This window comes from Piliocolobus tephrosceles, chromosome 12 (genome assembly GCF_002776525.5).
Source record: "Piliocolobus tephrosceles isolate RC106 chromosome 12, ASM277652v3, whole genome shotgun sequence".
Classification (NCBI taxonomy): Eukaryota; Metazoa; Chordata; class Mammalia; order Primates; family Cercopithecidae; genus Piliocolobus; species Piliocolobus tephrosceles.
The window spans coordinates 35506577-35561487 of NC_045445.1; the positions used below are offsets into that span (position 1 = coordinate 35506577).

The following is a 54911-nucleotide window of genomic DNA, read 5'->3' on the forward strand; positions in this document are numbered from 1 at the left end:
CTCAAAAAAAAAAAAAAAATTAACCGGGCGTGGTGGTGGCATGCCTGTAATTTCAGCTACTCAGGAGGTGGAGACAGGAGAACTGATTGAACCGGGGAGGCAGAGGTTGCAGTGAGCCGAGATCATGCCACTGCACTCCAGACTCTGTCTCAAAAACAAAACAAAAAAACAAAAAACAAAAAAACGTGGTGAGGCCGGGCGCGGTGGCTCATGCCTGTAATCCCAGCACTTTGAGAGGCCCAGGTGGGCTGATTACTTGAGGTCAGGAGTTCAAGACTAGCCTGGTGAACATGGTGAAACCCCATCTCTACTGAAAAATACAAAAACTAGCCGGGTCTTGTGGCCAGCTACTCAGGAGGCTGAGGCGGGAGAATTGCTTGAACCCAGGAGGCGGAGGTTGCAGTGAGCTGAGATCACGCCATTGCACTCCAGCCTGGGCGACAGAGCAAGACTCTGTCTCAAAAAAAAAAAAAAAAAAAAAAAAAAGAACCGTGGTGAATTAAGTTTCTGAGACATTTCTGTCGGTTGGGACTTGGGGCTGTGCTGCATAGACATCACAGCCAGCAACTCAGTCTGTGAAATTGTAGGATGTCTTGAGGTGTAAAACGTGTTTCCTGTTGAGTGACCCCAGTGTGGCCTCTCTGCCAGTTTAAGTGTGAGAGTGCCTAAGGCCTCTACACTAAGCAAGAAACTAGTCAGTTAACAAACTCATGTTTTGAAACTGCCCAGCCCAGTTCACAACCAGGTGAATTGTTCTATTACAGCATATCTATGAAAATGATCGATCAAATTACTGATTTGATTTTCTCCTTTTTTTGGAGGGTGGGCAACTGGGTAAGTGCTTATTGGGCAAGGATGTTTGGGCAAGGATGTCCGACCAGATCAGACAAGAGATACAAAGTCCATCCGGTCGACCTGTCCCCTGGGGTACTTACAGGGGAAAGTTCATCTCTCCAAGGCCAGTGGGGAGGCACAATGGGATTTAACAGCCCCTCTCCTGGCTAGGGGAAAGGCTGGGACAAAGTCCCTCCTTTGTTGCATTGCGGGAAAAGCCAAACCTGCCACAATGTCAGGGTGAGGTGTCTGTTCCCGGGGCCTCCTGGTGACCGGGAAGCTCATGCTACTGCTCCCGAACTTCAGTCGCTTTCGCCGCTGCAGCCCCACAGTCCGGCCCGCGCACGACGAAACGAGCAGGCGGTGGAGGGAGGAAAGCAGCCCGAGCCGGCTCGGCACTTTCGCCGCTCACTCCTGGCAGCCGTCCGGGGATCCCCAGGCGGTCCCCCACGACCTTGCGCGTGACCCCCCTGTCACGTGGCCGCCGTCCCTTTCGGGCCACGCCATTGCTTCTGGCGCCCCCTGGTGACCAGAAGAGAATAGAGCTGGCGCCGCGAGCGCGAGCCTGCTGGTCGGCTGGACCCTTCGCGAGCCGGCGGCGCTGTCTCCGCGGCAGAAATGGCCCCGTCGGTGGCACCGGGGCGTGCTCCGCGACACCTAGGGAGCTGACCCAAGCCCGAACTGTAGTGGGTGGAAGCCGCTTCCACCCTTTCCTCCCTTCCCCCGAAATGGAAAAGGACCCCTGCGAAGACAGAATGGCCAGATAATTATCTTGAACCTGGATTCCAGCTCCCTTGTGCAAAAACAGAAGAATAAGGCAGGGGTTTGGAGTTTACGTTTGTTTGTTTGATTAAGAGGGTTTTGCTGATGTTCCTGAAAACATGTATTTGTAGCCCCGAGATTGTGAACTAATTATTTCTTCTGAGTCTCATTTTCCTCTTCTATAAAATAGGGACAATAATGGTGAAGTGTTTGTGAGGATTCACAGGTGTTTGTGAGGATCAAATGAAATAATCCACCTGAAGGTTTTAGCAGACAGGTTAAAGCTACTTGTTTACCTTTAAACTAGCTAGTTTAGCAACTGACTCAGGTCTCAAACACCTTCGAGAAATGAAAGGATTTTGACACTATAAAATAAACACGTGCCTAAGGTACATTGTCCATTAAAAAATGTATGTATATGGGAATTAAAACCGTCTATCCACAAACTCGGTCTGGACACTGAGAATCAAAAACCCCACGTTAGCATCTACATAAAAAGGACTTTGCTAGTCCACTGTCTTCATTCGCATTACTTTTCCAGAACGTTCTCTGCAGGCAAATAGTTTCTGCATTACAGGATCTTCTGCAAAGACCCATCAACTTGTCAATGGACAGCACCAACAGTTGGCACTCTAAAATTTTTTGAATGCCTCTCATTAAAATCCTCCTCCTGCTGTTTCCACCAATCCTAGAATGTTGGTATCTCATGGTTCTTACCCAAACCCAGTCAAATCCCGGCATTGAAAGACTCACCGCCTTAAGCCCATTTTTCATTTCTCAATAAATTCTGATCTTTCTTTTCCTGTTTGAAGCACCGCTAAAGCTTCACGAAGTGGTGTTCTCCCATAGTGAGGGAAGCAACAAATGCAGCTTCGTCATATCATCAGGTGCATTGGTGATATATGGGGAGCCAGCATTTGATTTTTATTTTTTTAGAGATGGGGTCTTGCTCTATTGCTCAGGTTGGTCTCCAACTACTGGCCTCAAGCGATCCTCCCACTAATTCAATGAATGGTGTTGGAATAATTAGCTCAGCATTTGCACGGCTGTCACCCAGGCTGAATTGCAGTGGCATGATCTTGGCTAACTGCAACCTCCGCCTCCCAGGTTCAAGCAATTCTCCTGCCTCAGCTTCCCGAGTTACAGGAAGCTGTGGGATTACAGACACAAGCCACCACACCCGGCTACGTTTTGTATTTTTAGTAGAGACGAGGGCTCACCATGTTGTCCAGGCTGGTCTCGAACTCGTGACCTCAAGTGATCCACCCGCCTCGGCCTCCCAAAGTGCTGGGATTACAGGCACGAGCCACCGAGCCGGGCCTCACGCTTGTTTCATTCCCAGTGAACTACTTCACATACTGGCAAGCCTATTGGAGCAAGAGGTCACTGCATTGTAATGGTGAGGTTAGCCTATGATATGGTTGGGGCCTGGATGATTTTATGGTGATATCTTTCTCTTTGCCCTAGCCACCAGGCCCACCACCCTCCAGTTAAGCTTGAGTTTTTCTCCATTCATTCAAATCTTCTAACAGGTGCACTCAAAAGAGTGGTATCATTTTCTTCTCCTAAGTCGTTCAGTTTTATGTTATTGTCCCTCATTGTTTTATTTTCAGCTGTGTTTCCATCAATTCTCTTGCTTTTTCTAGGAAAAGAATTATATTTATTACAATTTATGATGGGTATTTGTCAGCCAGTAACAACACAGTGTTTATTATAGTTTTTTATTAGTATGTTTTTATATTTGCTCGGGCTTTACCCCCTTACTTCTCTTTTTTGACAAATAATCTTTAATTTTGCTCTCAATATTATCACATTTGTCATTAGAAAAAGAACAAAAACAATTTTATAAATACTTCATATGTAAAACTCCCTTTTTAGAGAGTACAATCCCAATAAAGTAAATTATACATGTATCTACATTCACAGGGTTAGAAAAAAGATTTAAAAGAAGTATGATAGGCTAGGCATGGTGGCTCACACCTGTAATCTCAGCACTTTGGGAGGCTGAGGTGGGAGGATCTCTTGAGTCCAGGAGTTTAAGATTAGCTTGGGCAACATGGCAAAACCCCATCTCTACTAAAACTGCACAAATTAACCAGGTGTGGTGGCACATGCCTGTAGCCCCAGCTACTTGGGAGGCTGAGTTGGGAGGATGGCTTGAGCCCAGGAGGCAGAGGTTGCAGTGAGCTGAGACGGTGCCATTACACTCCAGCCTGGGTGACAGAGCCAGACCCTGTCTTCAAAAAATAACAAAGAAATAAAAAGAAATAAAAGAAATATGCCAAAATATTCAGTGTTTACCTATGATTTTTTTTACTATATACTTTTATGATTATTTAAATATGAACTGTATTTTGCATAATTTTGTGACATTCTAAATATTCAACTTTTCTAACAAACCTAAAATCATTTAATAAACAAAATAGTTTTACAAACATTCTGGCAAACAGAGAAGGAAAACGTTTACATGTCTTTTCTTTTCTCTCTCCTTTTTTTTTTTTTTTTTTTTAGAGGCAGTCTCATTCTGTTGCCCAGGCTCAGACATCACAATTCACTGCAACCACGAACTCCTGGCCTCATGTAATTCTCCTGCATGGGCCTCCCAAAGTGTTGAGATTACAAGCATGAGCCACTGCACTTGGCCAAGATTCTTTTTTTTTTTTTTTTTGAGACATTTGTGCCATTCTGTTGCCCAGACCAGACCAAAGTGCAGTGGCATGATCATGGCTCACTGTAGCCTTGACCTCCTGGGCTCAATCTATTCTCCTGCTTCAGCCCCTACAAGTAGCTGAGACCACAGGCATGCATCGCCATGCTGGGCTAATTTTTTTTTTTTTTTTTTTTTTTTTTTTTGAGACAGAGTCTCACTTTGTCGCCCAGGTTGGAGTGCAGTGGCACGATCTCGGCTCACTGCAGGCTCACTGCAAGCTCCGCCTCCCGGGCTCACACCATTCTCCTGCCTCAGCCTCCTTAGTAGCTAGGACTATAGGCGCCCGCCACCATGCCCGGCTATTTTTTTTTTTTTTTGTATTTTTAGTAGAGACGGGGTTTCACCGTGTTAGCCAGGATAGTCTCAATCTCCTGACCTCGTGATCCGCCTGCCTTGGCCTCTCAAAGTGCTGGGATTACAGGCGTGAGCCACCATGTCCGGCCCATGCCGGGCTAATTTTTAAGGTTTTTTTGTAGAGATGGTGTCTCACTATATTTCACAGGCTGGCCTTGAACTCCTGGGCTCAAGCAATCCTCCTGCCTCAGCCTCCCAAAGTGCTGGGATTATAGGCATGAGCCACCATAACCAGCCCCAAGATTCTATCTTAAGTTATATTTTCCTGAGCCAAAATTAGATCTTGGTCCATCCAGGATATTTAAAATCAACCTCTGGCCAGGCGCAGTGACTCACGCCTGTAATTCCAGCACTTTGGGAGGCCGAGGCAGGCGTATCATGAGGTCAGGAAATAGAGACCATCCTGGCTCACACGGTGAAACCCCGACCCTATTAAAAATACAAAAAATTAGCCAGGAGTGGTGGCGGGCGCCTGTAGTCCCAACTACTGGGGAGGCTGAGGCAGGAGAATGGTGTGAACCCGGAAGGCAGAGCTTGCAGTGAGCCAAGATCGCGCCACTGCACTCCAGCCTGGGCGACACAGCAAGACTCTGTCTCAAAAAACAAAGAAACAAACAAACAAACAAAAAAACCTCTACCATGTTCCCACTAGTAAAATTTAAGTTTCTTTACTTACAGTTTTTCAAACAGCTTTGCCCCGTGCTTGGTGAATAGGAAATTGGTCAAATATTCATATCTGCTTATTTCTCCTGCCCCAAAAACTAATCTTCCATTATGATACAGTTTTTCTAAGCAATGTCAGTATTTTCCTTAAAATATGTGATGGAAAGTTCACAGGCTTTGGAGCTGCCCAACTTACCATTCACTTACTGACTGTATGACCTTAGTCCTGTTACTATCTGTTGCTGAGACTCATTGATCTTCTCTTAAATGGGATTAAGAATTCTTACTATATTATTGACTTGTTCAATACATAGTGATTGAAAATCATATTTATTGTTATCTTTTTTTTTTTTAATTGAGACGGGATTTTAGGCTGTCACCCAGGCTGGAGTACAGTGGCCCGATCTCAGCTTACCGCAACTTCTGCCTCCTGGGTTCACGCCATTCTCCTGCCTCAGCCTCCCGAGTGGCTGGGACCACAGGCGCCCACCACCTCGCCCGGCTAATTTTTTTGTATTTTTAGTAGAGACGGGGTTTCACCGTGTTAGCCAGGATGGTCTCGATCTCCTGACCTCGTGATCCGCCCGTCTCGGCCTCCCAAAGTGCTGGGATTATAGGCTTGAGCCACCGCGCCCGGCCGACAGTTATTTTCTTTTAAATTTTTCATGTAATTTTTACAACACTATGTGATTGAGACTATTATTTCCATTTGACCCATGTTCGATTGAAGAAGGTGGTAGTCCCACTATATGGATCTGATGACATCTGGAATACCCCGTATAGTACTGCTTTTTGGAAGAGAATGGTAAACTGCAGGGAAATTGCAATAGGTGGTGAAAATGTTCATGAAAAGGAATTGAAGTTAGGCACATTCAAGGAGACTTCACCAAATTCTACTCCCTCAGTTAAGCATAGTCTCTTGGAGATGTCTTATGTTAAAATTTATAGAGGAAGTTGGGACTACTAGCTATGATTTTCCTTAGCTTCCCTTCTTAACCTCTTCATACTTTCCCAAAGCCCCAGTCAAATGATAAAATGGGCCGGTTGCAGTGGCTCACACTTGTAATCCCAGCACTTTGGGAGGCCAAGGTGGACAGATCGCTTGAGTCCAGGAGTTTGAGACCAGCCAAGGCAACATGGTAAAACCGTGTCTCTACCCCAAAAATACAAAAATTAGTTGGGTGTGGTGGCACATGCCTGTGGTCCCAGCTACTCTGGAGGCAAAGGTGGGAGAATCACCTGAGCCCGGGAAGTCAAGGCTGCAGTGAGCCATGATTGCGCCACTGCACTCCATCCTGGGCTCCAGAGTGAGACACTGTCTCCAGAAAAAAAAAAAAAAAAATGCCCCCCTGGTCAGTTACCATCCCCAAACCTGGGTAGCTTCATATTTTTAAGGAATTTAGCCATTTCCTTGTCTTTCTCTCTTTAGTGGTTTTCCTTACTCAAAGCATGTGAACATATTCTAAAACTAAAGCACTAACAAAGAAATCCTTTTATAAAGACAAATAAGACATAGCCCCAGCACTCAAGGAGCCTGGATTCTAGGATAGAGAAAAGACATGCAAAACATGAATGTTGTGGATATTATACACATGAGTAAATAACAAAACAAACATGTTTTTGTGATAGGTTTTTTTGTTTTGTTTTGAGATGGAGTTTCGCTCTTGTTGCCCAGACTGAAATGCAATGGCGCAATCTCACCTCACTGCAACCTCCACCTCCCGGGTTCAAGCGATTCTCCTGCCTCAGCCTCCCGAGTAGCTGGGGTTACAGGCACCCACCACCACACCCAGCTAATTTTTTGTGCTTTTAGTAGAGACGGGGGTTTCACCATTTTGGCCAGGCTGGTCTTGAACTCCTGACCTCAGGTGATCCACCCACCTCGGCCTCCCAAAGTGCTGGGATTACAGGCGTGAGCCACTGCGCCCAGCCTTTGTGACAGTTTTATATGTATTATGGTGAAAGTCTACATAGGAGCAGAAAAGGAAGGACTGGGCAACTTTCCAGAAAATGGGGATTAATAAAGGAAGTGTCATGCTTGAATTGACCCCGCGGTTCTCTTTAGCTATATTAACCTGTCTCTGATCTCCCTATATTTCATGAGTTGGGTAAAGAAAAACATAAATTTAATGTCGCCACTTCCTTCTTTTTCATACCTCAAACTCGTGCCTATAGGCATTCATATTTGTTAAATGATAATGGCTTATGATAGTTAACATTTATAGAGCTTTTGCCTGTTTCCAGGCATTGTAATATGTGTTTCACATATAGTAACTTTCTTATTTCTTACAACTACTCTCTAAGATAGGTACTGTTATTGTCCCCATTTTAGAGACAGGCAACTGAAGCACAGAGAGGGTAAACACCTTGACTGGGATCACAACTAGTAAATGCTGGGACTGGGCTTCAGATCTGGGCAGTTTAGCTTCAGAACCTATGAGTTATTATCAGGCTTATATCCCCTATGCTAGCACAATGTTGTTGGGGCATCTTGCAAATGCCCATGGGATTACAAAACAAATTCACATGGGATGATTGGGGGTTTGAAACTCTGGAGTACAGTGGTGCAATTTCATCTCACTGCAAGCTCCGCCTCCCGGGTTCACGCCATTCTCCTTCCTCAGCCTCCTGAGTAGCTGGGACTACAGGCGCCTGCCACACGCCTGGCTAATTTTTTGTATTTTTAGTAGAGACGGAGTTTTACCGTGTTAGCCAGGATGGTCTCGATCTCCTGACCTCGTGATCCGCCCGCATTGGCCTCCCAAAGTGCTGGGATTGCAGGCGTGAGTCACCAGGCCCGGCCTGGGGATTTGAAACTCTTAAACCCAAAGTTTGATGATATGACATAGATGAAGCTACAAAGAAACCCATTCCCCACTTTCTGCCATGCTAGGAGTGAATGGTCCAACTAATAAGTAATACCCTGGGGGAAGTGAGAACAAAGTAATGGATATAGAATATCTTCCAGGTTTCTGATTTCATCGGCTAGGTGGGTGGTGGCTCAGCAATGTGCACTATTCTCTCATTGACTATCTCCTCTCTAGCAGCACTTGTTCCAGGTAGGAGGCAATAACAAAGGCTGACATTCACTGAGTGCCTACTGTGTGCCAGGCACTTTGTTCATTCCACCCACAAATATTTATTGAGAATAAGCTCTGTTCCAGGAAGTGTTCCAGGAGCTGGTGATGCTGCAGTTAACTAGAATGTCTGCTGTCATTGAGTCTGGTGGGGAGAGACACCAATGTACAATATAAGTCAGTAAATTATGTAGTATACTAGAAGAAAGGCACGTGATGGAAAAATAGAGCAGGCGAGAGAGAATTGGAGTGCTGATGATCAGATGTGCTGTTTTAAACGGGATGTTCAGGGTCAGCTTCAATGAAAAGATGGCATTTGAGCAAATACGGGAACGTGGGGAATGATTAAGGCACAGGGCTATTTGGAGGAACAATGAGAACAACCAGTGCAAACCGATGAGGTGGGAGTGTGCCTGAAGTGTGTGTCAAGATGCCCCAACAACATTGTACTAGGCTTAGGAGGATAAAAGTCTAGTGGAGAAGACAGCTAGTTATACAAGCAATTACAATAAAATGATAAATGCTACCTAAGATTCGGGGAATGAACTTTAGCAGGGTCAGGGCAAGCTGGCCCAAGGGAGTGCCAGATGAGAGGATACTTGAAGTTTGACAAGGGTTTTGCCAGGTGAAAAGAGTTCCAGACTGATGGAGCAGCACACTGGCGGTCAGAGAGAACACAGATGGCCTGGTGTTTTAAGCCCATTCTTAGAGCGACCACATTTAATTTTTTCCAATTAGACTCAATGATCTGAAGGCACATTGAGAGCTTTAAATGCAGAGCATTGTCTTGCAAGTATGAAGCCTAATTTATTCACCCAAGTTTTACTTATGGTCTTTTAACTTGTTTCCTGTTTTCCACTATTACACAAAATAAACTAGGGTAAACATCTTTGTTCAAAAAAAGCTTTTACGCTTGTTCAGCTATGTTCTCAGCATCAATTTCAGCAGATCATACTGTTGGATCCAGAGATTTTTGTATTTCAACCTTCGATGCATTTCCTGGTCAGCCTTCCAGCAAGAATGCCTCAATCCTCAGTCCTATCAGCAGTGTGAGAGAGAGACTGCTTGTCCACATCCTCATCAACAGTTTGTTACTTTTAGTATCTTATCCCAGAAATTGTATATAAAAATAAATATGAAGAGAAGATGGTTACAGGCTCTAAGAAGGAGCTTTCCTAAACTGATCACTTTTTTTCTGTCTTGTTTAATAAAAGAAAGGAGACCTAGGCTATGCTACAGTGCAGGCTTTTGGTTGTGAATATGGCAATTAGAAATTGGTTTCCAGGATGCAACTGATAGAATGATCAGATATATTGTACCCATTAGGAAGGACTTTATAGTGTAACTGTAAAGACTTCTGGCTCTGGGGAGAGGCAGATCTGAAGTTCAATTCCAGCCCCAACCCTTACTATCCGTGTAATCTTAGGCAAGTGACAATAACTGCGTGTGCCTCAATGTCCTTGTCTGTAAAATGGAGATGGTGAACATGTTACATATCTGGAAGGAGAATTTGTGTGAGGCCAACCTAAGTTGTCAGCTCTGGTCTGCGATGAGCTGCTGCAGCTAAGGATCCATACATATTTCCTGCTAGGATGATAACTCAAGACCCAGAGACAGTCTCGCTGCCTCCTGTTATCCTGCCCCTAAGAACCCTGGCAGTGGCAGGATTTCAGGGTTACCTGCATTGTAAAGGACTTCTCAGACCTGAGGCATGCCTCCTCCCTACCATGCATGGGGGAACCTCTGTGTCACTCTGAGATCAGCACCACTCACCCCTCGCTCCCATCTGTTGCTAAGGGGAATGGTTTTGGTGGAGGAAGACGTTGCTAGTCTTAAGCTATCTGAAAAGATAGGGGTGCCTCTGACTTGTGGGGGAAAGAGAAATTCCCTGGGAACATACAAACCACGTGTAGGGGATAGGGGTGAGCTACTGTCATTCCTGTTCAAGGAATCTACTTCAACATTCACTAAGTGCTCCCTTATCGTCCTATCACCATCATTATTAAACTCTTAGGCATTTCTGAATCCACTCTTGTACCTGTCAGGGGCCAAGTTCAGTGTAGCTCCTGAAACCAGACTGTCACATCCTTAAATTAACACTGAATAAGCACTGTATGCATGGCATGGACAGCATTTAACTTTTCCTGCCCTTCGTTCAGTAGCAGAGTAATGCATTTCAGCAGAGGCCCAGTAGCTGCCATTTCTTGAATGGAAGTCTACAATGGACCAACCCTGTGTTAGTCACTCATATAAAGGGCACACCTGGAAAGGCAGACCTTATTATCCCGAATTTACAAACCTCAATTTCGTTACATGTCACATGCAGATAATAACACCTACATGATAGGGTGCTGTGAACATGAGAGACATGTAAGATGCATAGACTTTGGGCCGGGCGCGTTGGCTCACGCCTGTAATCCCAGCGCTTTGGGAGGCTGAGGCAGGTGGGTCACGAGATCAGGAGATCGAGATCATCCTGGCTAACATGGTGAAAACCCGTCTCTACTAAAAATACAAAAAAAAAAAAAATTAGCTGGGCATGGTGGCGGGCGCCTGTAGTCCCACCTGCTCGGGAGGCTGAGGCAGGAGGATGATGTAAACCTGGGAGTCGGAGCTTGCAGTGAGCCGAGATTGTCCCACTGCACTCCAGCCTGGAAAACAGAGCGAGACTCCATCTCAAAGAAAGAAAGAGAGAGAGAGAGAAAGAAAGAAAGAAAGAAAGAAAGAAAGAAAGAAAGAAAGAAAGAAAGAAAGAAAGAAAGAAAGAAAGAAAGAAGAAAGAAAAGAGAATTATAGGTTTTGGGGCCAGTCCCCAGGAATGTGACCTCTGGCTCTACCAAGAACTAGCTGCCTGACCCTAGGTGAGCTGCTTAATGTTCCAGCTTATTTCCTCATCTAAAATATGTAAAAATGGCAATACCAATATGGGGTTAAGATGAGGATTCAAGGAACCAACACCTTCAAAGGGCCTGATACAGGATGTTTGGCACACAATAAGCTCTTAAAAATAGCAATTTTCCAGCTTGGAAAACATGGCAAAATCCTGTCTCTACTGAAAATTTAAAAATTAGCCGGGCATGGTAGCATGCACCTGTGGTCCCAGCTATTCAGGAGATGGGAGAATTGCTTGAGCCGGGAAGGTCAAGGCTGCAGTGAGCTGTGATTACACCATTGCACTCCAGCGTGGGCAACAGAGCGAGACTCTGTCTCAAAAAAAAAAAAAAATGTTAATTATGTTTATTGTACCACTATTATGGAAGGATCAGGAAGAAGAAGAAGATTCAGCAAAGGAGACCGAGAAGTGGGCATCAAAAGGTCAGGAAACAGGAACTGTGAGAGAGGGATGTCATGGAAACGGAGGGACAAGATGCCAGAAAGCAGGGAGATTGTGTAAAAGGGCACTCAGAGACTGGTTTCTTCTAACAAGATGAAATAACAATTTCTCATCTCATAGCGACCAATGAGAACGAAGGCAGAAAGGAAGAAAATAAGCCCGTATCTTTAAATGAAGGCTGTCTGACACAAAATTCTCTAACAGCCTTTTAGGTAACTCTATTCATCTGATCTGAATGCCCAGGTATCCAGTTAGGAAGAATGCATATTTCTTGAATAAACTAAAAGCCAGTGTCACACAAAGTTAAAAAAAAAAAAAAAAAAAAAGCCGGGGGGAGGGTGAAAGGGGATGAGTCACAAAACAGGTTTTCAAAGCAGTGAAAGCAGTAGTCTGTACTAACCGTCCAAGCTCACTCCAGTGAAAGGGAAGGTAGTGGTATGGATAGGATTTATTCATTTTTCTTTTCATTTTTCTACTCCCCCTGGTAATAGAAAGAAATAGCAGCATAATCTGTGTCTTTGGACAAATCACTCAACAAGTGTGAGCAGGAAATGGAACAATATTTGAATCTGGACTAGATGAGAAGGGTAAATATCACCCAGGAGTAGATTTAGGGAGGAATTAAGGGTTAAACTCTATGCAAGCTGGAGAGTGTTGGGGGCTTCTTTGGCTTTGGGGGCCTAGGTGGAGCTGCCTCCTATCTGGGGGTGCACAAAGAGTCCCTCTTGGCTCTGGAGAGACTGAGATTGCTGCCAGGGGCCCAGAGATGCCACAGAAGGATGCAAGGAGTGGCCTTCTTGAGTCTTTGCTCCTGACTCAGTTTTTGTTAAGCTAAAGGGTCAGAAGCTGAGGCCTGGCGCGGTGGCTCACACCTGTAATCCCAGCACTTTGGGAGGCTGAGGTGGGCGGATCACCTGAAGTTAGGAGTTCAAGACCAGCCTGGCCAACATGGCAAAACCCTGTCTCTACTAAAACTACAAAAATTAGCCAGGCACAATGGCGTTCGTCTATAATACCAGCTACTTGGGAGGCTGAGGCAAAAGAATCGCTTGAACCCAGGAGGCGGAGGTTGTGATGAGCCGAGATCGTGCCACTGCACTCCAGCCTGGGCGACAGAGTGAGACTCTGTCTCAAATAAAAAGGGTCAGAGGCAGAAGGGCCCTCCCAGTCTCCTTTTGGCCATGAGGGTAAAGGAGGCTGAGGCTTAAGGTAAACATTGAATGCTGTGGGGAGAAGGGAAGGGAGACTGGGCAGAGCACAAGAGACTGAGCCTCCACACCCTCCCCCAGCAGCTGTATGTGGCTCCAGGAGGGCAGTGGGGTGGTGGTTGTAAGGTCAAATGGTGGGGTCATGAGTGGAGCAGGGGCCATAAGCCAGGGAGTAGCTGAGAGCCTGTTTCTGGAAAGAGAAGCACTTCATGCCAGGTTCTTGGCATGGCATCCCAGGGAAGACTTCTTATAGTGCCTGGCTACCACTCCTTCCTCGGGGCCTCAGCCTGAACCCTCTTTGTCCCCACTGAGTGGGCCATCAACTGCCAACATAATCAGAACCCCAATACCCCTCCATGGGACCTTCAACCTGAGCCATTTCTGGTACAACACCGCCCAGAGACCGGTTTGAAACCCTAGGGTCTATGATATCTCCCAGGCTCCCTGTCCCAGTCAATGTAGTTGTGAATTGACTGGTCACAGCACTCTCTCCTCTCCCCTGCCTATCCAGCCCTGTGCTTCTCCCGACACACCAGCACTCACTGCTGCATACTCTATCCTCCCAGCTCCGTGGAGCCCCTATTTCCGGCAGGGCAGACTCCCTGAGGGTCCCAAATCTGCATATTCATTTCACACTCGACCCCCGCCTTAAGTGCAACAATCTCCACCCCACTCCCCAGCCTTGTCCTGCTTGCAAAAATGGGGACCTAGACACCTACAAGAAACATAGGGACCTTTGGGGCCTGAGGTCACACACAAGTCCTCTTTTACCACCCTCCAGGATGAGACAAGGAGGTGGTCCCTCTTTTCTCTCCCTCTCCCATGAATGCCCTTGGCTCTGCTCACATAGAGTGCAGAGCTTCCTGGCTTTCCAATTCCCATGTTCCTTCACATGCCCCAGCAAATATATTGCTTTTCGTGCCTCCCAAGCTAATTTGGAGTCCGTGGGGTGCTGGCGTCCTCTAGCACATAGCTTCAGAGTTTACAGGGGGAGGTTCCACACCCTCAGGAGCTGAGCCTGCTAATGCTGAGCTCCCGTGAGTGGCTGCTCTCTTTTCCTTAATTGGGGAGGGGGCAGAAGGTGGTGTCAGCCCACGGGAGAGATTCCTTGTTGTGACCAGGACGTTGTCCAGAGGCAGCAACAGCAACAATGATCTAAGGAATCTGCCCAGATGAAGGAGAACTGCCCATCCCCAAAGTGAACAGAAATGGAGCCCCTGGAATCCCCATATTGGGCTATTACCCCAGCACCAGACTCCCCCGTCCCGTCAGACACCTGAGTATATCAGAGAAGAAAGCACTGGTGTTTTGTCAACAAGTGGGTGTCACAATTTGACTCTCTGAGCCAAGGGACAGGTTAGTTGTGGTAAGGGAACTCTGTCCTTTTACCTTTGGGAAATATTCTCAGCCCATTTCTTATTTTTTTTTTCATCTGCAAAATGAGGTTGATTAAAAACTCCACCTCAGAGTACAACCCCCTTTACAGTTTACTATATTTTTTTTTACTTCTTCCTAAAATAACAACAGACACAATAAGGTAGATTCTGATATATATATTTATTGACATAGAAAGAAGCTCACAACATATATTGTTTGGTGAAAAAATACAGAGTATAGAACAGCACTTATATTTCATCACTTTTATCTATACATATATCTATCTGGGTACATAGGTATAGGGAAATATCTAGAAGGGCACTCATCAAAGGGTTGACAATGATTACATAAGGGTGGAGAGATTTGGGTAATTTGTACTTCACTTTTTGTACTTTTTTATTGTTCAAAGATTTAACAATAAATTGTACCACTTTCACAAAAAATAAAGCTGTCAAGGAAATGGGCACACACAGAAAACAGACCCGTAGGCTGCAGGGAGAAGGAGCAAGGACAGAGGTCAGGCTATCTCCCTCCAATGTGCTGGTATCCAAGACCCTTTCTCCTCCACCCCAAAAGATAGCCATTTTGTGGATTAATTCATGCAGTTAGAAGCCCCGCCCCCACCCCACCCCAGTTTTCCCACTACTGGATGCTGAATATAGGTAAGGGTTCACTGAAACCTGGGGGCTGGTCCCTTAGAGTGGCTCAGAGAAGTCAATGTATTGGCCAAGGAACCCTCTTGACCTCTCCATCTCGGTATGGGTCAGCTCCTGCAGGGTGATGATCAAATTCTCAAAAACCTGGGCCTTGTCAGTCTCGTTGTCACAGGTTTCTTTTGAGTGGCCCTCCACACCACAATAGGAACATCGGATTGTGTGTTTTCGCTTCCTGGCTCTACGCATCTCCCCGGGACCATTATTCTTATAGCTAGAACCACCACTGGTGGAAGGAAACTGAGCCCTGGAACTGTGGGGGGAATCAATGAGCAGCACTTCATCCTGAGGTCTGGCCCTGTCTCTGAGGGGAGGGGCACCCCAGTATGGAAGTGGAGGGTCCTGAGACTCCACCAGGATCACATCCTCATCGGAGTCGTCGAGGGTATCATCTATCTCTATTACATTGCAGTCAGCACTGTCGATCACTATCGGTGGGGAGCCCTGAAATGCCACAGGGCTGACTGCCCTCTCCACCATTGACTCAGACCTTTTTGTCCGCTTCCGTCTAATACAAGCATCATCCCAATCCTCTTCCTCCCTTACCATTCTGATTAACTCCAGAAAATTGGGAAGCCGCTCCTGCTCATTTGCATACATCCTGAGAAAATCCTTAAGTCTGAGTCGGAGGTCCCTACTCAGCTCACCGCCTAAAAGAAGCTGCTGCAAACGAGTCCGGTTTGCATCTTTCTCAGCTATGATGCCTGCCTGAATAGCGTTCTGGAGCTGCACCTCTAAACGGATCACGTAAAGGGAGGTTTTCTCCCCTTGAGCTTGTAAGGTGTTAAAAAATTTACCATGGACAGTCACACTGCTTTCAGACTCCCCAAACACCAATTTCATGGCTCGCAAGAAATCTGCCACACTTAGGTTAGGGTTGGTCGCCTGAAGCACACGCATGACCTCGCGGGCAGGGCCCCTAAGGGTTTTCATCAAGCGCTTGAGCTTTTCCTCCTCAGACATACTCCAATCTGGCAGGACTCCATTGACTTGGGTCAGCCAGTTTTCAAAGGTTTCTTCCCCCTGGGCTGGCACCACCCTCCCCGAGAACAACTTCATGTTTCTGTCTGCCATGCTGGCCATTATAGGACCGAGACTTCTCCCCAGGGACCTCAGCATGGAAAGGGCCCAAGGTGGCAAGGGTGCGTTCTGCCGCCGGCTGTTACCGACACGTGCAATGATGCTAGCCATGATTGACGACGATAGGGTATCTGAATATAAGATGCCTAGACTTTTTAGAAAAGCTTAATCTGCAGGCAGGAGAGGAGAGGGGGTGGCTCTGCCTTCCTATCTCAGCAGGGGCTGTAAAAAAGAAAGGGGGGCTGGTTAATAAGGGAGCGGGCTGCAGCTGCATTCTCTCCCTACCTGAATATCCTGCAGTACATTTTACATTTGCCCACTACCCTAAAAATAATCCTGTAGGAGACTGGCACTTACAACCTCCCAGAGCTACCCGATGCCTGCGTGCTAGCAAGGTGCTTTCTGCAGCACGCAGCAAGGTGCTTTCCACATCCACCCCTCCCACCAGTCTTCCAATAGGGAGGGCAACTGTTGCTTCAAATTCTAGGTGTAGCAGTGTCTGGAGCTGATATTGGGCTCTCCAAATAGAGTACAATGATCGCAGATTTGTGGAAATAAAATCTCATTAACCTCATGGTCTCTGGTCTCAACCACACCCCCTTCTCAAAGTGCCCCCCACCCCCGTCTCCCTCGTTATTTCTCAGATTCTTACACGAACTCTGAAACAAGAGCGCGCCTTTATTTCATTTCCAGCCTCTGCAACTAGTGCCGTCCGTGGGAAAGCTCCTCTCCGGGTACGGTCAACCTCTGTCCACAGGGGGTCGCAGATCCGGGTCCTCGAGGTTTCAAGATTGCGCCACAGCGGAGAAGGCCAGAGAAGGGAAGGGTTAGAAGCAGCTTCACCCGTCATCCTGCTACCCACAACCTCCGCTGTTGCCAGGCGAAAAATTCTCTCTGCCCGCTCCTGACTATAAGCCAGAGACCAGCCCCCCACCCCCAGCATTACATCTCCCCCAGGAAGCCGTCGGCCTACCAGCTCTGCAATCAGCTGCACAGAATTCAAGTTCAGATGCGGCTTTGATGGCCTGCCACCGAGAAAGGGAATAGGAGTTGGACACACCCACCCACATATTCCTCCCAGAAAGAGATGAGTAGATGCAAAGGAGGTTTGAAGCAAACAGCTTGAGATTCCTACCCCCCCGCCCCGCCGCTACCCCTTGCCTCTCCCCCCCACCCCCAAATCCAGGCAAATCCTACCCAGTCCGCAGTATCCAGGTGAACCCCACCTCCTCCCTCAGCGCAGCCGGGCCACGAGAGTACTCCTACCCCTGTCTCGCAGTCACCGATTCTCCAAGCGGGGAGCCGCCCAGTACTGGTGGGTCTTCCCCCACCCCTCTCCCCGCCGGGCAATCGCACCCCGCTTCTTTACCTGTGCTCCGCTGGTGGGCAGCTGATGCTCCCGCGTCGCCAGCTGTAGATTCTGCCTTCTGGTCTCCTCCGCTCTGCAGGGGGCAAAGAATTGAAGCCTCCTGGGCTGCTAAGCGACCAGGGGCTGCCCGAAGGAGCTGCTTCGCAGGGCCGCCCAACCGGGGGTAGCCGAGACGAGACAGCGCGGTTCCTGAGGCAGCCGCGGCGGCTTTTATCCTCTGCCAGCTGAGACAAAAGAGCGTGACGAGCGGGCCAGTGCGGCCAATCAGCGAAGTGCGGGGGCGGACGCCCCGCACAGCCTTGGGCAGAGGCGAGTTTTCGCCCGAGGGGGCGGGGGCGCAGCAGGCCCGCGGAGCATCAAGTGCAGCTTGATTAGACCGATGGAGCCAATCTGCCTGTTACCAGGGGATTTGCGACTCTTTCTTCCTCCCCCAACCCTTCCCTTCTCCCTGGGCTCAACGCTGCATCTTAGGCCAGGTGCATTAAACACGAACTGGGTCCAAAATCAAGTGAATAATAAAAGCTCTTCACCTTGGTATAGGGGAAAGAGGGGGAAGAGGGGAAGGGGCGGGAAGAGCATTAGCACGTGCATTGCGGAAACAGGCTTTTACAGACATCTCTTTTATTGTGAAGGAATTATCAGTATGTCCATTTAACAGAGCGGAGAGCTGGAGAACAAGGCTCTCAACAAATACCCATTCAAGTATGGTTGCAAGACATCAGAGTCATTTGGGGGAGCTTGTTAGAAATGCGTCTTCTGGCCCGGCGTGGTGGCTCACACCTGTAATCCCAGCACTTTGGGAGGCCGAGGCGGACGGATCACGAGGTCAAGAGATAGAGACCATCCTGGCCAATGTGGTGAAGCCCTGTCTCTACTAAAAATACCAAAAAAAAAAAAAAAAAAAAAAAAAAATCAGCTGGGCATGTGGTGCGTGCCTGTAATCCCAGCTACTCGGGAGGCTGAGGCTAGAGAATCGCTCCAACCTGTGAGGCGGACGTTGCAGTGAACCAAGATCGCACCTCTGCACTCCAGCCTGGCGACGGAGTGAGACTCCGTCTCAAAAAGAAAAGAAAAGAAAAAAGAAAGAAAAAAAGAAATGTAGGCTCTGGGCCCCAACTCTGGTGGATTCAGATTTACTAGGACTAGGGGTTGGGGTGTGGTTTTATATTTAGTATTTTTTTATTATTATTATACTTTAAGTTCTAAGGTACATGTGCACAACGTGCAGGTTTGTTACATATGTATACATGTGCCATGTTGGTGTGCTGCACCCATTAACTTGTCATTTACATTAGATATATCTCCTAATGCTATCCCTCCCCCACCCCACAATAGGACCCAGTGTGTGATGATCCCCTTCCTGTGTCCAAGTGATCTCATTGTTCAATTCCCACCTATGAGTGAGAACATGCGGTATTTGGTTTTCTGTTCTTGCTATAGTTTGCTGAGAATGATGGTTTCCAGCTGCATCCATGTCCCTACAAAGGACATGAACTCATCCTTTTTTATGGCTGCATAGTATTCCATGGTGTATATGTGCCACATTTTCTTAATCCAGTCTGTCACTGATGGACATTTGGGTTGATTTAGTATTTTTAACCAGCCCTGCGGTTGGTTCTGAGGTGTAGCAAGGTTTGTGAACAAGTAAATGAGCCTGTCTCCAATATCTGTCCACAGGTATCTGTGGTGAAATGCAACTCCAGAGCAGATGTGCCTACCTGGAATCCATGATCTTCCTGAAATTGTATGCAAAGATTTTGGACTCTGTGTGAAGCTAAATAATGGTCACCCAAATGTATGAAGTCCTAATCCCTGAAACCTGTAAATGTTACCTTATAAAGTAAAACGGTCTTTGCAGGTGTGATTAAGTTAAGGCTTTTTGACTTAATTTTCCGGGCAGACTGAAATCTAAATCACAAGTGCCCTTATAAGAGACGGAGAGTCGGTGCACTGAGAAGGCAATGACCAGAGATTAGTAATGTGGCCATAAGCAAAGGAATACTAGCAGCCACCAGAAACTGGAAGAGGCAAGGAATAAAGCACAGTCCTACTGACACCTTGAATTCAGCCCAGATAAACAGATGTTAAGCTTCTGGCTTCTAGAACTGTGAGAAATTAAACTTCTCTTGTTTTAAGCCAAGTTTGTGATAATTTGTTACAGTGCTGTCTTAGTCTGTTTGGGGTGCTATAGCAAAATACCATAGACTGGGTGGTTCATAAACAACAGAAATGTATTGCTTATAGTTCTGAAGGTTGGGAAGTCCAACTTCAAGGTGGCAGCAAGGTTGGTTTCTCCTGAGGCTTCTCTCCTTGGCTTGCACATGGCTGCTCTCTTGCTGAATCTTTTCATGGCCATCCTCTCTATGCATATGTGCCCCTGGGGTCTCTCAGTGTGTCCAAATTTCCTCTTCTGATAAGGACACAAGTCAGATTGGGGCCCACCCTAAGGGCCTCATTTTTACCTTAATTACCTCTTTAAAGGCCCTGTCTTTAAATACAGTCACACTCTAAGGTACTGAGGGTTAGGACTACAGTGAATTTGGGGAGAACATAATTCAGCCTGCAGCACTCCATTTTCCCTTACTTCTGGTTCTGGGAAAGCAAGCCTGCCTTCTCTCATGTAAAGTGTGGTTAAGAGACTCCTGTGGGAACTTTGCGGGGTCAAGACCATGTGCACTTGGACTGCCCAAGTGCAAAGGAGTTGCTTGTTCTTGACTCCTGGTGTTTGGAAGTGAGTGAACAGTCTGATGCCTTTCAGCTGCTGTTAGGTTCAGCTTCAGCCTGCCAAGGTACTTTACCTGCTTCTTTCTGCCTTCCTATTTCCAACTCCAATACCTAGAATTCTTTGGAGTAAACAATCTACATTTAAAGACAAAGCACCTTCATCTCAGGGGCATGACCTTTCTCTTGTGGATGGAACACTGGAATGGTGGTGGTGGTGGGTGGAGGATTTTGGAGGTGCAGAGAAGGCAGGTTGCTTACTTCACATAGTCGGGGGTGATGCTGGTAATAGCTTAGGGGTTTTCTTCAGACTCTTGCTTCTGCTCCCCAATACTATGACATCTGACCCTGGCCTCTAAGCAGAATCTTGTTCTGCATTTAAATTGGCTTTATCGCCAAATCAGGTGTTCTTCAGTTGGACCTGGTGGCATCAGAAAGGACGAAGACTGTATCTCAGAGCTGTGCAAAAAATTTTGATTGTGTAAAGGTGCCTGGGTTGGGTTGTCAGAACCAAGCGGAAGTCTCTTCATATAGGGCTTGGAGGACCATTTGCTAAACTGGCTCCAGTTGGATACAGAGCATACCTTATCTCTGGCCTCGTATTATAGGAGAGGGGTTGAGGGTAAGGGGGCTTCCAGTTACAAGAATTCTAGCTCTGGTGGTTCTAAGGAGACCACATTTCATTTTCCAATTGCCAAAAACAAAACAAAACAAAACACCAAAAAAACCCCTTCAAATCCTGAAGGTTCAGAGCCAATGCCTTCAGTTGAAAGAATAATAACTCCCTTTTGTTGCCTTCAACCTCTGTGCCAGGAATTTTCCATCCTTATCTCATATAAGTGCCTCATCATTCAGATAGGCATTGTTATTCCACCAAGGTTTCTGAGAGCATATGGTCACTTCAAACTCGGGCTTTGGCTCAGGGATATCATAGACTGGATGGGGGTGCTTATGGGAGATGCTGCACATGTTAACCTGGCATTCTAAAGGCAGCATCACTCACAAAAGTTTTCAAAAAGAGGATAAAATAGTTATTTTTAGACAAACAAAACAGAGATTTTGTAACCAGCAAACCAAGCTAATGGAAATTCTGAAGTATGTTCTTCAAGAGGAACATGACCTTAAAAGAAATAAATACAGGAAGGAATGAAGAGCAAAGAAGGTGGTAGTACGTGGGCAATGTAAGAGAACATTGGCAGGAGAAAAAATCAGAAAAACATCTATTCTCCTTTTTAAAAAATCAACAATGTATCATACAATCAGAAAAAATGTCAGGAAGGGCTTAAATGGATTTCAACTTTTCTAAGGGGCTGGTATCATATTGGAAGTTATTTAGGTATTTATTAAATTTACATTCTGATAAGGTAATTATATATCTGGTAATTAATAGTATGTGACTATTAAAAATAATAGCAACAGGATGTAAATTTCCAAGCTATTGATAGTAGGGAGGGGAAAAAGTTGAATAATCAACACAAAATTTTCAATTTTTTTAAAATCAAGAAAGAAATATAAATGGGATGAATAAAAGCACAAGATAAAATTATAGCTTTAAACCCAAATATATGAATAATTTTATTAAATGTTTATGATCCACAACATCAAAAAAACCAAGTAATCCCATTTAAAAGTGAGCAAAGGATCTGAACAGACATTTCTCAAGCAAAGACATACAAATGGCCAAGAAATATATGAAAAAATGCTCAACTAATCATCAGGGAAAGGCAAATCTAAACCACAGTGACCCCAGTTAGTATGGCTATTATCAAAAGACAAAAATTAAAAATTGTGGCAAGGATGCAGAGAAAAGAAAACTCTTATACACTGTTGCTGAGAATGTAAATTAGTACAGCCACTATGGAGAGCAGCTGGGAGGTTCCTCAGGAAACGAAAAATAGAGCTATCATACCATCCAGAAATCATATGATATATAGCCAAAGGAAATGAAATCAGTGTATTGAATGAATACCTGCACCCCCAGGTTTATTACAGCACTATTCACAATAGCCAAGATATGAAATCAACCGAAATGTCCATCAATGGATGAATGGATAAAGAAAGTGGAGTATATATACACAATGGAATAGTATTTAGCCATAAAAAAAGAATAAAATCCTATCATTTGCAGCAACATGTATGGAACTGGAAGTCATTATGTTAACTGAAATAAGCCAGGCACAGAAAGATAAAAATTGCATGTTCTCATTCATCTGTGGGGGCTAAAAAAGTGTATCTCACAGAGGTAGAGAGTAGAATGATTGTTACCAGAGGCTAGGAAGGGTGTGTGTGGTGGGGAGGGTTGAAGAGAGATCAGTTAATGGCTTAGATTAAAATAATATGTTATAGTGTTCAATAGCACAATAGGGTGACCATAGTTAAAAACAATATGTTGTATATTTCAAAATAGCTAGAAGAGAAGATTTGAAATGTTCCCAACACAAAGAAATGACAAATGTTCAAGGTGATAGGTATCCTAATTATCCTGGATCATTAAATATTATATTCATGTATCAAAAGATCACATGTATCCCATAAATAGTATAAATAGTATGTATCAGTAAAAGGATTTTTTAAGTTACAAAACATAAAAGATTTTAAGAGCTAAATGCTCAAATTTAAAAATATTATCAAATGGGATTAATAAACACAACTACATGCTGTTGAAAAGAGACAAATCCAAAATATAAGGGTACAGGTAGGTTGATAGTAAAAACATGGAGACAGATAAATCATACAAAGAATATATAACAGATAGAAAACTTGTATAGCTATATTCGTAGCAGACACAATATACTTAAAAGCAAAAAGCATTATGAGAGATATAAAACGTTATTTTATTATTATAAAAGTTTCAACTCACCAGGAAGTTTAGCAAATTTGAATGATTACGCACTGATAACAAAGCCTTGAAGTATATAAATGAAAAATTAATTTGCTAAAGGAGAAATAAGCAAATATAACATTAGAATGGAAAGTGTTACCACACCTCTCTCAGTAGTTGATCAAGGAGACAAAAAATGTCTCTAAGGATATAGAATTTTGAACAATGTTATTAATAACGAACTAATAGTCAATGTATAGAATACTGCAGCCAACAACTACAGAATACACATACAACACACTTTTAAAATTTGACCATATGTTAGGCCAGAAAGCAGTCCTCAACAAATTTCTGAGAATTAAAATCTGATTGCAATGCAAGTAAGTTACAAACCAATAATAAAAAGATAACTGGAAAATGTCAGTATGTTTGGAAACCAAGATACATACTCTAAAATAACTGATGAGTCAAAGAACAATGATAGTGAAATTAAAAATATTTTTTGCTGAACAATAATGGAAATACTTATATCAAAAATTATGGGAGCTGGGTACAGTGCTGCATGCCTGTAGTCCCAGCTACTCAAGAGGCTGAGACAGGAAGATTGCATGAACCTGGGCAACATAGCCAGACCCTGTGTCTAAAACAAAACAGAACAAAAAAACCCACCCTTGTATCTGTAAACAATGATGAAAACCCATGAGTTAATGAGTTAATGAATTAATTGTCCATCTCAAGATGTAAGAAAGCAGGCAAAATAAGCCCAATAAAATTTTTAAATGATATGATAAATAGAAATTAGTGAAATAGAAAGCAATATTATAACACATCAAGAATGTCCTCTCTTGCCACTTCCATTCAACATTGTACTAGGGGTTCTAGCCTGGGAAATTAGACAAGATAAAAATGAAATAAATGACATCCAGATTGGAAAGGAAGAAATAAAACCATCTGTATTCATAGATGACATCATTTTGTACATGGAAAATTCTAAGGACACCATTGAAAAACTATGAGAACTAATAGATGAGTTCAACAAGATTGTAAAATACAAGATTGTTATACAAAATTTAATTCTATTTCTATACACTAGCAATGAACAATCTAAAAATGAAATTAAGGAAACAATTCCATTCACAATAACATCAAAAATACTTATGAATAAATGTAACAAATAAAGTGTAAAGCTTACACTAAAAATCGCAAAACATTGTGGAGGGAAATTAAAGATATAAATAAATGAAAGACATTTGATTATCCTGGTTTGGAGGGCCAAATATTGATAAAATGGCAATCTACAGATTGATCTGTAGATTCAATGTTGCATCTAGCGTAATTTCAGCTGGCTTCTTTGTAGAAACTGAGAAGCTGATCCTAAAATTCATACAGAAATGCAGGGAGCCGGGTGTGGTGATTCACACCTCTAATCCCAGCACTTTGGGAGGCCGAAGTGGGCGAATCACTTGAGCCCAGGAGTTTGAGACCAGCCCGGGTAACATGGTGAAACCCTGTCTCCATTAAAAATACAAAAACTAGCCAGGCATGGTGGTGCAAGCCTGAGCCTGTAGTCCCAGCTACACAGGAGGCTGAGATGGGAGGGTGGCTTGAACCTGAGAAGTGGAGGTTGTAGTGAGCAAAGATCACACCACCGCACTCCAGCCTGGGTGACAGAGTGAGACCTTGTCTCAAAAAGAAAGAAGAAGGAAAGGAAGGGAAGGGAAGGGAAGGGAGAAAGGAAGAAAGGAAGAAAGGAAGAAAAGAAAGAACAGAAAGGAAGAAAAGAAAGAACAGAAAGGAAGAAAGAAAAAAAATGCAGGAGACCCAGAATAGTCAAAACAATCTTGAAAAAGAACAGAGTTGGAGAACTGACACTTCCCAATTTCAAAATCTACTACAAAGCTGCAGCAATCAAAATTGTGTGGTCCTGGAATAAGGATAGATATATAGATCAGTGGAATAGAATTGAGAGTCCAGAAATAAACTCATACATTTATGGTCAGCTAATTTTTGACAAGGATGACAAGACCATTCAATGGGGAAACAAAAGTCCGTTCAACAAATGGTGCAGGGACAAATGGATATCACATGGAAAGAATGAATTTGGATTACCACCTCACACCATGTACAAAAATTAACTCAAAATGAATCATAGACCTAAGTATAAAAGTTAAAATTATAAAAATTCTTAGAAGTCATAGAAGTAAATCTTTGTGTCTTTGAGTTAGGCAAAGCATTCTTAGATATGACATCAAAGCATAAGCAACAACAACAACAACAACAACAACAAAAAACAGATAAACTAGACTTCATCAAAATTTAAATTTTTTTTTTTTTTTTTTTGAGATGGAATCTCGCTCCGTCACCCAGGCTGGAGTGCAGTGGCACGAGCTCAGCTCACAAAATTTAAAATTTTTGTGCATCAAAAGACACTGTCAGGGCCGGGCATGGTGGCTCACACTTGTAATCCCAGCAATTTGGGAGGCCGAGGCTGGGGATTGCTTGAGCTCACGAGTTCAAGACCAGCCTGGCCAACATGGTGAAAGCTGTCTCTACAAAAAATACAAAAATTAGCCAGCAGCATGTGGCATGTGCTTGTAATCCCAGCTACTCAGGAGGCTGAGGTGGGAGGATGGCTTGAGTCTGAGAGGCAGAGGTTGCAGTGAGCCGAGATCGCGCCACTGCACTCCAGCTTGGGTGACAAAGCCAGACCTTGTTTCAAAAAAAAAAAAGACACAGGAAGGGGAAAAGACAATCCACAGAATGAAAGAAAACATATGGAAATTATATATCTGATGAAGGATCTTTATCTAGAATATATAAAGTAGTTTTATAACTCAACAATAAAAAGACAATTTTAAAACGGACAAAGCATCTGAGTAAACATTTCTCCAGAGAATACGTATGATATACAAACAGCCAATGAAAAGATGCTCAACATTATTTGGTCATCAGGGAAATGCAAATGAAAACCACAATTGGATACCATTTTATACTTACTAGGATGGCTATAATGAAAAAGACAGATAATAATAAGTGTTCAAAGTATGGAGAAATTGGAATCCTGAAATATTGCTCACAGGAATGTGAAATGGTGCAGTCACTTTGGAAAATAGTTTGGAAATTTCCTCAAAAGGTTAAATATAGAATTACCATATGACCTAGCAATTCTATTCCCAGGTGAATACCCAAAAGAAATCAAAAACCTATATCCATACAAAAACTGGTATAGTAATATGCATAGTGTCATTATTAATAACCAAAAAGGGGAAGCCACTCAAATGTCCATCAATTAATGAATAGATAAAAGGAAAGAAGTGCTGTTACATGCTACAACATGGGTGAATCTTGGAAACATTATGGTAAATGAAAGATGTTCACACAAAAGGCCACATATTGTATGATTCTATTTATATGAAATGTTCAGAAGAGACAAATCCACAGATATAGAAAGTAGATTAGAGGTTGCCAGGGGTTGGGGGGAGGAAGGAAAAGGGAGTGACTGCTAATAGGTACAGGGTTTCTTTCTGTGGTGATGATAATGTTCTAAAATTGATTGTGATGATGGTCATATAACTGAATATATTTAAAAACCATTGAATTGTACACTGTCAAAGGATGAATTTCAAAGATGTGCACTATATCACAATAAAGATTTTTTTAAAAAAATATTTACGGTGTGGATCCATTTATATAAAGTTCAAACAAAGGTGAGACTAAACTATATTGCTTAAACATGCATGCAGAGATGATCAAAAACTAAAAGAAAGTATAGTACTATTCCTATAAAAGTCAGGCTAGTGGTTCCACCTGGGGATGAGAGAAGAGCTTTGATTAAAAAGAGAACCACAGAGGGCTTCTGTGGCATCCTAGTGTTTTATTTCTGATCGTTCTTGGTGGTTACATGGGTATTTCTTTTCTAACGATTTGTTAAAATCTACATACATGTTTTATGCACATTTCTGTATATCTGTTCTGTTTTCAATAAACTGTTTAAATTAAACTCATCACCTGAGTGTATGTGGACTACACTGAATTGTTAAAATATTGGACTGAGCCAGGCTATCGATTCCAGATATTTCAAGAAAACGGTTCCTAAATTAAGTGTCCCTAAGATTAAAAGAGGGAATAGGAGTGGAGAGAGTGTTGGGTAGAGGAGAAGGAAGATTTGACTTTCGTAAAAGATGTACTTCTTTGGTTCCTGTGCACAGCACTAAAGATAGGGAATTAGTGGTAAAGCATGCAAGCTCTACAGTCAAACCAAATAGGTTCTGCGTCTACCACTTAATTTTTAGTTTCATAATCCTTCTGGGCCTCAGTTTCCATATCTGTAAGTGGAGATTATAATAGCATCTAGCTAATATGTTACTGTGTATATTAAAGAAGATTATCCTTATAATACCTTGTGAATTTTTTTTTTTAGATAAGGGACCTCACTGTTGCCCAGGCTGAAGTGTAGTGGCCATTCACTGTACTCATCATAGTGCACTGTGGCCTCCAACTCCTGGCCTCAAGCGATCCTCTCACCTTAGCTTCCCGAGTAGCTGGGACTAGAGGTGCCTACCACCACACCCAGCTGAGTATGTTTTTTGACATGTAAGTGCTCTATAACTGGCATCTGTTATTATTTCTTCCTAAAGCGCGTTATGAGATGCATTAATTCTGAGTCCCTGTTGTATGTCTGTTATTGTCCTATTTTCCATTTATTGTAGATATAGTACATGAAAATATTACAATTGCATTTTTTTTTTTGAGACAGGGTCTCACTCTGTTGCCCAGACTGGAGTGCAGTGGCGTGATCTCAGCTCACTGCAACCTCCGTCTCCCAGGCTCAAGCAATTCTCCTGCCTCAGTATCCCGACTAGCTGGGATTACGTGCACCACTATCACCTGGCTAATTTTTGTATTTTTAGTAGAGATGGGGTTTCACCATGTTGGCCAGGCTGGTCTTAAACTCCTGACCTCAAATGATCCACCCCCCTTGGCCTCCCAAAGTGCTGGGATTACAGGCATGGTATGTGTAATAGAAACACACTCGGAGAGGTTAAGTAAGAAACCTAGAGTCACACAGCTTTAAGAGATGGAATAATGTTTCGAAAACAGATCCATCTAATTCCAAAGCCTTTGCACTTTCCACGTTTTCTTGGAGTTGAATATAACCATTGTTAAGTGGGGAATTCAAAGAGGTTTTAACCAAACACTGTTTTATTAAGCTATTTATATGACTTAATAGGAGAAAACATGTCCAAAAGCCTGAGTGCTTTGTGTACTGGGAAAGTTTATATAGTGCCAGTGTACCATTTCAGAGCAGACCTAAATCTCTCGCGTTCCCTAAATAACACCTGGTAAAGAGACGTTCCTAGAAGTTGCTTAAGTTGCAATGATCTGGCAGGTTTTAAAGTCTGGCCAAACCTAAGGAATATAGTGGTAGGATTTCCAGGTCACAGGAAGTGTATTACCAACAGGAGAGCACATGCCACCAAATCTGAGGGAGTGCAGAGTCAAACTCCTAATGGGGAACCTGGCATCCAAAACTGTTATTTTATCAATTCCTCTAATTCTGCACCAGGTATCTGAACACAGGAGAGCGTCCTCCCAGAGCACCCCCATAGAGGGGCCCAGCAAACATTCCAACCAATTCTGCATAGCTGCAACACCTCAAAAAATGTAGTCCAGCCTGCTGGTCTGGATTGACTGAGATGACTGAGACCCAAGTAGCCCTTTGGGAAATCATGGTAAAATCATGGTCCTGGATGTTTCAGAAATCCTTGGTGACTGATCAACTGGACTGCTATGGCAGAGACAAGATCTAGAGAAAGTGGGGGAGGAGGGTGGGGTCCAGAGGCAGAAGTCAGGCTGGAAAGCCCTGGGGGCCCATTGGCAAGAGGGAGACTGGCAAGAAGTAGATCAGGATGGTGGCCATTCTGAATGTGTGTGTGGTGAAGGGAGCACTAAACTACAGCCTGGGGGCCTGGGCTCTATCACTCTTGAGCTAATTAATTAACCTCTGGATATATCCGTTCCCCCACCCATAAAATGGAAATAATAATAGTACCTATCTCATTGGATTGTTGTGAGGAACAGATGAAATCATGGACACGAAAGCACTGTGAAAACTCTCATGGTATATAGAAATATGAAGCTAAGTGTTTACTTGTTTTGTTTACTTGTATAGTCCCAGCACCTGGGACAGTGTCTGTCATATAGTAAGCACTCAATAAACATTCATTGAATGAATAATATTGCACTAGAGTTCAAGTACTGACTGTTTAGCATACTAGATGATCATGACAAGCAAAACTATGAGATGGGCGAAAGTGAGTTCTTGGCCGGATGCAGTGGCTCATGCCTGTAATCCCAACACTTTGGGAGGCCAAGGTGCCAGGGTTATTTGAGTCCAGGAGATCAAGGCCAGCCTGAGAAACATAGGGAGATGCAATTTCTACAAATAATAAAAAATTAGCCAGGCATGGTGATGTGGACCTGTGGTCCCAGCTACTCGAGAGGCTGAAGTGGGAGGATCATTTGAGCCCAGGAAGTGGAGGCTGCAGTGAGCCGAGATCATATCACTGCACTCCAGCCTGGACAACAGAGAAAGATCCCATCTCAAAAAAAAGAAAAAAAAGCAAGTTCTTGCATTCTTCCATTTGGAGCCCTGTCCCCTGTCCCTTGACAGTGCCCTGGAGATATTAAATATCCAGCATCCTCAGCCACCTCATTCTTATTCACCCAGCCCACCTTGGTATCAGTGATGAAAAGAATGATAGCTGCCATTTGTTGGAGGCATGTTATGTTCTAAGTGTTAGGCTTCACATGCAAATTTTCAGCTTGATCTTCAAATCCACCCCCACATTTAATGGCTATTTTTCTTGGGAAAAAAATACATGCTGATGACTCTAAAGAATCAGTTTTCTCATCTAGGTTGCAAGGCAAATCCTGTTATAGAAACTGGCATGATTCCTGTTGGAGTTTCTGTTCCCAGGACTCATCTGGGCTCCACTGAGGCCCAGGCTTGAAATTGTGTGGCAAGGGACCCAACTGCCATAGCCATGCCATCAGGCATAGCTGTGATTGATGGGGGACAAGCGTCTTAATCTGCATGAAGGCACTTAATCTGCTATCCTCTTTCACAACTACATGGCTAGGAAACAGCAGCTGTCATTCAAGCCAGGCAATCTCTCTTCAATACTTTGTGACATTTAAGGAAGCAGATGGAACAACTTGACAAATGGAACAGCTTGTCCAAAGCTGCTCACCTGGGCTCACAAATCCTTCCCCTCAGCCAAGAGATTTTTCATAAAGGAATGCTAATCTCTTTGGCACACTGCCCTTTGCACCCCTACAACCTTAAATGCTGGGGCCACTTAGCAGGTTCAGAACATTGTGGCAGGCTCTCTTATACCACCCCACCCTCCCTGATTCTTACTTCATAGCCCTATCAGAGTTAGAAATAATACAATTACTTGTAGAAGAATTTGATTACCTTTGGACTCCACCAAGTGCCCGTGAATTCCATGAGAGCCAGGTAGAATTGACTTTCTTCTCCACCACTTCCATAGTGCCCAGCTCTGGGCATAGTACAAAGCAAGTGCTCAATCAATATTTATCAAAGTATAAATGAATGAGTGAAGAGCAAATGAGTGAGATAGAAAAGTAGAATAGAATAAATGTGGTAATTGCTCTCAAACCTTTGAAGAGTTGTTCTATGAAAGAGAGAGGATTTTTATTATCTTTTTTTTTCTTTTTTCTTTTTTTTTTTTTTTGAGAAAGAGTCTCACTCTGCCGCTCAGGCTGGAGTGCAGTGGCACCATCTTGGATCACTGCAACCTCTGCCTCCAGGGTTCAAGCGATTCTCCTGCCTCAGCCTCCTGAGTAGCTGGGACTACAGGTGTGCACCACCACACCTGGCTAATTTTTGTATTTTTAGTAGAGATGGGGTTTAGCTATGTTGGCCAGGCTGGTCTCAAACTCCTGGCCTCAAGTGATCCACCCGCCCCAGCCTCCCAAAGTACTGGGATTACAGGCGTGAGCCACCAAGCCCAGCCCAAGATTTTTATTAACTTTTTATTTAGAAATAATTTAAAAATTACAGAAGAGTTGTAAAAGCAGAACAAATAATTCCCATATACCATCTATGCAGATCCCACCAATTTTAAATATTTTGGCATTTGTTTTTATTAGTCTCTCTCATTACTTACATATTAATGTTCTTTTTTTTTAGGAACTATTTGCAGGCAGGTCACAAGCATCATGCCACTTTACTCCCTAATGCTTCAATGCATATTTCCCAGGGACACGGACATTCTTATAAGAAGACCATTACCAAAATTAGGACACTTAATAGTGATGCAATATTGTAATCTATGTCCTTACTCAATTTTGCTGATTTTGAGTGAGGATTTTTTGTTGTTATTGTTCTGTTTGTTTCTCCAGGGCAGAAGGAAGATTAATGGGAAGATACATGATGAAAATGATTTTTTACTCTGGAAGTTGAAGATAGATCCAGAAAATTAGAACTATCAATAAATAAAATGGCCTTTCTCCAAAAATAGGGCACTCCCTGTTGCTGCAAGGATTTAGGCAGAGACTAGATGATTACCTGTTAGGAATGAGGGAGGGGAGATCTCTTCTGAATATGAACTACAGAATAAGCTTTTGTGTGTACTTCTGCAAGCCAGGTGAATTATATGCTATGTACTGGGCTTGATTCTCTTTTTGTCACTTACCATTGCGCATGTCAGGGCTGGTCCTTGGGTAGCTGAAGTAACCAAACATGGCATGGGGTTGAAGCAACCTCAACGTTCCATCAGCCTGCAAATATTTTCCCCTGACATCTTCCACAAACAGGTCAGCCCTGGAATAACAATATTAACATGTATTATGCACTTACAATGGGCTGGGCAATGGTGTAAGTGCTTTGTAAGTGTCAACTCATTAAGTCTCCAAAAGCCATAAGATATAGTTATTATTATACTACAATCCCTATTTTACCGATAAGGCGTCTGAAGCTCAGGTGGGTTCTTGGTATCTTGATTTGGTTCAGGTCTGATGTGTTAAAAGATTTAAGAAATTATGATCAAGTTGTTCAAATAAGTGTATATGGAGATTTTTACAAAGCAATTAGGCTGGGCACAGCAGCTCATACCTGTAATCCTAGCAATTTGGGAGGCTGAGGCAGGCAGATCACTTGACCCCAGGAATTCAAGACCATTCTGGACAACACGTCGAAATTCTGTATCTACTAAAAATACACACAAAAAAATTTAGTGGGTGTGGTGGTGAACACCTGTAGTCCCAGCTCCTCAGGAGGCTGAGGTGTGAGGATTGCTTCAGCCCAGGAATTGAAGGTTGCAGTGAGCTGTGATTGTGTCACTGCACCCCAGCCTGAGCAGCAGAGCAATATCCTGTCTCAAAAAATAAAAAATCGGTTCAATTATTTAAATGAAAAATAAAAATGAAAGAAATAAACCAAATGATAGTATTTCAAGACTTCAAGAACATTAGTATTTCTTGTCTGTTTATGCCTATTCCTATTTTCATTAGGGCAGTCTAATTTGGAGGAGTTTTAGGGGGGTTTCTTTATTTCTACATTTCCTGATTTTTTAGTTGTTGTTGTAATTGATATTTTTAGAAATGTTTTCACTGTAGTTGACATGCTAACTCAGAATGAAAGATTTTCCCAGAGACTGTCCTATGTAAAGCAATCGAATCTCCCTACTGTATTGTCATTGTAGAAGACAGAGGAACAAGGAGGATGGCCCCTTCTTTCCCAGCCTTATGGGTTTCACAGTTTTCAGAACTGTTAATTTCTGGCTAATTCCTACCAATCCTTAAAATTTCAGCTTAAATGTCACATCCTCAGAAAAGTTTTTGCTACCCTGCAAGACTAGGTCAGAATCCCCTGTTACCTGTTCTCACAGCCTCATCAACCTTTTCTTCATCTCACTGCATCATTGACCTTTCCTTCATAGCAATTATCACATTTAAAATGATTGTTTCCTGTCTTTACAGTTAGACTGTAATACAGGTTTCCGAGGGGCCCCATCTATTTTTACTCCCTAATGTACCTGGCACACCATGGCCACTCAATAAATGTCTGCTGAATGAAAAATGAGTAAATGAAGATCCAGTTCCACTTAGGAAAAAGATGTTAGCAAAAGAAAACATAGAACAGTAAATTGTGCCCCTGGAGGCAAAAATGCAGTATTCTAGTATCAAAGATCAGAACCAGGCAGTGACGAAGTCAGAATGAGGGGATTTGCGAGATCTGGCAGAGGGTGGTTCAGGCAAGAACTTTGGTCAGTTGCTAGAGTACAGTAGCAGCAGCAGCATGGAGGATCTCAATTCAGTGCTAGGATGCTGTAGCTGACTGAAAGTAGTCTGCTTTCAGGGGTTCAGCCCTTCTGGAAATATGCTACAGAACATGTGCACCCATGGTTTCCTTCACTGGGGACAGAGAAGTAGAACTAGGCTGAAAAGAATTTAAGGAAGAACTATAAAAGGCTTTTGAGAGGAAGGGTCTTGGTGGTTCCAAAATAATGTCCTGTCTCACTAAGTGGCTTTCACAAAGCTGCCATTACAATTTCTACATGCAGCCCCCAGATGGCAGCAGTGTGTTACTCTTGGGCTGCCAAGTTCCTGATGAAGGCTCCGCTTTGACATCTAACCCACCATCCCGTGACTGCCTCCAGAGCTAGCTTAGATTTGGGTTGTCCTCACACTGTGCTGAGAGGGCTTGCAATGTGTCTTATTTTGGGAATGACCTCATTGGTCTTTCCCTGGCAGCTGGCTCCCATAACCTTGACTCTTGAAGCTGCGCTTCTCTCATTGCCATCCATGAGTGTCCTCAACCCTGTAGGAAATCATAACCTAATGGTTCCTTCTAGCATACTACAGTGAACATGTCCAAAATGAAATTCATATTTCTCATCTACTCCCCATTCCCCACCCAAACCTGTGCTTCTCTATAACATTTTGAGCATCTCCCTCCCTTTCATGGAGTCCTGGTGAGTCCACCTCAAAACTACTTCAAATCTGTGCCCTCCTCTCCTGTTTGCCAGGCATGGAGCAGATTCTCTCCACCTCTTGCCTAATCCCTAGGTCTTGTGCTTATCTCTGTCATCTTTCTCTCACAATCCATCCTTCTGCTCTACTCAAAGTCCTTCTGAGGACAGGGATGCCCCGTTTTGTTAATCTCTTCAGATCCTACTCTTGCTTTAATGTGCAGACCAAATAGCACTGCCCTCAAAAAATTTTTCTGGGTATCCTCCCAGCCCTGACACCCCCATCATTTTTTCCACTGCCTGTATACAGCACTTTACTTGGACCTCCTTTCATAACTCTAATTGCTAATATTCTGCCTTGTTGATAATCCATTATTTATATACATGAATATGTCACTCTAGCCCTTAGCCAAGGTGGCAACCATGTGGCACAAGTACATCAACCCCCCCCCCCCCCCCGCCCCGCAACCAGTACCCAACAAGAGACATCACTAATAGATCTTAGCCATCTTCCCACTGAGCCCAAACCCAATCTCAAAATCCTTCTGGAAACAGTATTCCAGAAGAACTGATCCACAGAATGAAACAAATTTGCCATTCCTGCGCTGGACTATCAGCAATAATAGGACAGAAAGTATGCACTGCACCTGTAGTCCCAGCTACTTGGCAGGCAAGAGGATCACTTGAGCCCAGGAGTTTGAGACTAGCCTGGGCAAAATAGTGAGACACCATCTCAATTTTTTAAAAAAGAAAAGAAAGCATGCCCTATTCTTCTTTGAATCTACTACAGCATCTCGTATACGATCTACACTAATCAAAAGCCTTCTTGAATGAATTAATAAAAGCACAAAGTGGAATAGAGTAGACATTGATAATAGGAATGCTGCTCCCAGACTCCATGTTTCAATACTGCTGCTATGAATATGGGTGTGTAAATATCCCAAGACCCTGCTTTTAATGCTTTTGCATAAATACCCAGAAGTGGGATTGCTGAGTCATATGGTAGATCTATTTCTTTTTCTTTTCTTTTTTTTTTGAGACGGAGTTTCATTCTTGTTGCCCAGGCTGGAGAGCAATGGTGCGATCTCAGCTCACCGCAACCTTCACCTCCCGGGTTCAAGGAATTCTCCTGCCTCAGCCTCCCGAGTAGCTGGGATTACAGGCACCCGCCACCATGCCTGGCTAATTTTTGTATTTTTAGTAGAGACAGGGTTTCTCCATGTTGGTCAGGCTGGTCTGGAACTCCTGACCTCAGTTGATCCGCCCACCTCGGCCTCCCAAAGTGCTGGCACTACAGGCATGAGCCACCACACATGGCCCAGGTAGATCTAACTTTTTGAAGAACTACTATTCTGTTTTCCGTGGCTGTTGCACCATTTCACAATCCCACAAATAGCACACAAGGATTCTCATTTCCCCATATCCCCACCAACACGTTTTATTTTATGGGTTTTTTTATAGTGGCCATCCTAATGAGTGTGAGGTGATGTTCATTCACTTTTGTTGCTAAGTAGTATTCCATGATGTTACTGTACCAAAAATTGTTCAATCATTCACCTACCCATTGATGGATATCTGAGTTTTTCTAGTTTTTGTAAATTATGAATAAAACCATTATAAACATTTCTGTAAAGGTTGTTGTGTGAACATACGTTTTTATTTTTCTGGGATAGATGCCCAAAAGTACAATTGCTGGGCCATGTGATAGTTGCATGTTTTGTTTTTAAACAAACTGCCACTCTTTCTCAGAGTAGCTGTACCATTTTATGTACCCATAAGAAATATATGAGTGATACAATTTCTTTGCATCCTTACTATTATTGAGGTGCTATCATTATTTTTATTTTAGCCATTCTGAGAAGTCTGTAGTAATGTTACCAAAACATCAGGAGTTCCATCTAGGTCCTGTTTCTCACTGTGCAGAAAAGCAAACACTGAGACAATGAGTATTGCCAAGGAAGGCTTTAATCAGGTGCAGCAGCCAAGGAGACGAGAGATCAGTCTCAAATCCATCTCCCCGACCAACTAAAATTAGGTGTTTGTATAGCAGGGAAGATGTGAAACCATGTGTGGGAAAACAGGAATTAGGGAGGGATAAGGAAGAGGAGTTGGTCAATAGGAAGCAGTTGGTTCGTCAGCCAATCAAGATGGGTGAGGGATCTGGCTTCTCACTGTCCAGATGTGGAGATTTGGGGATTTTCAGATCCTTTATACTATCTGGGAGGCCTGATGGTGTATTTCCTGAGAAAGGAACTCAGATAAGACAAATGTAACATTCTCAAGTTTTAAGACTGAAAGGATCAATTTCTATGTTTATTCAAAGATATCAGAAACATCAGCTCTGTGGGACAATTGGGTTGGTTTCATAGTCACATGGTTTGTATATTTCCCAGTGTATTCAAGGCAGCAACTTATGGAAAACTGCATGATCAAGTGTAAACTCAGCAGATTTATAAAGCACACACTGGACCACAGCTAGTTTTTCTCAACCTAACATTCAGACCCATAAGCCTATTTTTCTACCCTGCTTTAAAATTTTCAGTGCATTTTAAAATATCAAAAAAGGATTGCCCCATATTGGCCTTAATTAATCCATGCTGAAGTAATCTCTTTTAGTATCACATTTCCAGTTTGTTTATATTGGTCCTTATCATGTGGGAAAAAATTATACAACACAGATATGCTCTGTACTACCATTTGCAAAAACATTCCATAGACATATTAGAAGTTGGCATGTGTGTGTGTGTGTGTGTGTGTGTGTGTGTGTGTGTGTTTGTGTGTGTGCATGGCCTTTTTTTTTTTAATTCTATTTTAAGGAAGACTATGTCTTGGTTGTGTGAGAACTTCTAAGCTTCAAGGCCAAACTTGAGTTTTCACTTCTTTCACAGATGTCTGACTACACTTATAAAGAATTTCCAGAATTCGTTGGGCACCGTGGTTGACGCCTGTAATCCCAGCATTTTCGGAGGCTGATGTGGGTGGATCACTTGAGGTCAGGAGTTCGAGACCAGCCTGGCTAACGTGGTGAAACCCCATCTCTACTAAAAATACAAAAATCAGCCGGGTGTGGTGGTGGGCGCCTGTAATCCCAGCTACTTGAGAGGCTGAGGCAGGAGAATTGCTTGAACCCGGGAGGCAGAGGTTGCAGTGAGCTGAGATCGCACTATTGCACTCCAGCCTGGGCAACAAGAGCAAAACTCTGTCCAAAAAAAAAATGAAAGAAAGAAAAAAGAAAAAAAAGAGAGAGAAAGGAAGGAAGGAAGGAAGAAAGGAAGGAAGGAAGGAAGGAAGGAAGGAAGGAAGGAAGGAAGGAAGGAAGGAAGGAAGGAAGGAAGGAAGGAAAAGAGAAAACAAGAAGAATTTCCAGAATCCAATGGGATGCTAAACAAATTTTTAGTCAAAGCAATCTGGAAGGGAAGAAGAGCTACTTTGTGGCAGCAGGGCTGTATTCATTCCTAAATGCCAATGCAGTATGATTTTAAAGGCCAAACAATCATTTGTTCCCAAATTCTCACCCCTGTATATCACAAAGCATCATTATTTAAAAAATCACCACGAGCCTTACTGGATCCTGATTCAAGCAAATTGTAGGGAAAAAAAAAAGACTTATGAGACAATTGGGGAAATGTAAACACTGACTAGATAATTGAGAATATTAAGCAATTATCGTTTATTTTTAAAGTGTGATAATGGTATTGCAGTTTTTTAAAATAAAGAGGGTCCTTAGTTTGTAGAGATATATACTAAAGTATTTATGGATCAAATGATATGATGTCTGGGACTTGCTTAAAAATAATTCATTGTGTAGGAAGTAGGGAATGAGTGGCGGTATAGATGAAATAAGATTGACCATTTTGATAATTATCGAAGCTAGTTGATGGGTATATGATCATTCACTGTAACAGATTCCTTACTTCTACATATGTTTGAACTTTCCCATAATAAAATATTTTTTTAAATCCACCATAAAAGTGGTGGCATGGTTTGGGGATATTGTAATATCCCCTTGTAACATTAATTTTACCCAGAAATGGTAACCCACAAACTTCTTAGCCCTCCTTGGCTACATTAGCAAAGATGAATTGATCAAACATCTTATGAGGAGGCAGAGGCCACATGGAACAGGAAATGAGGCAGGACAAGTCTGAAAAGAGTTAAGAAAAGCTTGGAACATGGACTCTTGCCAGAGTGGACAAGCTGTTGCCAACCACTGAACGAAAGGGTTTGGAAGTGTAGCAGCTGGAGAGAGGATGCTAAAAGAAAGTAGTAGACTTCTTAGGGAGAAGGTGTCTTGTATATGCATGTTGGTGGGGGATAGTAGGGTGGAGCTTAAATGTTCAAGGCTGTAAAACAAACTCACCCCTTGATTAGAGCTATCTTTGCCTCCCTTTGGAAACATCATGAAAATAAGACATGTAGAACTGATTATTAATCCAATTCTCAAGTCAAACAATAACTCAGAATAATTTTCTGTTTTTTCCCCCATTTTCAAATCTGCAAGTCTTAGGTCAGCTGCTTTTCTATACCTGTTTCCATTATTTTCCCAAAACAATCAAAAGTTATCATTTTATTGATTGCGAATATTAGACCTAAAGGAGCCCCTGTAGATCACTTACTCCTTTTTTTCCACAGGTGAGCAAACTGAAGCTCAGAGAAAGAAAGAAACTCGTCCTGCATCATACAGTATGTAGGTAGCACAGTGCTGGCACATGGTAGACACTCAATAAATATCTGTTGAATCCAGGGTTGATACGTACCTACCAAGTAATTATAGCCAGCATCTGACCTGATTGGTTGGTGCCCATGTCACATAGCTTTAATATCGCCCCCAATTATACAGCTGAATGAACAAAAATAAAGTAGTAAAGCCAGATTGTTCTTGACTTGCAGACATTCTTTTTCTGTAATTCTAGTTCTAGTCTTCATGGGGCCCTAAGTGGGCAGGCAGGGCCACCTTTGGCTGTGAAGCTTACAGCGAATCCAAGCCTCCTCTGGACTTGATGTTTGTTAATTATCCATTAGTCTCCTCAGTGCCCCCAGATACTGGCCAGCCTTATTTGGGACCGCATGGCAGGCAGAGTATATGGCAATCCTCACATGTTAAAGGTTTGATCTGCACTCTCATCCTGAGAAAGTAATTTGGGCTCCAAACTACCTATTTTACTGTCAAGGAGTGGATATCCAGCATTATTTTTCCAGTTCTCATCTACGCCAGGGATGAGGGGAGAGTGGAAAGAAAGAAAAGAAAAAAGAAAAAAAATACTTTTAAGTATTTGCAGAAGCATAAATAAGAGTTAATGTTGCTAACTGGATTTATACCATATAATTTTCTTCTAAAAACAGTGTAATTGGAAAATGCCACACTATTACAAATTCACTACAATGAAGGCAAATGTTATAGTATAATATGATATTGTAAACGAGGATTGTCATTTTCATATGAGAAGGGAGAAAAAATAACAGTATTTAAGAATACATACTTAAAGAATATGTATGTACAGTAATAACAGTATGTTATTTTTTATACTATATTCTTTATTTATATACTATATTACATACTATAAAATATAGTATATTTTAATATATACTACATTCTTTATTTATACTATAAAAAAATAATAACAGTATGTACAATCACAACTACCATTTATTAAAGTTCACTGTGCTAAGCATTTTACATTTTATTTCATTGACACCTCACAACAATGCTATGTGGTAGGTCCTTTTATCAACATTTTACAGATGAGGACTGAGCCTCAGGTAGATTAAGTTAAGAAAATCTCCCAAAAAGCAGAACCAAAAGACAAATAAATGGAATATGGGAGAAAAAACATATGAAAATTACAGAATCAGTCCAGCATATCCAATATACAACTAATAGGAATCCCAGAGATAAAGAAAATAGAAGGGAAGCTATTATGTGAGAAATAATAGAAAGCAATGTCTCAAAAATGAAGCATGAAATTTTATATTGAAAGGGCTCACAAAGTCCAGCCCAGTAAATGGAAAAAGATCCACAGTAAGGCATATCATTAAAATTTATAACACCAAGAGAACAAGGCCAAGAGCAAACCTTGCAGATAAAAGTTACATGTAGAAAATTAGAAATCAATCAGACATTTCTAAAGCAACACTAGAAGCAAGAACACATCGGAATAATGCTTCCAACATTCTCAGAGGAAATTGTTTCCAATTAGTAATTCTTCACCTAGTAAAAATTTTATTCTTTAGATATAATGAATCTTTAATCTCTAGATATAATGAAGATTATATCTAGACAAAAAATGAATTTACTAAAATCACCTTGACTGGGAGCAGTGGCTCATGCCTGTAATCCCAGCACTTCGGGAAGCCATAGTGGGAGGATCATTTGAGCCCAGGAGTTCAAGATCAGCTTGGGCAACATAGGGAGATCCCCATCTCTACAAAAAAATAAAAATTACAGCTGGGCATGGTGGCAAGTGCCTGTAGTCCCAGCTACTCGGAAGGCTGAGGTAGGAGAATCGCTTGAACCTGGGAGGCGGAGGTTGCAGTGAGCCGAGATCACACTACTACACTCCAGTCTGCGCGATAAAGCGAGACCCTGTCTCAAAAAAATAATAAAATAAAATGAAAAAAACTTAGCCGGGCATGGTGGTATGTGCCCAGAGTCCGAGCTAATTGGGAGGCTGAGGTGAGAGGATCACTTGAGCCCGGAAAGTCGAGGCTGCAGTGAGCCATGATCATGCCACTGCACTCTAGCCTGGGCAACAGAATGAGACCCTGTCTGAAAAAAATAAAATAAAATCACCTCCCATGCAGCCTTTCTAAGGAGTTTAGTAAACGGTGTGGTCCAGCAAAACCAGAGCATAATCCAAGAAGGGGGACAACTGGGAATGCAGGAAACAGAAGCTAGAAGCAGAGGGAATTCCCAGGATGGCAGCTGGGTGCTTGGCCTAGAGAACAACCATTTCAGGATGGATCAGGAGGGCAGCAAACTCTAAAGAGGGCTGTCTTCCCCAAAAAATACATGAAACTCATGGATTACCTAATATGTTTGATCATATTGAGTGAAGTGTTATGGTTCTTCAGAAAAGTTTGGGATTGAACTCATGACAGGTACATAAAAAAACAAATCAAAGAAAGGGAAACAATATAAAAAAACAAAGAAAATATAATTAATGGTACAGTGCATAAGTCAACCACAAGCAGGCCGGGCACGGTGGCTCAAGCCTGTAATCCCAGCACTTTGGGAGGCCGAGACGGGCGGATCACGAGGTCAGGAGATCGAGACCATCCTGGCTAACACGGTGAAACCCCGTCTCTACTAAAAATACAAAAAAACTAGCCGGGAGTCGTGGTGGGCGCCTGTAGTCCCAGCTACTCCGGAGGCTGAGGCAGGAGAATGGCGTAAACCCGGGAGGCGGAGCTTGCAGTGAGCTGAGATCTGGCCACTGCACTCTAGCCCGGGCGACAGAGCAAGACTCCGTCTCATCTCAAACAAAAATATAAATATTAAGAATAACACAAGCAATATTTGCATAAATATAATGCAAATATTGACTATTTTAACCAAAATATTTATATTTTTGGAAGAGAAGTGTGAGTATGTGTGCACGTGTGTGTTGACAGGCATAAGAGCAAGCTAATTCCTCATCTTCCACAGAAGGAAGTTAGATCATTTCTAAACCTAAATAAAGATAAGAAATTGCAATATTAGGGTATTATTGAAAAGTAAAGGGTTATATACCAAAAGAAACAGGTAAAACATGTTAAATGTAGTTTAAAATAACACAAACGTATTATATCACACTTCTGTAGGTCAGCAGCCCAGCACAGTGTGGCTGCTCTCTCTGCTGAGGGTCTCACAAAGCCCAAATTATGGTGTCTGCCAGCTAGTGCTCCTATATGGAGGCTCTGGGAGAAAATCTGCATCCAGGTCCATTCAAGTTACTGGTAGTCTCCAGTTCCTTCTCACACTTCCTACATGGCCCCTTACATCCTCAAGCCAGCAACAGCACTTTGAGCCCTTTTTGTGCTTTGACTCATTCTCCCTCTTCTGCTTTCAGCCAAAGCAGCCAATTTCTCTGCTTTTAAGGGCTTGATATTGGGCTCACCCAGATAATCCAGGAAAATCTATCTTAAGGCCTGAACCACAATTACATCTGCAAAGTTCCTTTTTCCATGTAAAGTTACATAGCCACAGGCCCCAGAATTAGGATGTTGACATCTTTTCTAGGAGCAGGAATCAGGGGTAAGAAGGAGTGGGACAGGAGACTGCTTTTTTTAACTGATAAGCCCTATAATACTCTTTGACTTTTAAAGTATCATACATGCATATTAATAAATATTTGTTAGACACAATCATGGCTGGGCCCTTGTGAAAATCCTGATTTGGGTAGACCACAGGTTTCATCTAATGTCATTATTCCTTTGTTCTTCCCACTGCATTAAAGGGCCTGCTCCTCTGGTTATTTTTGGCAGTTTCACTACATCCTGTAGTGAAAGTAAGAGGCATTTTCTTGATTTGTAAAACAAAAATCATCTTAGCCTTTATTGGATGTCAAAATTAATAGAGCTAATCTAGTCCAACCTCCTCATTTTACAGATGAGAACACTGAGGCCTAGAGATGCCCAGAGCTAGTGTTTATAGCAAAAATTCTCACTTCCAAATGAACTACACAACCTATGGTCACCGTTAGGAGTCACAGATGGGATTATACATCGCTGTCTAACACCTTCATTTTACAGATAGGGAAACTGACCCAGACAGAGAAAGTTATCTGCCCACATTAATTTGGAACTCCTAAATGCTAATCCAGGTTTCTTTCCCCTATACAAAGTAGCCTTCCCTTAACTAACCACCTGATACTAAGCCAAATCTTATTCACTTCTAAATTCCTATTACATAGCACATTGCCTAGCTCATAGATAAATGAATGCACAAATGAATCTCTTAAAAGACACTATAGGCCAGGCACAGTGGCTCACGCCTGTAATCCCAGCACTTTGGGAGGCCGAGGTGGGCGGATCACCTGAGGCTGGGAGTTCGAGACCAGCCTGACCAACATGGAGAAACCCCATCTCTAAAATACAAACATTAGCCAGGCGTGGTGGTGGTGGTCACCTGTAGTCTCAGCTACTTGGGAGGCTGAGGCAGGAGAATCGCTTGAACCCAGGAGGCAGAGGTTGTGGTGAGCCGAGATCACGTCATTGCACTCCAGCCTAGGCAACAAGAGCAAAACTCCATCTCAAAAAAAAAAAAGACACTATAAAATGCTCACTTTGCAATTAATGATTTAAAACCAGAAATCTTTCAGTTGATAAGCAATTTGGCAAAAATGTGAAATAAGATTTTTTTTTTCTTTAGGTAACTGTCTTTTGGGAATAAGTAAATATACCACTTATTATATTATACAGGCTTTAAAGTCAGACTGACTTGTTCCCCAATTTTGTCTTAGTCTCTTACTAGATATGTGATCTTGCATACACAGCTCAATCCTTCTATGTCTCAAGTTTCTTCATCTGTAAAATGACGTTAACAACACAACCTATCTCATGGGACCAGCATAGAGATTATGTGAAATCACACATGTATCTTGGCGCATAGCAGCCGCTCAGAAACTATTAATTTTCTCTTTTTGTATAATGGTCTACCCAATAAATGCTGAAAACCAGCAGTTAAATATTTTCCTGTTGCTAATGGTAAACTAAAAATGTGACCATTAGGAAAGATAGTGAAAGCCAAAGAACCTTCAGGAAGAAATCATCTTGGGGATTGATGTCAAAAATATCTAGCACATCCAAATGTCAGTAAAACTCCTCCCCTGCTTAAAGTAAAAGCATGCTAAGATTTAGCTATGGGATTTACAAAAAAAAAACTTTGCTTGACCCAACCGTTAGGGTTTAAAACAGAGTCTCTGAAATAAATGTTCTTATCCTCTGGCTTTCTTTTAAAACTACTAATAAGCTAGTAGCATAATGTGCTATTCATGTGAGCATAAGTTACATTTTTTTTTTTTTTTTTTTTTTTGAGATGGAGTCTCGCCCTGTCCCCCAGGTTGGAGTGCAGTGGCTCACTGCAAGCTCCGCCTCCTGGTTTCACGCCATTCTCCTACCTCAGACTCCCGAGTAGTTGGGACTACAGGCGTCCACCACCACGCCCGGCTAATTTTTTGTATTTTTAGTACAGGCGGGGTTTCACTGTATTAGTCACGATGGTCTTGATCTCCTGACCTCGTGATCCACCCACCTTGGCCTCCCAAAGTGCTGGAATTACAGGTGTGAGCCACCGCGCCCGGCCTAAGTTATACCTTTAAAAGAGCAAAAGTTCATGGAAACAAGGAAATAATAAATTACTCTGGAAAGCAAATGTGCTTAGATCATTCTGGCTCCTCTACCCCTGAGACAAAGTGATCATGTTTGTGGCTACAGGAATTGTTTTCCATAGATCTCATACAAATTTACGACCTCAAGGGGGTTCTCAATTTTAAATGTTTTCCATTATAACACTCAGTGTTGATGTGTTAAAAATCAGAAAAGAGGTTTCTTATTTTAAAACAACAACAAGAACAACAACAAAACAGCTATACTTACCTGGAAACAGATTTTCAGAATCTTCCTGGATAATTCTAGATAGTTAAAGAAATAACTTGACCAAGATCAGCACCCTCACTCTTACCCTAGGGTTTGGATTCTATAAAGATTCAGGGTAATTAGCATATGTGATCTGATTGAAGACACAGTCCTTGAGCTTAACACAAATGAGGGGAAGAAAACCTCCATGACATTAAAACCATTTTGCAGTAGTTAGAGAAAATATGAAACAGTATTACCAGCATTTAAAAGGACAGCTATTGAAAACTGATTTTCTTTTCTTTTTTTTTTTTTTTTTTGAGACGGAGTCTCGCTCTGTCGCCCAGGCTGGAGTGCAGTGGCATGATCCTGGCTCACTGCAAGCTCCACCTCCTGGGTTCACGCCATTCTCCTGCCTCAGCCTCCCAAGTAGCTGGGACTACAGTCACCTGCCACTACACCCAGCTAATTTTTTTGTATTTTTAGTAGAGATGGGGTTTCACCGTGTTAGCCAGGATGGTCTGGATCTCCTGACCTCGTGATCAGACCGCCTCAGCCTTCCAAAGTGCTGGGATTACAGGCGTGAGCTACTGCGCCTGGCGGAAAACTGGTTTTCTTAGTCTCTAATCTAACCTGCTAATCTACCTTGTGACTAGAGGTCGCACATCATGTATATGATTAATCATATTGCACTCCACTTTAGCTTAATATTAGAAAGGACTAACCCTCCATTCCCATTAATTATCATAACTACAATTTATTGAATACTTAAGTCCCTTTAGGTGCTGCTTACAAAGGCTAAATTAATATTAAACTAAGTGTATTCATGGCCTTATCAGAAAACACAGGCACACCAGAATAGCCAGAACATTAAAGAAGCTCATGATGAATGATTATAAGATAAAATAGTTGGGTTGGAATTTTTTCATAATGTTTCTTCTTTTAACTCCCATTTTCTCTACCTCTCAGCATTTCCCCAAAATAAGACCAAAGGAAAACATTTGGGTGACATACAAAAAGACAATATTTATTTTACTCAAGCTTTCCTATAAGAAGTTAAACAGAAACAATCCCTGGCTGAAGACTACCAAAAATGTTAACATTGTTTCACATATCCCTTCAGTGCCCAGATGAAGGAAAAAACTTAACTGAATGAAAGAATAAGAATTACCATCCTGACAGTGGGTTTGCTTAGGTATGTTAGGAAAAAATCCACATAGGTTAGATCTAAAAGAGTAAATGAGCCTACTAGTTTCCCACAGGGGATGGGAAATCCACTGAGACACAGGCCTCCAAGAGCTCCCAAGGCCTAGGGATCACTTTTTAGTGACTGTAAAACCACAAGTATTCCCGTAACTTCCTTTTCCCTCAGCTATTTTACTGCTAAAACAGGAGGATAGGAACAAAAGATCACTTCCCCACTCCCAGACTGCATGACTGTCAGCATCAATGTTCGTTGGGAATTTCACAGCATCCTCTTCATGGCCATCTAAATAGGATAACAGTAAAAATGGCTAGGGGGAGGCATGGGTTTTGTTTCCCAGAATTACAAAATACCTGGAAAGGAATTAATCTCATTCCTATACAGGAAAACCAAATAATTCTTTCTAGAGAACAGCAGAACAAAGTAGAACATCTATGATGGCTGTCTCCCAGCCTCAATCTGACTTCAAGAATAAAAGCACAAGGAGGAAACAACTTTACATCTACCATTGTCATGAAGCCCAGCTTCCTCAGAGAAGCCAGGGCGCCATGCTTCTCCATGGCCGTGGAAGCAGGTTGCCACTTGTACCCAAACCTGTAGAGAGTGAGGGTTTCTTATCTCCCCTCCCCTAGAAGCAGGAATTCCAAGTAGCATCATTGTATTAATATGATTGGTAAATGTTTGAACAACTTGTGAAATAAAGTTCTCAAGTTCCTACCAGTAATATAAGTCTGTGTGTGAGGAGAGAAATAGGGTGGGGGAAATGCCTCTCATTTCCCATACTTCTTTAAATTTGGGGGAAGTAAGAGTAGAGGGGATATATACGGGTATGTTGTGGGGATAAGTGAGAATGGAACCCAACATATGCCCCCAAAAAGCATAAACAGAGCCTTGGCTGGCTGGCTACCAATGTAAGACACAAAAGCTATTTAATTAATCATTTATGGCAGAGAAAAGAGGAATCCTGGACCCATCTTGCAAAGAAAGAGAAATAGGTTCAACTATTCTTTTTTTCTCAAGTGAATAGCAATGTTCTAAGTGAAGATACTACCTCATCTCTGTTTAGAAAATGCACAAATATCAATGCTGAAAACCCTCACATGGAAGTTACAAAATACGGAATAATTAGTCATTCTTTCTCGGACTACTCATACTTAACCTGAGATGCTAATAATCCTCTGCTCCTCTGGGTCTCCTGAGCAGATTTACATCCTAATTTCCAAAGAAAATCAAAAGACTACAAGGAAGGGAAGAGGGGAGAATGCAAAAGGGGAAATCAGTGTGGGAGTTGTGGAGTTAAAAGGTCTGAAAAATGACTGGTGGAGATTAAAAAAAAAAAGTGGCAAGAACTGAGGAGTCCCAAATAGACTGTAAACCCCTGAAAGGGGTCTGTGCTTCACACCCGGGGGCCTAGCACAAGCCAAAGACACAGTAAATGCTACTTGAGTAGCAGAGGTGAAGAAAATACATTGTTAGAGACTTCATGGTTGAAACTCTAATACCCAAGGAGTCATTCTACCTACACTGCCTTTGAAAGACTTTGAAAGGTCTTGTCAAAGAAGCTGCCTCTGGTTTTTCTGTAGTTGTCATCATCATGGCCAACACTGATTTCTGGGGCTTTCAGAGCAGAGGAAAATGCTGTCGAAGGGAATGATGACTCCAGACTATTAAGAGGTTTTTTTGGTTTTGTTTGTTTTTGAGACAGAGTCTTGCTCTGTTACCCAGGCTGGAGTGCAGTGGTGTGATCTCCACTCACTGCAACCTCCACCTCCCAGGTTCAGCAGTTCACCTGCCTCAGCCTCCCGAGTAGCTGGGATTACAGGCGCATGCCACCTGGTTAAAATTTGTACTTTTAGTAGAGAGGAGGTTTCATCATTTTGGTCAGACTGGTCTCGGACTCCTGATCTCAAGTGATCCACTTGCCTCGGCCTCCCAAAGTGCTGGGATTACAGGCGTGAGCCACCACACCCAGCCCAGACTGTTAAAAGAGTTTTAATAGCCACAAACATGGTTCAATGGGATCCAAAATAATAGATATCAGATTTTATCAATTTTTTTTTGCTACATGTTCTTTGTGACTCAAGTTTGACTTTAGCATTTGCACCCCAAATGAGTTCCCCTACAAATAAAATTTGTTCATGTTGACACAAAGAACACAAAGCAAGTATAGATCCCTCAGGAAGTTGTCACGACTCTTGATAAGATTAACTCTACTACTATTATCACTTTTTGCTTTGTCCCCTAGTTTGAAGCCTGCTGACTTTTATAATTCAATGAGAATGACTCCGCACTCTTCTCCAAAGCGCCCATTATTTTTAGTTTTTCGCTGCGCGACTCAACATAAAGACCTATGGCTTTTATGAGCTGCCTGTTTTTAAATGGTGCAGTAGTTTCAGTTTCCATTTAATAAGTCCCCAGATAACAAGTGGAGAATGGGAAGAATCTTCACAAGGTCACATTGAAGGTAAAAATAAATTATCTCCATCACTGAGAGGCTTTCTTCAGGTTTTCTATCAGCACTACAGAGTCGGTTTCCTCCTTGGTTTGCTTCTCATAGATGTCGTACTTCTTCCAGTGCTAGAAGGGAGGAAAAAACACATACAAAATGACATTTCTAAACAGCGTTCTTTCCCTGAGTACTTAGTGCCAATGCTTATTTTTAGGTTTGTGTGCATGGAACCATAAGTGTATGATTTCCTGTTTTTTTTTCTTTTTTGACCTAAGAATCTTTATCTATCTGGATGATTACTGAAACAGAACAATCAGGAATTAACATTAAATGGAGGTGGGAATCATGGGATAGTTACATGATGTACAATGACTATCTCCAGAAATAAACAAAGTTGGACATTTCCAACATTGGAAATAAAATCCATTAAGAAGAATAAAAGGATGTCATGCCCTTCTTACTCTAACTGTTTCACTGAGACCTTTATTACCTTTATTTTCTTAATGCCATTGCTCCAGAGACATAATAGGTTCAAAAAGTCAAGTAGCATTGAGATGAATGGCAAAACATAAGATGTTCCAAAAGTCTTACTGCAACTGAAATTGTTGAAAGACCCTATATTAAGAGCTTCATCTAACATCATTTGCTAGAACAGGAAATCACACATAAAGCACACTTATCTTGAACCCAATTCAAGCATGTCTCTATGGTAAAAGCCAGTATCCTGGTCCTTGCCTTTTTTTACTTTTACTTGTAAATCAGAAGAAAGGGTGAAACATGAGCTCGGTCCTCTCATCTGTAAAATAAAGTTGTTAGACTAAACCAGGGGTTAGCCAACTATGGTCCACAGGTCAAATGTGGCTGAATGCTTGTATTTGTTTCTGTATTGCCTTTGCTTGCATTCATGTTATAATGGCAGAGTTGTGACACAGACTGAATGGCCTGCAAAAACAAAATCATTTACTATCTGGCCCTTTACAGAAAAAAGTCTGCCAAACCCTGCATTAGATTATGTCTAAGCTCGTTTTCCGCACAGATGTTCTTAGGAAATGGAAAGAAGAAAAACAGAAACAACGGCTGCCTCAGGTTGTGCAATTGAAGATGGACTGTGCAAGTTAAGAGATGAGGGGATAAGTTGGGAAACGCTGCTGAAAATATGCAAATTATTCTAAATAAATTACATAACCCTGACACACCTACTGGAATGGCTAAAATTAAAAATACCGACAATTCCAAGTGCTCATAAGAACGCAGAGAAACTGGATCTCTATGTATTGTTGGTGAAAATAAGACAGTGCAGTCATTATGGAAAACAGTCCGACACTTGGTTATAAAATAACACATACACTTACCGCATGACCCAGAAATCCCACTCCCAGGTATTTACCCAAGAGAAATGAAAACATGTCACACAAAGACTTCTACATGAATGTTTATAGCATTTTCACTAATAATAGATAAAAACTAGATACAACTCTGATGTCCTTGAACAAGTGAATGGTTAAACTATGTTACAACCATATTATAGAATACTGCTCAGCAATAAAAGGAAATGAACTACTGACACACACCACAATGTGGATGTCTCTTAAATGCATTATGCTGAGTAAAAGAAGCCAAACTCAAAAAGCTATGTACTGTGTGATTTCATTTATAGGACATCTTGCAAGATTTTAGGGACAGAAAACTGATCAGTGTTTGCAAGGGTCTATGATTAACAGAGGGGGTTGACTGCAAAGGACCACAAGAGAACTGTTAGGAGACGATGGAAATATTCTATATTTTTATTGGAGCAGTGATTACAAAATTGCATATATTTGCTAACATTCTTCTAACTGAACACTCAAAAAAGAGTAACTTTTACTGTAAATTACATGTCAAACTTGATTTTAAAACGTGAAATGTACAGATTTCTAATAAAAACAATCTGAACAAAATTATATAACCTTGAAAAAATGGCTTATTTAATAAATGACACTAAGACAACTGGGTAATATAAGCATTTGAAAACAATGCTAAACCCTACGTCATAGCCTACATGAATAAATCCCTGATGGATTAAAGATCTCAATGTAAAAAAACAAAATCAAATAAGTACTAGAAAAATATGTAGAGGAACAACTATATAAATCTAAGGTGGAAAGGGCTCTTTACACCTAAAACTACAGGAAGATTTGACTGCATAAAAAAGGAAAACCCTTTTGTACATCATTAATTACCCTAAATACAATACAAAGGAAAACATGGATAAGAAGCCAAAGGGTTAATATCTAATATGTAAAGAACTTTACAAACCACCAAAAGATGAATACAACAAGGAAAAATGGACATGGAACAAGAATTTCACAAAAGAATTAATTCAAGCCAATGAACTTGGGAAAAAGTACAAAACCTGACTGTAAAATTAAGACGCTCTTTTCTCATTTATTAACTTGGCAAGAATATTAAAATTAGACAACATCATATTGGCAAAAGTATGGTCAAACAACCAGTCGAACATACTGCTGGTAGGTACATGAACTGGCACAACTTAGTTGTAATCTATGCTTCTTATGAAAAAATTTAAGTTTGTGCATTTTAATGTCCCAGTTTCCTTAACACAAAGGAATCATACTCTCCATATGTAACCTGGGTGTTTCACCTAACCGTGTATGTTATATATTTTTATTCATCAGTAAAATTATCTACCTCATTTTAACCTCTACGTAATATTTCATTGCATGAATGCACCATAACTTATTTAGCCAGTTTCCTTAATGGGAATTTAATCTGTACAACCTTTCTGGATGACAATTTGTCAATACAGGTAGAGCATCCCTTATCCAAAATGCTTGGGACCAGAAGTGTTTCAGCTTTTGGAATATTTGCACTATATACTTACTGGCTGAGCATCACTAATGCAAAAATCTGAAATTCAAAATGTTGCAATGAACATTTCCTTTAAATGTCACATTAGAAAGTTTCAGATTTGGGAGTATTTTGGATTTTAGATTTTCAGATTAGGAACACTCAGCCTGTATCAAAGAGTTTAAAATATATATGCCCTCTCCCTTGATCACGCAGTTTGGCTTGTAACAATTTATCCTAAGACAGTAATAAAATACTGATACATATAGTTATACTTAGCTGTGAAATGATGCCTATATAATGAAATTTAGGATTCATCTAAATACCAATTGGAATTTTTTTAAGTACATTATAATATGTGCACACAATGGAATATTATTTAGCCACTAAAAACTATATTATAGGGGACCAGGGTTGACTAACGTTTCCTGAAAATGGCTAGATAAGAAGTATTTTCGCCTTCGGGGGCCATATAGTCTCTGTGCCTATAACGCGACTCTGCTGTTGAAGCATGAAAGCAGCCACAGACAATATATAAATGAATGGGCCTGGCCAACGAAACTGTATGACATTGAAACCTTAATTTCATGTGCCATGAAATAGTATTCTTAGATTTTTTTCCCAACTATTTAATAGCACAAAAACCATTCTTAGGTTAAAGACTGTACAAAAACAAGTGGCAAGCAGGATTTGCCCCTTGGTCTATAGTTTGCAGAAAAATTCTGCGAAGAAGATGGTGGCAGCGGCATAGTTTTTGAATCTTCCCAAATATCACCATAAAAAAACACAAGTGAGAAATATAAATAGGAAAGTAAATCCAAAATCTACCAACACAAGATGAAATCTACAACAAAACAAGATGAAAATGATTCCCCCATGAACCTCAAAGTAAGAGTGAGCGTGGATAAGTCAGAGATAGCTACGGGACCAAAATGGTATCAGCTGTGGAAGAGTATATAAACGGACTCAACATGGCATCCTATAGATATGAGAACTGTAAAACAACTCAACTCAAACTTCAGCAAGCAAATTTATGAGCAACTAATAAAGGGAAGGGTTTGTATCTTTTCAAACAGTGATTGAGTGCAAGGAGTTCATTGTCTAGACTGAAAGCAGCCTGGGCCTCCAGAAACTCTCAAAACTAATCCTTAATCCCTTCCAGGGCAAAGCTGCACTCTGAGGAGAAACTGGTGAGACTGGATTACAAATTGGCCAGGACAGGGACAAGAGAGACATAAAAGAAAGCCTAGATTAAAGCAGAAAAGGTAGACAGCAAGGGCCAGGAGATTTCAGAATGTAATTCACTAGAGGATGGAGCTCTATAGCCATAAAATTAGGGGAAAAAAAACAACTTGTCTCAATCAAGCCTCCTTCTAAAAGTTCAGGAAACTGATTTCACACAAAAATGAACAACAGAAACCAGGCGTGGTTGTTCATGCCTATAATCCCAGCACTTTGGGAGGCCAAGGCAGGAGGACTGCTTGAGCCCAGGAGTTTGAGACCAGCCTGGGCAATACACATGTGAAACCCCACCTCTACCAAAAAAAAAAATAATAATACAATTTTTTTTTTTTTTTTTTTTGAGACAGAGTCTCACACTGTTGCTTGGGCTGGAGTGCAGTGGCATGATCTTGGCTCACTGCAACCTCTGACTCCAGGTTCAAGCGATTCTCCTTGCCTCAGCCCCTCAAGTAGCTGGGATTACAGGCGCCTGCTACCAAGCCTGGCTAACTTTTTTGTACTTTTAGTAGAGATGGGATTTTGCTATGTTGGCCAAGCTGGTCTTGAACTCCTGACCTTGTGATCCATCTGCCTCAGCCTCCCAAAGTGACAATTTTTTAAAAAATAAAAAATGTTTAAAATTGAAGAATAAAACAAAAATGAGTCACCAAATAATATTTTTACAGAATTAAAACATAACAGAATGTATATCCACAACACAGATGAAAACTATAACCTAATATTTCAAAACTAGCTGAGGTATATTAAAAAAGTTACATGATATGAAAAAAAGTAAACAATGTAGAATAATATATTAAAAGTCAATATAAACAACTCAGAAATGGGATGACAAAACTCACAGGAGAATTAAAAGTAAAAGAAGGCCAGGCACAGTGGCTCATGCTTGTAATCCCAGCACTTTGGGAGATCGAGGTGGATCACTTGAGGTCAGGAGTTCGAGACCAGCCTGGCCAACATAGTGAAATCCCATCTCTAATAAAAATACAAAATTAGCCAGGCGTGGTGGCACCTGTCTGTAATCCCAGCTACTTGGGAGGCTGAGGCAGAAGAATCACTTGAATCTGAGAGGTGGAGTTAGGAGTGAGTCAAGATCGCACCACTGCACTCCAGCCTGGGCGATGGAGTGAGACTCCATCTCAAAAAATAAAATAAAATAAAAGTAAAAGAAAATAATCATTTCAAAATTGAAGACTAAGCTAGAAGAAACACAGGGCAAATAAACACAACATATCATCAGGTAAGACCTTAAAGACACAGATCAAAAGTAGGATTTTTTAACAAAAACGAAATGAAGGTGGATGAAAATTATTCAAGAGGATGTGAAAGGACTGAACGGGCTGGGTGCAGTGGCTCACACCTATAATCCCTCAACTCTGGAAGGCCCAGGTGGGGGAATAACTTGAATCCAGTAGTTCAAGACCAGACTGGGCAATATAGCAAGATCGCGTCCCTAAAAAATATTTAAAAATTAGCCAGGCATGGTGGCACACGCCTGTCCCAGCTATTCAGGAGGCTGAGTTGGGAGGATCACTTGAGCCCAGAAGTTGGAGACTGCAATGAGCTATCATGGTGCCACCATACTCCAGCCTAGGCAACAGAGCAACACCCTGTGCCAAAACAAAAAGAAGATGTGAAAGGTCAAAGAAAACACGGGAACAGAATAACTAAAATCTGTAAGTGAAGAAACTTTTACTAAAATTTTAAAAACCAGATCTAAAATTACATACTGAGAAAGCACACTATATACCGCAGAAAATCACAACACCAACACATATTCTGGTAAAATTATTGGACTTCGAATAAAAAAATCCTTTGACAACCAGACAAAAAGACCAAGTGTTTTAATACAGGAGGAAAATTATATTGCCTGCTGACTCTGACAAAAACATACTATGCCAGAAGAAAATGGATGACACATTTAAGATACGCAAGGCAGGACGTATGAGCCATGGATTTTATATCTTGCCAAAATGACTTTCAATGATAAATGTTGCCAATTACATCAATTGGTAAATAATTCAGGAAATGCTAGTCCCATGAATCCTTCCTGAGAAAACTTTCGAGCTTCAAACAACCCAAATGACTGGAGCAATGTTGACATAAAAAATGGTAGTGAGCATCAAGTGTATCTCCACACATTGAAGTAAGACTAAATGAGAGACCTATATGAGGACACCCACAATGGAGATGCTCAACAACTTCAAAAAAGGAGAGCAAATGGGGAGAGCATATGGAAAAATAGCTTTTCGATCATCATTTAAAATTATTTTATAATTTTATCAAAAGTTCAGAAATTCTTTTAATTCTCATTTGTTATATTCAAATACAATTCAAGATGACAGTGTTATTAAGACACATAGTAAAGGTTCCGTAAGTATGACCTATTATTATTGTGGTTGCTATTACTCCATTTATTACTAAAGATATTTCAGTTTCCCTATGTTGTTCACATACCATTAAAGATAGTTTTATCTGGGTGACAGGATTAAGAGTGATTTTGTTTTTCTCTCTTGATTATCTCTAGTTCTAATTTGTCTATACTAAATGTATATTGCTATATATATATATATATATATTTTTTTTTTTTTTTTT

The 54911-nt window shown here is 41.9% G+C and overlaps 2 protein-coding genes across 3 annotated transcripts in view; both read right to left on the reverse strand.

Annotated features, from left to right (window-relative positions):
• Window positions 1-14481: 14481 nt before the first annotated feature.
• On the reverse strand, window positions 14482-32226 carry ZCCHC12 (zinc finger CCHC-type containing 12). The gene is made up of 6 exons (XM_023198701.1): window positions 32166-32226; window positions 31747-31874; window positions 17482-17554; window positions 17086-17137; window positions 16765-16888; window positions 14482-16334 (listed from the first exon to the last, which is right to left on the reverse strand). The coding sequence occupies exon 6, from the start codon at window positions 16221-16223 to the stop codon at window positions 15015-15017; it is 1209 nt and encodes a 402-aa protein (XP_023054469.1). The 5' UTR covers window positions 16224-16334; window positions 16765-16888; window positions 17086-17137; window positions 17482-17554; window positions 31747-31874; window positions 32166-32226; the 3' UTR covers window positions 14482-15014.
• A 13351-nt stretch (window positions 32227-45577) lies between these two features.
• The window catches only part of IL13RA1 (interleukin 13 receptor subunit alpha 1), a 65855-nt gene continuing 56521 nt past the window's right edge, over window positions 45578-54911 (reverse strand). For both annotated transcript variants that reach the window (XM_023198686.1, XM_023198685.1), the window contains one exon: window positions 45578-48358. In XM_023198686.1, the coding sequence (XP_023054454.1) occupies window positions 48266-48358 (93 nt within the window). In that variant the 3' untranslated portion in view covers window positions 45578-48265. The remainder of the gene's footprint in view (window positions 48359-54911) is intronic.

What these genes read in the sequence shown, in the direction of transcription:
- ZCCHC12 (XM_023198701.1), bottom strand. Translation starts at nt 16,223, where the DNA reads ATGGCTAGCATCATTGCACGTGTCGGTAACAGCCGGCGGCAGAACGCA.